Here is a 54866-nt window from a genome sequence, read left to right as displayed (position 1 = left end):
ATAAGACGATCATGGATAGGATTTATTGATGATAATTAGAATTTATGATTTTCTTCCACATCATGTATTAATACTTTAATACTCACACAAATATAATATGGAAAAGTTAGTTTTATTCAAAAAATGTCCCAAAGCACCTTTAAGGAGAAGCCGGAAATTTGCAGGATTGCAAATACGTCGTTCGCCATTTTGTCCAGAATTTTCATGGGGTGTCAAGTCAATAGTATTTGGTGTTCGTTTATTAGATAGATATCGCTCCTTCGAGAAAGTTGAATTTGTGTAATGATTATATAAATAATTTAATGACGTAAATGTACTTTTGTGATTTCACTTTCCTCTAAAAACCTTTTTTTAATTCAATTTGGGAATAAACATAGGCGTTTAGCAGGAGCCTAAGAAAACGTAGAAAGGCTAAAATAACGTGCTTCACAATTTTCGAATCACCTACGCCTGAAGCTTTAGCTCAATTTTACAGCCTTAAGTATTTCAAATGTAGCTTGCAAATGAACAGTAGCGTACAAGAGAGGCGTTTTAGGAAGTACTAATCTCAAAATAAACATAAAATCCTTAAAGCAATTATAACATATTCATTACGTTTTTAAATATACTACTCCGGAACATCTCTCAAACTGATTTTGAAATTTAAAAAATATTTAAAAAAATTTAATTGACCATTAAGTATCATGAAAAGGAAGCGATTTCGGACCTAACGTTATTCGATCTAAATATTTATTCTTATAAGCTCTACATCCTCTGGATATTCGACGATACGTCTACGAAGCACCCTGTACATTTATTTTAAGAGTTTCAATGCTCCTCAAATTTTTATTCCTCAACACGCAGCTCTCACAACTAACTCGAAATGAAACAAACATGTAAGTAGATCTACTCCGACATTTATTTGTGATTACATTCTTTGGCACAGTAATATCACGTAGCTACCACACTTAGGGCCAATATATCAAAGGCCAAGTAACTTTGCCAAGAGGATCGTTTCCATAGAAATTACGAAACAACAACACGGCATTAGTCAAATTCCTGGGTGCTATGGAAATAACCTACTAGACAAAGTTCGCACTTTGTTCTATTGACCCTTAGCAAAATAGCTCATCACCTAAGGCCTACTATCTACCGAGCTATACAAATTATGCTTGCACTGATCACAATCACAGAAACCGGGGACGTAAACTGGATTTCTGATTACCGGCTTGGGGAATAAAGGGAAAAAGGGGTAGAAACTGAAGACTTCACTAGAAATCATTGGAACCGTAGCTGCGTGCATCCCTACGTAAGCAGAAGGCTTTGAAGGATTCTTCGAAGGTGGAGCTACAGGCTTAAAGGCCGAAGAAGATTCTTCTTTGGTGCTGTTTGAATCTGAGTCATTTCCACATACGGCTTTGTGCTTGTTTAAGTTGAAGTGCTCTATGGCTTTGAGAAGGTCATGGTTGCATCTAAAGGCATAGACAACTTTATTGATAATCTCTCTGAAATTTGCCATTTAACCAAAAACGATCCCGTGAAGTACCTTTTCAAAACAAGCTCCAGCACTGCTCTCTTCTTATTTGGAAACAACTTTGCCAGCATTTCAATAGAAGCCGGGCTAACAGTCACATCTTCTTTACTTGAATCTTGAGGTACCTTTTCCAAAGCGGGAGGATCATCGGGAGAATCCGACTCTGGAGAAGTGACTTGCATACCATAAATGCGACCTGGAGGTAGATAGTCGTAGGTGGTACCACTCTCTGCTGAAGCTAAATGGAGGGCTATGGCGTCTTCTGCTGCTTGTTGCCGTTTTAATGCTACCTAGAATGGTGAAACCTGAGATAGAGATTTTATCGGAAGGATTTAAAGCGGGTTTCCGAGTTGGTAATCATTACTGATGTACCCTTGTTTGGAAATGGACACTGTGTACACTTTTCTAATGGAATATCGATCAAAAGCTCTAGAGAGATGTCGTCGGAGGATAGGAATTGTATTACAAATGAAAATAACACATTTTGCTGCTTAATACTGACAAACACGATAAACTTTATCTTTGAGGCTAATCTTATGAAAAGAGACTTATTTTATTACAAGCGAAAGTGATGCTTTGCGAGAAGAACATACAGGGTGCTCCGCACACACGCGTAATCTCTGCTCAGATTTGCACCGTATATTTATTTTTAAACACTCCGTGAAGTACATTTTATATGCCGCCGGGAGTGCTAAAGTTGGTAAACATTTTCAAGATTTACTTCAGCGATACCGAAAATTTTTGAACAATTTTCCCAAGAAATTAGCGAATTTGCTAGGCTCCGTATCTTCCAATCTGATGGGAAGAACAAAGCACCACAGAAAAATACAAAAGCATTTTTCAACGAGATATCACTCTCCACTGTTTATCGGCTTTTTTGGGCCACCCTGTATATTACATTTGCAAATAAAAGTCATTTACTTGTGCAGCCATAATTCTCTGTCTCTCTTTTATTAGCCCACACTTGGCACAGGCACAAGACTTGTAGATGCATTGTTTCTTGTGGCCTCTTAAGGTAGATATCATCCCGTGGTTCCTACATCTGGCACATTTTGGAACTCTCGCAGATCTACTGTTTGTTAGCATCCCAGTTGTTCGGTCAATAATCTTCAAGCCTAAAAGAGGAATGTAAAACTCTTCACTTGCACTAATTCTAGCAATGGAAAGAATTAACCGTGATTTAGAGGTTCCAGTTCTTCACATTCACATTCACAGAATCGAGCCTCTAAACGGACACTGTTCTCCACCCACATATGTCCATACCTTTGATACACGGTTTTAGAATCGCAATGAGCAATCGTAAGCTATTGGTTGCTGATCTTGAGGTGGAATTTTTATAATCAGCTTAGGACCAGTTTTTCAGTGTCCAATTAAGGAGCGACAGTTATCAGCTGGCAATTAACTGGCAGATCAAGTATTTTTCAAAGTCAGATTAAAGCTTAACCAACGGCTGAAGAAAGACTGAAAAAATCTACTCAACTTGGAGCTCTTCGTAGACGATTTAAAAGAGATGCAAAACGTGTTTTAACAAGCTAAAAACAAATTTAGGATCGCCAGTGGTCAAGCGAAGGCGGGAAACGACTTGCTAGCTAACTCCCTTGACTTCCGGGAAGATGAGTTAGTGAGGAAAAGCAACTCACGAAGATACGTGGGAAAGTCATCTAAACTGAGCCAAAAGTAGGAAAACCTTTGAAGAAAGTGAATGGTCTATATTCTGTAGATGCAGCGTGAATGATGAGTTCATCATTCACTCTCAACAATGTTCGCTTCTTAAAATATACAGGATATTTCAGACTGGAAGTGACAAAAGATTAGACAAAATTCTGCTCAGCAAAATATGAGAAAACGTTAAAATGGACATGGATCCAAAAATACTTCGTTTCGGAGATACATAATATATTTGTATATAATTATATTATGTAATTTTTTAAGAGTTTTTTTGTTAATAGGTTAAAAACATTTTTACCGATTTTAATAAAATTTTTTATGGTCTATTAAACCAATTATCAGACATTTACTGGACAAGTTAGATTTGATCCAAAACTTTCAGGGGCGTACCCAGCGAGCAAGTCGGTTGTTTTCGAGGGTATTTTTAAACTAAAAAGTACTTGTGCATTTTAGGGACCACTTTTTCTAATTTTCATAAATTCAACACACTGCGATAAAATGTTTTATCATTTTCAAGCATTTTTTTTTCTTGTGAAGTTGCAATTTTTCCTTGAAAACGAAGGGAGACACTAAAAAAAGTTAAAAGACAAAAATGTACTTTTAGTGGGTCTATTTGAATATTCCATGAAAACCGCACGAAACCATATATGATATAGTGACACATCTCACAAATAGTGATATTTGTTTCTGCAAAGAACCAATCTACTTGTGTGCTGGGTACGTCCCTGGAAATCCTACATTAATTCTAATAGGTCCAGTATATGTTTGATATTTGTTTTAAGAACTCGTTAAAATTTATTTAAACACTGGTAAAGCATTTTAAGCTGTTAATAAAAAACTTTATTTTAAAAAAAACAACACTGTATCTCGGAAACAAAGCATTTTCGGACCCATGTTCATATGAACTGTTTTTCCATATTTTGCTGAATGGAATCGCCCTTACGGTGTTGTTACTTCAACTTTGAAATACCCTGTGAACCCCAGATCCCCCCCTTTACGGAACCGAATTTGTACCGGGTGGCACAAAAATTACGCCCCTTTAAAGAGATTCTAATGTGACGAAGTAAAAATTCCTAAAAATTTGCTTAAATGCAGGCGCCACTGAAAAAAATATTTAAAAAAAATATATGATTTTTCTTTATTGTTGAAAAGACTACTAAAAATATTTTAAGAACGGATCTGTATGCATCAACACTTAAGCTGCCTTTGGTAACTTGTGGAGAAGCTGAACACAGAGAAGAATCGATAAAAAAATGAGACAAGGAAAACAAGGGATTGCAATTCGAATTTTATGGCTTTATATTGCAAACAATATGGAATATGAACACATAAAATATCTCTTGGTATTGTACACAAGTACTTACAAATTAGTGTTAGAATTCACCGATCTAAACACTAGTTTCCCGATCAACTCTTACTCACTTCAAGTTACCACATGAGAGCACTTTTGCACCTTTATGTAAAATCACCCCTCATACACAATATGTAACTTCAATACTCAAAAACTGAAGTGAAACAAAAAGTTCTTAAAGAATACAAGTATAGAACGATACTGAACATGTTTTCAGTTATGACAAGATACAGGACCAGCTTCCCCATCCGGCCAGTGGCAGATGGTTTAGCCCAGGTCCATCCCAACACATTCCCTCCTTCCAATCAGATTTCGGAAATGCCTGCAATTCCCGCCTCTTCCAGTGACGACATCCTGGATAAAGTCGGAAAACACTCTTGCCAAAATGGCAACTCTAAATAAAAGTTTGAGTTTTGGTTTGTTTTTTATACGCTAATTGATGCTGACGTTCGGTAATTTGGGTCAGATTCGTTGAGAATAATGGAGTTTAAATATTTACATGGTGGGTATGTAATAATAGCTGGTTATTGTCATTTTTATTTGTGTGTTCGTTTATCAATTGCGAGGTGTGGTGTAAAAATTGAAAGTAAAGGACTTTTAACAGGTTCTTTAGTTCAGTGGCAAGTTCTATTTTTCACCAGGCCATTACCAGAGCCTTTTCACGCAGTTTAATGACTGACGCAAGGTGGCCTTGAATACACCAGTACATTTTTACATATGAGCGTGCGGTAATGCCACTTTGTCGCACGCATTTGAGAGCGACAAATTGTAATTTACTTGACGTGCACGGATGCAGCGTTTTTCTTTTTGTTTTTTTTTTGTTTTTTTTTTGGACACCCAGTAATAACGACGTATTTTTGCGAGACCCGCCTCACACACAATTCCATGTGCGTGGGGAATAATTATTCTTTAAAACAAAAAGTGCTAAGGCCCGCTAGGCGCTTGAGATGGAAAGGTTGCTGTAGTGTTAAAATCATTACAGTTGCTATGACCCGAACTTCATAGAGATATGTATTATACTTTATGATAGCCTTAAGACCGTGGTAAATTATTTTGTCGATCTAATGCAATATTCACGGCTAAGTAACATTTGATGGTTTGTAGGAAAAATTTTCTGAAAATAGATAATCCGACACTCAGTTCGTTGAAGGCAATAGATGACAAAATTGCCCATTAAAAATTAATAAATTATCTTTATGCAGTTTCACGAAGAATAGCTGCACGGATGATATCGGATAATGGATAACCCCGGTTCGATGGAAATTTCCATAGAACTTCTAGTTGATTCGGGCTAGTTTAAAAGTACCATCATGAGCCACTTGGCAAGAAAAAATAAACTTGTCTCCTCCAACTGGGCCCATTATTGTTATTGGGGCTACAATTATATCAAAGAGTTTTGCTCTAAGAGCTCTATTCATTGCTTAAATTACTTATTAAATGGCCGGCACGCAATCGAAAAAGTCTTTTGGGCGGTTGTAATTTTATTGTGTTTCAGCTACTCTTGGTACTTCAATACATTGTCTGTAAATCGGTACTTCACAAACCCGGTGGTGATATCTATCGAACGAGATCAGTTTTCGTGGACAACCTCTTTACCTGGTAAGTGCGGGTTTTCTTAAGACTTACAATTTAATTTTTAGTGATAAATATTGCTTTAATTTAGCTGTGACCATCTGCCCTTTGGAGAACATCGACGAGCAGCAGCTAGAGCTAGTGCTCGCGTCGAGGACTCCCAAAAATGTTACTAAACTGAGGGAGTTTTTGTTGTCGTTGTTTTATGCGAATTTATCGAGCCTTGAGACGGTTTTGGAGGACGCAGATGGAGAAATTCAGCCGGAAGAATACATTTCTACAATTTTAAATTTGCAAAAAAAAACAATTGCTGAAGTGATAGCCTCCGGACAGTGGTTAGATCCAAAGAAGTGGCTGAACCAAGTAATCACTGAGGCGGGGATTTGTTACTGCTTTAACTCCCATTTGGCAGTTTATTTTTCTCCAAAGTGATTATGGTAATATCGAAAATTTGCAGACGAAATGAAAAATTATTCCAGGTATTGGAAAGCAAACGAAAGGGAAATTATGCCAGGGACACCAATCCTCGACCTTCATCCACTCGATGGAGAGGGTTTTGCGCATATAGCCAACATTACGACCAGTTTCAATGTATTTTTTTTTTTTTTTTTTTTTTTTTTGGAAACCGACAGCAAGTTTAGGTTTAGGTATACTTTCACGGGCCCCATGAAGTTCTAGACGTGCGACGGAGACCAATGTTCGTGGCTAAGGATCGCTTGCTGCAAGTCTACTTCAAGGCTTTGAGTATCATCAACAGTGACGACACCAAGGCATTGACTGTCAGGCAAAGAAAGTGTCGTTTTTATCACGAAAGCAATCTGTCCCACTTTCCCGTTTATTCGTACATGATATGCCGAATGGAATGCAGGATACAACTCAGTTTGCAGCTTTGTGGTTGCGTGCCGCATTTTTACAGGAATCAAAGTGAGGGTTTAACCAGCTAGCCGAATTCAAAATCGAAATAGGTGCGGTTCGCATCACGTGACTTTTTACGCACGTCACAGGCTGCAGGTCAAATCAGCAGTGATGCCGCACCTTTTAAAAATTAAAATATGACAGAGACGCTACAACCTCCTTACGCCGACCGTTTAAGAACTTGCACGTTCTACCAGCAATAATAATAACAACACCGATGATAAACAACCGGGAGCACCATTTCGGTCCTAATAAAACACATTTTTACCGCTAAAATTTAACGTCAAATTAAACCAAAACGTCAACAAATCAGACGGCAACCGTGCGAAAATGTTCAGACTTGAAAATGTGTCTCTATCCCTTTTTAGCACATTAAATATATACGAATTGTAATTTTACGTAAAGAGACTCTCAATCGTCACATTTTGCGACGTAACTAAATGTTACGTCATTTGAACCATACGCAGGTGTCCGTTTGTGCAGAATTCAGGTCCGTGGCGATGATTTTTTTTTTGGGAAAAAAAGTCTAAACAAAGTAGCTTCTCCGTCGCTCGTGATATGCAAGATACTTCGGGAGGAAACTCAAATGTTTGAGATATGTGTTCAGGATCAAAGTTCTGGCCAAAACAACTGGCAAGCCCGGTTCTGTAGTGCGCTTTGGTTTCAGACATAGTGACTATGCCCACACGTGGTTCGTTCACAAAAGATTCTTTAGAGAATCGGATTAGGGTGGATTCCTATTTTAAACCTGATATTGAAACAAAAACACCCGCAGGTTCTCCAGGTTGCCCAAGAATCTACAATTCACAAGTTTGAGTTTTCACTTAGACGTCCCCGACTCACCCAATAACAATAAATCCTCTTATTTTTAGAATTCGAGAAAATTTGCGACAGTGCAGGACTCCGCTGCCTATCTCAAACTCAAGGTACCGGCCACATAGCAAGTACGATTTTCATAAAAATCTACACTAATCAATCTTACAATCAGATCAACTGATATCTTTGGAGGCCATTGGACAACCATGCTACTGTGAAGCCAATTGCGAGGAAGTCAACTATATTCCTGACGACATAGATACACGTGCTTGGTTCCTGGGATCGAACCTCCAGTACGGATTGAGGAAGTTTCCAGAAATGAGGTTCAAGAGGGATGTCATATTCAGATTTTCTGATTTGTTAGGTAGAATAACTGATTTACCCACTTGAAGAGATTCTTGACCGTGCAGGTATACTCCGGTTTGCAGTGTCCATGGGAGGAGTGATTGGGCTGTTTCACGGTGCCAGCGCTCTGTCCTTCATTGAACTACTTTATTATTATACATTGAGATTGTTTTGGACCGTTTATAATAAATAACATAAATAATTAAATGTGTGACGGTTAATGGTAGTGTTTGTTGTACAGGGTGATTCGCGAAGAATGAGACGTGGCAAGATTCGAAATAAGAATGCCAAAATGTGACGATTGGACTCAATACGCCTTTATTTTTAGACGAAATAACACGATGTTCAAGGTTAAAATGTCATTAAAAAATTCCTTCATAACCCTTTATGTTTTCATAAAGTCGACGCCAAAACTCTTGTAGTTAGGTCTCGTAAATTACCAAGTACCTCCTGGAAGGCACTGGCTACAACCCATTGCTTGGATATATTTTGTCGTATTTTTTTATGAGTACCATTAAGGTCGAATTCTAGTCAATATAATGACAGATTACCTATTTTTACTCAAAAGAGGCATTTTCGTTAAATTCCGATATCTCTCTTCATTTATGAGATTTTCCCCCATAAGCTAGTTCGTGTCGTACTGTGTGGTTCACTCGGATATTTAACTGTTGCTATTTTGGTTTGTCAAAGTAATTAGATTGTTTTTTTTATCAATTGCACTTTTTAAGTAAAAAATTGTGATTTAAATGTAAAAATGCCAAGACATAATGGCTTTTTCTTTAGTGAGATGCGCCACATGATTTGTGCTTTTCTTCAAGTGAATTTTATAATAAGACTTATTTTTCCTTTTTAATCGCTTTTTATTTTATTTTTTATTATTGTATTATTGAAAGATTTAGTTTCTTTATTAGTTAAAATAAAATTATTAAGAATTTGAAATGGTACAACACGAATTAGGTTATAGGTTAAAATCTCGAAAACGAAAAGAGATATCCGGATCAAACGCGAATATCGTTTTATGAATAAAAATAGCCACTCTTTCATTGAATTGAATAGGAGTTGCCCTTAGTTGCACTCATGAAAAAAATATGACCGAATATACCGAAACGGCGGGTTATGACAAGCGCTCTTCAGAAGCTACGTAAAACTTAGGTCAAAATCCTTACTTGACATGTTACAAACCCTAAGTACACCAATTTCGATGTTGCTATGAAATCGCAAAAATTTATCAAATAATTTCATTACAAAGTTTCAATCTTCAACACCGTGTGATTCTGAAACATGCAACACTGGTATAAAGTATGTTGAGTCGAATAGGCATATTTTGATGTACTCTATCTCGGATTTTGCCATCTCCCATTTCCAATAGATCATTCTGTATTTATAGCAATTTTATGTCGAAAATAGCTAGATGTTACACGAGGGACTCGAAATCGTTTACATTCGCATGGTTTGGAGAAGTGCTAGGCAAGCCCAGGGAATTTGTCCATCGAAATGAGGCAAAAAATACATAATACATTTAAAAAAAAATTTTAAATGATAGGCAGCGATTGCTTCGTTTTCGAGGAGTAGGGTGGGGAAGGTCGAAAACGGCGGTTTTTGTTGAATTTAAGACAAAGTTTCAATCTGACCCAACTCCTCAGTTTCCTTGCTCGCTCAAAACTTAGTTATTTTAAAAACTTTGCGCATAATTTTTTTTTTTATTTTAAAACAACTGATCAACACGACCAACGGCCGTTGGCTTCTGCGGGTTGGTTCGGGGCGAAAGCAACGAAAAAAAAAAAAAAAAAAAAAAAAAAGAGGTCGAAAAGCTTTACGTTATAATTTATTATTGTTTTGGGCTCAGAACGAGTAAAGAAAAAAGAATCAGATTTTACGCAAGGTCAACGGCTTCAGGGGTAACTGTAATGCTTTCACGCGTTTCTGAGCAGATCGCTCAAAGTTTTTCGTCCAGTCTGGATTCGTGTTTTTAATCAGACTTTTACCCAGAGAATGTTTTAAATCTGGCTAAAAAACAAATAAATGAGGGCGCTCGAGCCTCGACATAGGTGTAGAGTAAAATCTGGGTGGTCTCAAAAAGACATGTGTTATGCAACAAGTTAATGGACTTGTGTTTGTTTAACGAATTCTGACAGTAATACGTCACATATCGCTCACGATGCTTGTTTGCCGAAGGTGTAAATCCGCCATCTAATTTAAAAACAGTTGATGCATTTACGTTTTCCGCTCTTTTGCTACTCAAACTTTGTTACCACAAGTTTATTTTCCAGTCGGAATCGGATTCAAATATTTACCGGCAGATTTGCTTGGGCTTTTGCTCTTTTTTCAATACACAGCCATCAGCCTACAGGAAACGTAAAAAGGTAAACAAACAGGCGAGACAAGAATTAAAATGAAAGTGGTAAATTTTTCGTGACATCGAGGGAGAAGCGGCACGGGCGAACGGAGAACTTGAGCGGACGAAACGTGGTGCGATTTCCACGAAGGAATCTGAACAGGAACGCGGATCGGCAAACGCTTTCACACGGGAACTTTATGAGGAAATCGAACTAGAGGACAGGAGGGAATTGAGGAGGAACTAGAACAAGGGGACGGGGAGAGCTGAGAAAATACTGGAACGGGCGGACGGGGCGGAATTGGAAAAAACTAAAACGGCGCGGGCACGTGAACGACGTTACGAAAGAACTCTTTGCGCTCTGAAGTGCGAAAGCTGCCGAAAGTGCACGTTGTTCAGACGTCGGTATTTCGAGCAATAACCATGAAAATTTGCGAGGAACACTGAAAACATACGGGGGGTTCCAACTCAAATACAATATTACTTCTCTAGCCAACCCGTACATTCAAGATTACGCTCATCCTCTTCCTTTGCCGCACTCTTTTGCATTTACGAGGCGAGTCCCGGAAGCACCCGACCTATCGCATAAAGAAAAACGCATTTTTTGGAAAACGTTACACCACTGCTCAATGTGGTCTCCCCTGAGATTTACGCACTTTTCCCAGAGATGTCTTCTATATCCTGTTTATAGGAAGATACTTCGAATGTCTCAAAATAGCCATCAGTCTCGGACTCCACCTCTTCACTATTATTATTCAGCACAATTTAGCGTTAATTAGCAAATCTCTTTTCGCCGAGCCAATTTTTCAAGTTTGGAAATAAAAAATAATCTGTGAGGGCTAAATCTGGAGAGTAGGGTGGGTGAGGGATAAGTTCGAAACCAAATTGATTGATTTTCGCCATCGCGATGACGGCAGTGTGGACACAAGGCTCTCTTCTTCGCTAAATGCAGTGGCCTTTTCCTCATTTTTTTTTGCCCAAACGTTGCAGTAAATTTGTATAATATTCTCCATTTTCTCTTTTTCCTTTAGAAACACAGTCAGCAAAAATTATCCCTCATGCAAAAAACTGACGTCATCACCTGTCCTGTGAATCGGACGGTTTGCGCCTTATTTGGAGCCGGCTCTCCCCTTTGAGCCTCACAGCTCTAACTGCTGTTTCGACTCACGTGTGAAGTGAGGGACCCATGTTTCATCCACAATTATGGATCGACACTAAGTCTCAGCTTAGTGCCGTGAAACTTTGCAAAACACTTTCTTGAAACATCCCCACAGCGTTGTTTTTTTCAATTGTGACTAATGACGCACCCATCTTGCGCACAACTTTATCATATCCAATTCTTCAGTCAAAATGCGATCTCCAGTACTTCTTACAATCCCTGTCTTCCAAGACAGTCTCCCGATCTCCAGTGGTCCGATCTGGAGCGTCAGTGGGTCAAATACAGCGGAGTTCGTCTTGGCAGCTGCTGCGGCCGCGTCTAAACTCTACCACCCCACATTTTACAGTTGTTAACGTAGAATCACGTTCGCTCAAAGTAGAATCTGGATCCGCTTCAATGTTGAACGGACTGAGACCTTTCAAAAGAAAGTGTTGAATCGCGTATCGACGACCGATTTTTTCCATGTTAGGAAAACCTCTAAAAACGTTCACCACAAACGGCTGTAAAATAAACACAAGTTATCGTAGCACTTTAGATATGACCTTTTTAAGGTTAGGTCCTTGTAATATCGGGAAATTTTTCACAAAATAACGGCCATCTATATGTCAGATCAGACACTACTGACAATTTCCTCGTAAACCGTTCTTTTATCTCTGCAAGGTTATGTGGGAATCGCTGGTCGAGAAAATCCGGCACACCCTGTACAGAGCAGCGTTTCTCGGTTGAATATAAAATTAGCTCAAGTTCGATTTTCCAGAGTGTGCGTGCAAAAACTCCTGCAAGGTTTTATCGTACGCGCGCTAAAATTCTCCGAACAACATCTTGCAGCACCCTAACTTGGCTATTTAATTATGCTCTTGTAATTTCGCTTCTATCTACCTAAAAAGCAAATAAAATGTTAACGAAGTGTGTATTGTCCATCATGGTCCTGGACCTTCGTTTACATTACACCGCTGGCTAATTGAACGCCGAACATCTGTTACATTGATTGGAGCCCTCAAAAAACCAGCACCGCGACACTTCCTATTTAAATTAGGCGCAATGTAAATTATTTTTCTGAGTATTTGATATAGATACGAGGAAGAAATAAAACAAACACAAGTCCATTAAAATTCCTGATGCTCTTCCTGGCTGCATATGGTACATTTTGTATATCAACTTGGCCCGCACAGGATATTCGAATCTGCCGGGTATATCGCATATTTTTTAGTGTTAAGTCTCTGATTAATTAGACTACCCTGCTTTCACAATGAAAAAATTCCATTATATCACAATCACAAAGCAACAAAGCAGCTACTTACGTGTATGCGATAGTGGCGATTAACAAATCTCTGTTTACAGTTGACCATTGACTGAAACACTAAAATTGTAGAGATAAACGCATCGGCACATTGATTTGAGATTTAGTTTATCGAAGATGCCCTCCGAGTTCATTAAAGAAATTAGTGATCGGGCTCTGCATTTTAGATTAAAGAAGGAACCCTTGAAATAATCGTCTTCAGTACAAAACCACAAGAAAAATGCTGAGGGCACAAAGGGTTCTGGCCAGTCATCTGCAGGCGCTCCAAAGCAAGAGCTTCGTAAGTGCGTTAAGGTGAGAACCCATTTGGGTGCAAGTTCTTGATTAAGCTTCATTTTAGGCAACAAAACACATCGTCGCTATCCGAAGGGAGGATCAGAGCGTGTGGGAAAGACGGGCCCCCTTCTCCCCCTCCCATGTCAGGAAATTGGTAAAAAAGGGCGTGAAAGTCATAGTGCAACCCTCCAACCGAAGAGCTTACCCTATGCAAAACTACCTGAATGCAGGGGCAGTAATTCAGGAAGATATCTCTGAGGCCAGTGTAATCTTCGGAGTAAAGCAAGTCCCAATTGACCAGCTTATCCCCGAGAAAACATACTGTCTCTTCTCGCATACCATCAAGGCTCAAGAGACCAATATGGCGCTACTGGACGCTATTTTGGAGAAGAGAATAAGATTAATCGATTATGAGAAGCTAATGGATGAAAAAGGTTTGTGCGCTTAGTGTTCAGCTAAGCTGCGAATTTCAGTCGAATTTTAGGGCAACGGGTGGTGGCATTTGGCAAAATGGCCGGAATAGCCGGAGTGGTGAACATCCTCCATGGAATGGGTTTGCGGCTCTTAGCGCTGGGTCATCACACCCCTTTCATGCACATTGGTCCAGCGCACAACTACAGAAACACCAGTATGGCAAGGCAAGCGGTCAGGGATGCTGGATATGAAATTGCCTTGGGGCTTATGCCCAAATCTGTTGGACCTTTGACCTTTGTGTTCACGGGTTCAGGAAATGTTTCTCAAGGTGAGATGGTGACATCACACTCTCAACCGTAATAATTTAATTACCCTCAATTGAAAGCAACATGAGCATGGTTCTGCTGAAAATGAGTGTGAAATTTAAGCAGAAACGTAGAGATTCGTTTAAAAAATATATGCAGGTTTAGTTCAGGTTAGGGAACTTTTCAAAGTGTCAAACGAGCACATTCTGAAACTCCAAATCACCTAACTTGGCCCCAATTTAACTGACCTCGAACCTCCTATGGTTACCGAGATCCCCACGATTGAACTCTAGAACCGAACATCCTGTATATAGCTTACTAATTTCCGCAGGATCTCAAGAGGTGTTTCAAGAGATGCCTCACGAATACGTCACTCCAGATATGCTAAGAAAGGCCGCAGAGCATGGCAGCCTCAATAAAGTTTATGGTTGCGAAGTGAGACGGAGACACTACTTAGAAAGGGCTGATGGGGGAGGTTTGCAAGTTCTTCATTTACATGTCTATCAGTTAAAGCGGTTGTTGTATTAGGGTTCGATAGGGCTGAATACGAGGACCACCCCGAGCGATATGTGTCAACCTTCAGCAAGAAAATAGCCCCTTATGCTTCTGTTATCGTTAACGGGATTTACTGGGCAGTCAACAGCCCTAAGCTGTTGACCATCCCCGATGCCAAGTATCTCTTGAGGCCCCCGCATACACCCTGGTTGCCGACTTCTATAGGTAATTATTTCAGCAAGTGATAAATTTCTACTACTTACCTGGAACACGGAACTCGCTCCATTTGCGGAAAAAAAAACATACTTTCAGTCCTTAGGACGAAAAGAACTTATCACACGCACTTTTCTGCCTTGACATGCAAACAATTATTTGCAACTTTAGGGGCCCCAGCCTTGCCTCATAGAATGTTGGCGATATGTGACATATCAGCAGATCCAGGAGGATCAATCGAGTTTATGAACGAATGCACTACGATTGACACCCCCTTTTGCCTGTACGATGCAGACAGGAATAAGGACACAAACAGTTTTAACGGTCCAGGTGTGTTGGTGTGCAGTATAGACAATATGCCTACGCAAATTCCTAGGGAAAGCACCGATTTCTTCGGGGACCTGCTGATGCCGTTCACTCAAAATATCATACAATCTAACGCACAGGAACCGCTGGAAAAACACGAATTTAATCCTATAGTTCATGGTGTACGAACGAAGGTGGTGATTGGAAACTTCAAATTTATTTTTGTGAATATGTTGCAGGCAATAATTGCGAGCAATGGCAAACTCACACCGAATTACGAGTACATTCAAGAATTAAGAAGGCTGAATGTGTAAGTTTGATTGAGGGCTAGTGATGTGCAAAACCTAAAGACAAATGTGCATTCAAAATATTAGGCATATTTTTCACTATTTCAGAGATCTGAGTATGAATGCGGCAAGACATCATTAGCTACTTGGTAAATTAATATATAGAGTATTGCATCGTATACTGACATTGTTTTAAAAAAGTCTAGCGTGCGCTAAGCGGCGTGTGGCTTTATTGCACGCCCTTAGCGCACTCAAGAGTTATTCACCCAACATGTGCGAAAAGTGACACACTTTGTTGTCTTCTGTGAGTTCAAACGTGCATATCTTACTTACCATCTTGGAATATTGGCGTCTTTGTAATTTTCCCCCTATGGCCATGAAAATTTTATCTTCCGATGTATGTTATTTATTATTTTATTTTCATGAAATTAATACGCTTCACATGCAACAATTTAAAATGTACTTACTGAGTATCTTATCTGGCCTTTCTCTGCTATTATCAAACGCAAACATAATTTTGAAACAAAACAATGAGCCAGTAGTGTTTCCTAATAGTTAACTTAACAGAACCCGACATAAATCAACCCTGGAAAGCAACGACATGGACAAAAACGTCCTTATCTTAGGAGCTGGCAGAGTAGCGCCTCCATTAGTGGAATACCTGCATAGGAGTAACGATATTGGTAGGGTTAACCAGTAGTTTTACTAGCTCTCCCAAATAAAAAAATACTTTTGTTAGGGATCACAATCGCATGCGAAAACAAAGATCTCGGGGATAACATAGCCAAAACCTATCCAGGGATTGAAAGTGTCTACCTCAACGCTATGGAGGCTAATGAATCCACACTGACTCAACTTATCGATAAAGCTGATGTGGTGGTTTCAATCCTGCCAGCTAACCTGCATCCGCGAATAGCAAAATTCTGCATCGACCAAAAAACTCACATGGTAACGGCGAGTTACATGAGCAATGAGGTATGCGAAATTTTATGAGGGAACTACGAAATGTTAATTAATAAATTATAATCAATTAGATCAAAGCGTTGCATGAGCAAGCCTCCAATGCAGGAATTACAGTATTGAACGAAGTAGGTTTAGATCCTGGAATTGACCATCTTCTAGCCTTGGAATGCATCCAAGAAGCCCAAGATCTAGGGGGCAGGATTACGTCTTTTGAGTCCTTTTGCGGAGGTTTGCCTGCTCCAGAATTTAGCGCTAATCCGCTCCGATATAAATTCTCGTGGTCTCCTAGAGGAGCCTTATTGAACACCTTGTCTTCTGCCAGGTAGATGTCCCACTTTAATGTCTCATATTGTTATTTCCATATTTATTTAACGTATTTGAATATAATGGTAGTTTTTGCCACTAAAGGTACATGCGCAAAGGTCAAATTGTGGAAATCAGTGGCGGGGGGGAGCTGATGAGAGCAACCAAGTCTTTAGATTTCCTTCCAGGATTTAACTTGGAAGGATTTCCAAATAGAGATAGCACAATCTACGGCAAGCTCTATGGTATCGAGGAGGCCAACACTATTCTTCGAGGAACTATAAGATACACTGGATTTTCGCAATCCGCGCGGATACTGCAGTTCATAGGCAAGTGGTCTTAATTCAACAACGTGAACAAAAAAATTCAAGTAAACTTGTTCCAGGTCTGTTAGACCCCGAACCTCATCCATCGCTCCATCCCCAAGGCCCCGACATCACCTGGAGGCAATTGATTTGCATCCTTCTTGGTTTACAGGATTCCAATATATTCTACGACAATCTCACTAATAACATTTCTGAAAGGACTGGAAATGATTATGCAGTAGATGTCTTAGAAGAACTCGGTTTGTTGGAAGAAAAGAAAGTGGTTAAATGTGGAACTCCTCTAGATACATTAACTCATTATTTGTCTTCAAAATTAGCACTTGGTAAGGTTATTTATCCCTTTTAAATTGATCTTAAGATGTAAATTACAGAGAAGAATGAGAGGGACATAGTGATACTCAGACATGATATTGGAATCAACTGGCCAGATAACCGGAAAGAAATTCGAGGGGTGAATTTTGTGGTTTACGGGGATAATAACGGACATTCGGCTATGGCCAAGACTGTAGGATATCCTGCGGCCATTGCTACCAAGATGATATTGGATGGTACTGGATTATGAAAATTGCTTTATTTTTCTTTATTTAAATATTGAATTCATGTTTTTAGGAGAAATTCAAGAGAGAGGTACAATTCTTCCATTTGCGCCAGAGATTTATCGAACAATGCTTCAAAGACTAAGAGCGGAGGGGCTTAACAGTTATGAAACCTCAAAATTTCATTAAATACTGTACAGTATCGGTAAAAAAACTTTCGGTGCAGTTAAAATATCATCAACTCTTACTGCAATCAACTTTATCAATAATCCCCCGTTATTTATAACTCTCGTGCTACTGATGACATTAAGCAAATGTGAAAACTTATTTGTGTTGTTTAAGAACGTAAAGTGCTTTTCAATAATGATGTCTCACATGATCAGCAAAACAGATAAATAAAATGTTTTTCTAATAAATAGATAAATATTTTTAATATTTAAAAATAAATATTTTAACTCAGGAAAGTTTATTTAAACTTATCAAATCGAGTATTGCTAACTCTTCCTATAAATTACTAAGAAAGAACGTGGATAAGACTTTATAAAAGTGCATCAGTATACTGTCGTTTTGGCGTCACTTCTTATATTTGATTGATGCGCTACCTATAAACCATGCAGAGCACTGATTACTCAACAGTTGCAGTGTTCTTCTGTCGCACAATGCTTAGTTTATCCAGTCGTATTTACATGGTGTCACAAAAAAAATACACTTTTTTCGCAGGAAAAGGTTTTCTGCTTTAGTCGCGTTTAGATGCTGCCACATAAAAACATTTTTGATGAAATAGTGGAAGCAAAATGGCGTTCGCCACCAAAAAACTTCATTCCACATGGCCGTGGTTGTATAGAGTACAAACCAATCAATATACGCATCAAAAACTTAGGTTTAATGGTACACCGAAAACATAGTACGTACATTCCTTGCTTAACACAAATGACCTTATAACTAAAGATTGTGAATATAAAATAATTGCATAAGGCAAAATGCCCTGTTGTCTTTTTAGCTTTTTGGCTTGTTTAATGGTTGATGTTAATACTTGTTGACGTGAGCTACGCTTGCTCATTTGTGACATCATGTCAAATGTTCCCTGATTTGCCCATTAACCTAAATTTCTGTTTTGTATGTTGATGTGTATATTATTCTCTCACGAAAATAATAATAATAAAGTTTTATTGAGTTCTAACAATCAAACATTACAATGGGTAAAAGACAGCATCAAAAGGATAAAATGTATCTCACGTACACAGAGTGGACCACCCTTTATGGCGGTAAAAAGTCGGGAATCCAATCAAAAGAGGAACTGAATTTTAAACGTTTACCCCTTGACCATTGCTGTCTGTCCCTACAGCCCTTCGAAGCTCCATTTTCCGACTTGCAAGGGAATATTTTTGACTTGGATGCCCTAATACCATTTCTGAAAAAGTTTAAAATAAATCCTGTGACAGGAAAGCCTCTCGACTTCCATTCTTTAATCCAGTTGAATTTCAAAAGGAATGAAGATGGAGGCTTTGAATGCCCTGTGTTGTTTAAACCCATTACTAATAGTTCTCATGTGGTTGCCATTGCTACTACAGGGAATGTGTACTTAATGGAAGCAGTTGAACAGCTCAATATTAAAAATAAAAATTGGAAAGATTTGATCGCTGACACCCCATTTGAAAGAAAAGATATAATTACTTTACAGGAACCAAATAATTTGTTGAAATTCAACATTTCTCAATTCCATCATGTAAAAAAAAATTTAAGAGTTGAAACGGAAGGTAAGTTCTACTATTCAATTAAAATGTCACCTAATCAACCTAAAAATATCTTCTATTGACTCCACATAGAGGAAATAGCAGACAGAACAAATCCTCAAGCAAGATTGAAATCAATAAATCCAGAGACCAAAGATACCCTAGCAGAACTAGAAAGGGACTATAAGTCCCCTACAATTCAAATAAATAAAGTTGAAAAGATTGAAAAATCTGATAAAATCAATGCTGCTCATTATTCAACTGGGGCTGTAGCAGCCAGTTTTACTTCAACTTCCATGAACCGTGCATTAATTCATGAACCAGCTATAAGGCATGAGGATGAGCTAAGATATGAGAGGGTCAAGAAGAAAGGTATATTAAAAGTTTAAAACCGTGAATTGTACTATTTCAACTGTGGAAATTCAGGTTATGTGAGATTGGTCACAAACGTGGGGATGCTTAATTTAGAATTATACTGTGATCAAGTGCCCAAAACTTGTGAAAACTTTATTAAGCACTGTGAGAATGGGTATTACAATGGTACCAAATTTCATAGGTCTATACGAAATTTTATGGTATGTTTTTCATGATAATTTAAAGAAAAAAATGATAAAAAATTATTTTAGATTCAAGGTGGAGATCCTACTAATACAGGAAATGGGGGCACTTCCATTTGGAAAACTAAATTTGAAGATGAATTTAGGCCAAACTTATCTCACACTGGGCGAGGAGTTCTCTCAATGGCCAATTCTGGCAAACACACAAATGGATCTCAATTGTAAAGCTTTCAGCTAGAGCTAAATAAAACCTAATCTTTTTGGAATTTTAGTTTCATAACCTTCAGGTCGTGCAAGCAGTTAGACAATAAGCACACAGTATTTGGTAGAGTTGTTGGAGGCACAGAAACTCTAAATGATATGGAACGCATTGAGGTTGATAATAAAGACCGACCAATTGAGGATATCATTATTATTAAAGCACAGGTGTTCACAAATCCCTATGATGAGGCTGATGAAATTGTAAGAATTAATGCTTAAGGTAATTTGTTTTCTGCAGTTAAAAAATGTGTGGCGTTTTAGTTAACCAAAGAGAGGGAAGAGGAATTGAACAGGGTGAAAACAGAGGCCGAGATAGAGAAGAAAAAAGTCGTTAAGAATACTCCACTTGTGGCTTTCAAAAGTGGAATAGGCAAATATATTAATCCGGAAACAACAAAAAGGTACGTTTTTAAATGTAAAAAGTTAAACAGATCTCTTTAATACTACTTTTAGGTCAAGCAAAGAAGTAGATCTTCCTGAAGCAGGAAACAGTCAGAAAAGAAAAAAAGGAGCAATTTCTTCAAGTTTTAATAACTTTGATAATTGGTGACGGAATTTTGGCGTGGAAATACAATACGGTAAAATAATTTTATCACGCGCCTGTAAAAAAATAAGGTAGTGTACACGCTACGGTGGTAAGTTTTCTTCATCAGTCACAAACAATAGCTAAAGCGGTGCCATCCGCCTTGGGTTCGTCATATTTTGCTCTTGACTGAAAAGGAGCACTTTTCACCTAGATGTACAATATATTATTTAGGTTTTAACAGTACGGGCACGTTTGTTTATGAACTATCCCAAATAGTACAAACCCACTATATTCTTCACCACACAATCATCCAGCTAGACAGAGATTAAATATTTTAGCAACAAACAATATCTTATATCTCTAATTTTTGTGTTTTTTTTCTGTGTAACGGTTAATCATTAAAATCTTCATTATATGTTGGATACTTGCACATCTGTCAATAAAAAAAGCACGCAAATGATGGAATCTGTTGCCACTGATGAATTCATCAACAAATAAAAAAAAAACAAGTCAAAAGATATTTTCAGATACTCATAATGACTATCGGGCGCGACAAGTGTCAATTGATGAGTGAACGTCTTATTTGTTTTCATTTGAGTAAACAGGAGATGGTATTCGCCAATTTGTCCAGTTGTTATTCTATAAATGGCATACAATTTCTGTCTTTAATGGTGAATGAATGTTTTGGTCTAGTGTAATAATTATAATAAACGGTTGTGAACAAAATCTTACGTACTGCTGGAATATATACTTCGAAACGTATATAGAATATCATTTTAATATCTTTTTTTTATTATGGGAACTTTTCCTTGAATAATAAATTAACAGACTGAAACACTGTTCAAGAATCACCAGACCAATGTCATTTACATTTAATTATAAAATTTTATAATATGATCAAAATGACTAAATATGTGATGCGTGCTTGTTTTCAAATGGCTGATTCATATATTAATAGAATTTATTGAAACCAAGAATCAATAACTGGCCCAATTGTCTTTATCCCGGACAGGGATGTTCAACCAAAATAGCGTTACACAGACATGCAGTCGATATAAGTACATCGCCCCCACATATATGCTATTATAGAGTGACGTCATAAAAATAAAGGCCATCCTATGACCTATTTCCTTATCACTATATGTCCCGGCGTCCAGCCTGTTTTCTGTCAGCCAGTTGTAATTGTCAAAAGAATCAACAGTAAGTATATCGATCAAAGTTTCCACGCAAGCGTAAGCTAGAGCCGGAAGTGTCCCTCTCTTTACATAGGCGCCTCGCTTTAGAGTTAGAACAACATTTTGTTATAATAAAGAAATTCTTATCATTCGCACCTTCAATCATCTATTAAATAGTTTAACTATTATACGAAGATGTATTTTTTCAATCAAATTTCGTTGTATATGCTGTTCCAACTTATTAAAAATCGGCCGGTGCCATGGAAATCGGTTGTTATGTATCGATATAAATAACTGACAGTGACAAGAGCAGATTTAGGCATATGAGGGGGATCACAAATCTAACAAGTGCCTAAGTGTGCAATATGAAGGTGATAAATTCGGGAAGCAACCATCGCATTATAGGACACCCCTTAATTTTTAATAAGTTGGAATGGCATATATCTGTTTGGTCTCCTAAAACCAATGCCTATCATGCTTAGCGAGGAAGCCACAATTCATGAAAAAAGTCGTCTAAACAAATCAATCTTCATGCCCCTCCCTTATGCACTCGTTTGTACATAATAATTTTCTTTCTCTCTATATCGTTGTATAAAATCTAACCTACTGATTCATCTACTTAATTTTAATTAGTAAATAGATATAGAATTAAAATAATTATTTTTATTATTATCATTAAATAATAGATAAAAAGAAAACTTTGTTCTTCCATAATTTTTTTCATTAAGCTTGTCCTAGAGTATTTTTATACATTATTCCAAAGAAAATGGCAAAAAGTTAGGAGACAATATTATTTTTCCCCTTTCTTGAGTTGAGATACGCCACTGGCGCGGGCAAAATTCGATTTTTCCCACTAGATCGTTCCCCGGCCGAGACGTGCGGTTCAAGTCTGTTCCTCGTTTGTTTTATTCAATACGAGCCGAACGACTGTCGCTTGTTCTCCTTCAAAACAAAATCCTATCGACCCTCGTCAGAACCGAACTCGGAGAACGTTGAGAAGGTACTCGCTAAACCGGCGTCGTGCATTTATTTTGTATTATTTTGTTATTTTTTTTCGATTCAATTAAAAATATTATACACGTGTTCGTTAGTGAAGAAGTGCTCGTAGTTGTGACACAAGCAGAATATCAAGTCCAGTATTCATCGAGTACGTACTGTCCATCATTCTTCAAGGGGGGATGGCTTTAAGTCATTGACTGAACAAGAAGGCCGGTAAGGGCAGTCTTCGGGTAAGTATTAACGTTAGAAATCGTTGATTCGGTATCTGAAATCACTAAGCAGAAACATGCCTATGTATCTAACATGATTATTGTATGATTATCAATTGTTCCTTCATCCTAATGTGGACAAGTTCGGTAATCTGCTTTTCCACCCTTATCTCCTTCTCGTTCCATTCATACGGCTAAATAAGGATAAAACATAGCAATTGTGAGATCTATTTGTATTCCACTGACAACCCGAAATCGTCTCAAATTGTAGATATTTATATAGGGTGAGTATATGAAATCTACTGAAACTAGGGCAAAGTTGACGGGTATAATCTTTGCATACATCTTTAAGATGCCGGCGCCTAAGAAAAAAACGTGGAAAATTCTAGATCAAAAAAATTGTGGATGCCTTTTTGGGGATTTTTTTTAATAATAATTAATACTGAAATTATGGTGAAAATCAGTCTTTAGCCAAGCGGGGCTGAACTCCAAAAATGCAATTTTAAATCGAAGTTTTTTGCCCTTTACAAAGGTGCGTAATAAAAAAATATGTAAATAAAGTAACCCCGGACCACAGTGTATAAGATACTTCAGTTTAATAAAGCTCGTTGCAGTTCCGTGTGAATATTAAGAATATTCTAAGTTTCAGTGTTGTTAGTTTCCTTCCTATCAGTAGCTATTTAAGTAGACCAATTAGGAAACGAATAGTTTTATAGCACGACTGGAACTCCCAGAATACGACATAAACTGCCCAAAGGACCATTTTGTTAATAAGTTTCCATCTGGTTCACACATAAATTTTGAATTTTTGATCGGGGTGTACCTACTTAAATATTAACCATGAAGAGAATGGGAAAAAAATGAAGATTTGATCATGTTCAGTGTTCACGCTGAGCACTTTATCCGTAAAGAACTCGAACACGATAGTTGTTTATGGCCCTATTTATTTAATGAGTTGCTATTCTTACGAAATGAAAATTCGTGCCTTAATTTCGCAATCAAACTGCTGGAATTTCGAATCGCAATGAACATTTGTGGCATATGTTAAAAGTTAAATATCTCAGAAAATAAGCAAGATATTTGAACTCCCTATGTGTTGCGCAAGAAAATTGATACAGGGGTGGCAAAACACAACAATTTTTTTGGTGAAATTCTCGGATGCACAACACTCAAAAACAATTATCGCGCCATACTTCGGCAGATATGGCTCTTCTTCCCTCAAATAATTGTTAATTTTCTTCCATGGTAATAAATTATTTATTAACTGCAATCATTTTTCCTGAGTTACTTTCCACCAAAAAATGCGACCTGCATATGTCTCGGAATGAAATAAACAAAAAATTACCACATCAGCAAAGTGGGTATAGGTCATCGAAAGACAAGCCGCCTACCTTGAAAGGTCGTTTGGTACCAGAAACCCAGCTGATGGTACTGAATCAAAGCGGCGAAAGGAAAGTTACCATATACCCGTTGTGTCTCGGTTATGCCGTCAGAACTAGGTCCCTGTAATCGAGCTTGTAATTATTTTTTCACGAAGATGCAATTAAGGGGAGTTGTTTTTCTTTAATCAATACATTCTAATATTAAACCATCCATGATTCATTGTTGATTAAATTGTTGACGATCTTTATCTAGGTCTAGGAAGACCTGGGTAAATGGGAAAGTCATATCGGTAGCCGTTTGCCTTTTTTAGAAATAATGATGGAGAATGGTTCGTGGGTTTTTGTTGCAACTTTCGAAGAAGAGATACTTCAACTGAGACCCTGTCGGAAATATCCCTTATCTAGATATTGTCAAGACGCTCGTTAGTTGTGAGTAAACAACAGCAGATAACTGTGGGTTTAGGTTGTTGTTACGGTTTAGAATTCTCTACTTCTACATTTAATTTTGAATGAACAAACTTAAATCGCCTAATTGCGAGACCCGTGCTCTGGAGACACATATAATCACATCCCTAATATTTTTCGTCCCTACGGTTGAACCCTCCGAGGTTAGTTGGCTACCCCAATGTCCCAAATGCAGCCCTTTGTTTGCTTGGAGACCTGACAGTTGTTTATTAAGTGCTGAAATAATTCATATCGTTTTATCGTACAAGGGGTTACGAGCGATCAAGCCTTTCTACGTATTCTGGTATATTCTAGATAAAATTAAGTTTCCGGTCCTCACCCACAAAGCACAACTTTCGTTTGATATTGAACCATACGTGATATTTTACGAGCAATGTTGTTGTACATGAACATGTTTTTCCCACGATGTATCGCATTCGAATAGGTTCTTATTATATCTCAAAATCAACAAGAGCAGGTGTGGTTAAATTCTCCACGACCAGTTTTTGGCATTGTCAGCAATGAAATTGTTCGTTGGGTTCAACTATTGAACGCATTGATTGCATACCAAAAGGCACTTCCGCAAGTTTGCCATCTATTCATGTCCAATAAATTTTTTCAGTGTCAATGATCTTCGCAGCAATTCATTATAATAGACGAAAGCAAGCGATAATGTGGTGGTTGGACACTCAAACTCCAGGGTGGGGATTCCGTCATCGTTGTCTTAAAAAAGACACACTTCCTCATTTGACCAAAGACCCACCTTCGAATCCTCCGTAGGCGCCATTATTCAATTCGGATTCATGGACGTAATAATGGCCACATCTGTCGATGGCAGCAACCAACAAGGTCTCTGGTCGGTTTTTTTTTTCTGGTAGTAATTGCAGCTGGCAGACGGGTATGAATCATGCAATTACCCATTTCGGCCTGTTCGCTTGCGGCATTGACCACATTGCCGCCATATTCGCAAGAAACGTGAAGGCGAGCTGGCTTTAAGAAATGTTTAGTTTGGTAATATATTATGGATGGATTCGGGTTTATTAACGCATTTGGGTGCCTACGCCTGATGACGGCGATTGGTAGAAATGTCCCGAGTTGGGGTCACATAGGTGCTTAAGCTAGTTTCCTAGTTTTCCTTGCGTTCACTGCTGACACATGTTGTGAAAGCATGCTGTACATTACGAGGTGAGATTCGAGAAAACGAGACGAGAATTTCGGAGAAGCGATACAAAACCGATAAGTAGTTTTAGTGAAAATCCCCGAGAAAAACCATGTCACCGTAAGTGCCACGGCGCGAATATGCGCCGATTTAAATCTAAATATGTCCGCAAAAAATGACCACTCTTCGCTTGCTGCAGGTTAACATGCCATATGACCAGAGTTACGGCGGTTGTAAGGAATCTAAGAACTATTTACTATAAATGTACAACACTAATCAGATTAGTAAAAAATCCTATAAAGGCTCATTTACCTCGTTTATAGCACATTTATAGTAGGATTCGATGCAATAAGTAGGTTATCGAACCGCTTTTTTACCCTCCTATTTATTTTTGCCGTTTAGCGGGAAAAGCTCCGACTGAGATTGATGCAATTAAGAAAGTTCGAAAAATTACAAAGAACAGAAAAAGGAAACATCCGAAGAAAACTGAGTCAGGCGATGGGAAGGTCCTGGTGCATTGGTGCTAACGGTACCTATACTTGCCATTTATTAGCGTGATAATAATTACACCTTATCTTATGCTGATGGAGAGATATTTAAATGCTACCGTAAGAGATAAATTGTGCTCCCAACTATACTATAAATTATAAGTCTGCGGCGCTTCTAAAAAACTGCCCTAAAACGCCCCCTTCGGCATCTCGGCTGCGAAGTGTTTTTTTTTTTTTTTTTTTTTTTTTTTTTTAATTTTTCTGTTGGGACGCAAAGAGAAAAATAAATAAATAAAAGTAAAATTTAGTAAACAAGTATCGGCCATTTAGGCGGCCTAATACGCGTTTCGCAGGTAAACCGTAATGTATAATTTTCTAGCAGCGAAGGCATTTGCTGATGTTAATAATTATATCTAAGTGCGTTCATACAGTACCCATTACGTGTGTTGCGTTATTTAAGCACGATGTTATGAAAAATAAGCCCAGAAGTCCATAAGGCATGGCGCATGGACATTATTTAAAACTTAAATGAGATGCGACTCAAATTAGAAGAGATTGATTTGTTGTTGTTGCGCTGGAAACTGTTCGGTAAATAGCGCGCATGCGCTCGGCCCTAGCTCGCTCGGCGACTGAAGCGAGTGGCCGACGTAATACTCGATGTTTGCTCAGCTTCTCTTTTACCAATTCTACGTGGATCCTTCCGCATCTCTTACCTCCCCCTTCTGCCACCGGAGTTGGCCCCTTGGCATCGAGAGAGAAAGCATCCAGGGGCACCGTGCGGAGGTTCGGATAGGTCTTTGACCCTCGGAACGTAAGGACCTGGAAATCCTAATCGGTTTGAGGTAGAAGGTCACGAATTGTTCGTGTGAAATTTTTGAAATTCAAAATAATTTCTTTCACATCTTAATCGATCTTTCGTACCGACTCATTTTTTACTGGTACAATAATTTGTGATTAAATTACAAAGGAGCTAAGATTCACGATTTTGGATATTTGCAGCTTTCACTCTGCAGTTTAGACCTTACGGCAAGGTTTATCTTTTGACTTTTGGTATTTGGCTTGCATTTAACTAGAACGCAATAACATTTATAGGTACTTATGACGAAATATTAGGAAAGGTCGCGAATGGCTTCGCGTTTCGTGTGCGGGCGTCGTTTTCTAAATTGTACGTGTACCTAAGAACTAAAGGCCAATTTTAACTTTAGTCTCAATCTGACACTCGAAAATAGCCCCTCTTCATTTAATTATAGTCTTTTTTCGCAATACGAATAAACTGCCCTGGAATTCGTTGGCAACAAAGAGAAATGCCTTCTCTCTGCACCTGCAACTAAAATAAACCAAGAAGTTAAGTAGCCTTCACACTTCCTAAAGTCATCAGCCGCGAAACGTTAGAGCAATAATTTTAAAGTCGTATAATACATATAAATAGGACAGTGAAGTACTACCGCTTCGCTGGTGGTTCCGATTAATCTTGGCCTGATCGGTTTAAATCCTAAAGAACGATCTCTTCGGTTCCCTTTACTAACATCCGAGTACTTATCTTAAACAGCTCGGTTTTTCCGAAAAGATAAAGAACCAGCAGAGAAGATATTGTTTAATCGTCTAAAAGGTAGTTAAACGTGTTGTTCTATTGCCTAATGTTTTACTTTTCTATCGCAGCATTGTGAAAAACGCCATCGAGATGAAATCTTATTGCAGCCACGTTCAATATCTCAGAAAACCAAGAATATTATCTCCATCCTTAATCAGGACGGGAGCTATATTTTTTTATTTAAGTTGTCACATTAAAAATGATAAATTTGACCAAGTATGGCCCACCTGGTGATTTCTACATAATATCTCGGTTGACCTCTGTAGCCGCCACATTTTTGCACTGAAATAAGTATAGAAGTCTTCCATCGCTAATTGCGCTAATTCTCTCCTTGGTTCTCTCGTGGAGCAAAAAAGTTTGCGATATGCAGTGGTGTTACACCGAGCTACAGATGATAGGTGTAACAATAATTTATGCCCCAATTCCAAGTTCACTTGTCTGGCAACGTTGACGCCCCACCCTTAAGGGGAGCAATACATATAGAACGTTCGATTTAAAAAAAAATCGGAAATTGCCGCGCAGTCTGATTTGCTAGTTTTTACAGTTATTGTTGGCTATGATAGCTCCAAAGTGCTTTTTTTAATACTTATGAATCGCGAGACCATGGCGGCTTGAAAAATGCGTGTAAAAAATCTGCGGCACGTTCTGGAGGCCGGTGAAACCGTCCTTGAGAGATGTACCAAAAAAAAAATTCTTTCATTCACGGAAACACGCCTTGCATGAACCTAAAAAGTTATAAAAATTGTAAACACGGGAACGTTCGAAAAAAAAAGGAATGTTTTTTGTTTGGAATTGTTATTACATACAGTGTGTCCCACTTAAAGCTGCGATTGAAGATTATTCATAAACGATACGTTGCATGAGAAATAGTTTCAGATAAAAGTTGGCCGATAAAGAGGGGGATGCGTCATCAAGATAGTCACTTATAGCCAAAACGTCGTTTTCAGATCATTTCAAGGACGATTTTTTCCAAACGGCAACCCTGTAAGTTCGTCACCGATCTTTGAAGACCTTCGACAAGTGAATATCTTTCATTTCAGCAATTTGTTCATTCGACGGTTTGCACCAAAGTTCTCCTTGATTTTTATCAAATTTTTTACGTAGTCAAAATTACTGCTTATTTTTTCAAAAAAAGTTCTGCAAACAATATTTTGTTTAAAACTCATAACAATCTTTTTGTCTAACAAAAAAAAATATATATTTCTATTAATTTTTTTTTTAATTTAGCTAAAACGCGTCTACAATTTTAGAGAACGAAACGCAAATTTATGCGCTGAAATTGTCGTTAACGTTCTGTGAACGGCCCCCCAAACACCTCTCAACCAGGTCTTCTCCCGTACCAGGAAAATCTTAATTTGCACATATTGATGAAGACGAAGTGGGTGGTGGTATTCTTCCGATCAGAGCCTCTCCACTACTTGGGCGCTCCGGCTGGTCTGGCTCCATTCTAGCAAAGAAATAACAAAGAAGGAAACCCAAAATCGGTTTCACAGTTTTCCTAGAATATCCTAGAGCTGCTGTCCTACAATTTTAAGAAAAAATAAAAGAAATGTTCGAAAAACGTTTCTTGCAGGTATTCCCCCTCCTAGTGTTTCCACAAATGTTTCGATGCATTCGTTGCGTGTTTAGCATAACAAGAACCAAGTCCCTTAGGGCTTGTTATTAGAATGCCTTAGCACCGTAATAATGCATTCTAATAACAACTTACATAAGGTCTTATCTCCAGCAATTAAAGCTGCAGCCAATTAATATAAAACTGAATTTATTGTCTTAAAGAGCACTGGTTATTAAATCTGAAAAACCGATTAAATAAGGTTACATAACGATAATAACGTAACAAACTGTTGAACACTGCGTGGCCAGTGTCAGCGTCCTGCCGGCAGGTCAAGCCTATTCCCTGCAGACTTTAATTTTCAGAATTAGCTTTAATGTTGGGGTCGATTTCCCACATTGTGTCCTCAGCAAAATATGCGTTTATGCAATTGCGCTCAGTACTCGGCCCATAAAGCTGGCGACGTGAAGATATGGTGTCATAAGTACGATTTCATGCGCTCTCGGTTATGAACTTTACCGGTGACTGATTACATGATACATACTGCGTTTCATCGTTTCATGGAGACAGATTTTGCTTTCTTTTTTCATTTATTAGGCGCAAAGTGCGCTAATAATAATGTAGTAACCGTTAAACCTTAGGAAAAAATTACGTGCGTGGCTTACATGAGGTCGTGTGTACGCGAGCTTTTCGCTGCCGTTTGCAATCCAGAGATGATGCTCTCGGGAAGGTTTTCAAAATGATTGTCTCATTTTGTTGTAAAACCTCGTGGGAAAAGGTAAATTTCCCACAAATTATCTTAATCTCCACGTGTTTCGCAAAATAAGGAAATCTTTTGTCTCAATTTCTTAATTCACCCCGAGGATCAAACAGCAACAGTCCCACCGTCTAATATACAGCGATTTCTCATTTATCAAAAAAATCATCTGGAATTGTTATTTTATGCAAATAATTATAATAAATTAGTATTCGTGTTTCGAGGCTCTTATTAGTTACAATAGCAGGTGAGAGTGTAGCTACAAGCAAGTAAGCATTTACTTTCAGAACAAACTAGAAAAAATTCTATTATTGAAATGTGCCATTTTTCGCATATCGGACATTCACTCGATGGTTATCAACAATTTCACGAATATTTAAATATCTGGTTCGTAATTAACATCGTGGAAAGGATTGTTGCGTTCCTTCATCGCGACTCCCCGGGGTGGCACGCTCAGACGTTATCTCCGAAACGGTGCGAGTTGCAGAATTGCACGACCCCGTATAAAGGCGAGGAAGGTAAAAAATTGTCACTTTTCGGGATTGAGCTGCGTTGCCGAATTGCCCCTAGGTTCCGAAATTTCGCGAGAAACGATCGAACCGGTCCCGTAATGACATCCTGTGAGGCGACTCTGAGACCGAACGCGAGGGAAAAAAAGATGCCCAAAAGACCGGAATAAATGTAAATCAGAACGAAACCAAAATTATAAAAACCGCCCTTTAAAGAAGGCGAAACTCTACCACCCTGTATGTCGGAAGTTGTGCGTTTTCGACCACGGGCCCGTTAACGGCCGTTTATTGTCTTGCGGGGTATTCGGTCGAGTTACACCACGTAAATGCACTCTGGAAAAAGTTGCGTAAGGCCGGCTTTTCAGTAAGTAACAGAATTTAATCGATTAGAATCAATGCTGAACTGTATCGGTTCTATTATATCGACTTGTCCCAAGTCAGAATTAATAAAGTGTTAGAAGGACACTCGGATGGCCATTTGATCGTCCGTAAACGACACTCCTGTGCGTTAAACGACCGTGCAACCGTCTAAAAACTTTACATCTCCTAATAACCGCGATTATCCACATATCCCGCACTTTAAGCGGGTATGGAGGTCACCTACCCGCAAGCCAGGTATGGAGGGTATGCGCGGATAGGAATCCCTGCCCTTTGAAATGCCGAAGGTAGTGCTCCATTGCGCGGATAATTTACACGTTGGTTTGGTGCGGTCCAAGTAACCGATAAATTTGGACTTGGGATTATCGGTTCGATCTGCCTGGTTGGGGCCGAGAGTGGACCGCGAGGTGTAACTGGCCATAAACCAGTGTCCGTTCTTGCATTTGTCGCTGTCGTCAGCTCGAACTAGTTCAAGATAATTTAGGTTAGATTGTGGTCAGGTAGATTTGTGTTACCGGCCAGAGTCTGCATGTATACGGCCAAATAAAATTTTTAATGCAGCAATCAAAAACCAACTCCTCCGTCATCGGATAACGCCCCGGCGAGTCGGGAGTGATTCACGACGACAATCCATTTTTTTTAAATTTACTTTTATTTATTTATTTATTTTTATTATTTATTATTATTTTTTTATTATTTATTATTATTTTATTTTATATTATTTTTTATTTATTTATTTTTTATTTTTTTAATTTATTCATTTTTTTAATTAAAGAAAAGCGACTTTTCACATTCGTTAATTTAAACAATTCAATTCTTCCATCTCGCCTTTCCCCGCACGCGGCTATTGAGTTTTCGCTACTGCGTTCGATTTGAACGATTCAAAATCGACCAATTTGATCCAGTCATATGCCGATTGCATTTATATTGCATTAAATCCCGGAAGTTAATGTCTGCAATTTATTAAAAACTCCGTTTAGAAAAGAACTTTAATGCTTCCCAGCGATAAACATCGTACATTTCCTACATTCCGGATGGAACGTTCGGCACTATTCAGAACATGAATCGGTTTTGCCTGCTGGCTTTGGAGCCGAGATTAGATAAGATTAGATGGGCTTATCAAGATTTATCCGCGGCCTGCAGTGCTTCATCGCACTGCATCCCATGACAAAAGAAAGTTACGGGCTGAAACTATAATATTGAGAAGGAAATTTCCATTTTTGGGTATTGAGGCGTTAAGAACTGCTTAATAATGACTTAATAGTGTGTTCAAACTTGCTACTAAATTGCAATAATAATAAATGATTTAATAATAATTACTAGAAATAGCTATAATTGCTATTAAATAAACTGCAGGAATTACGGTTTGCTTGCTGGTTAAATTGAGTCGTGTTACATAAAAGAATGATTGAACTTCTAAATTTCTATTAAAAGACCCATTTACAACGAATGCTAAACCTTTTCTCTTAGGCGAATATTCGTCCATCAGGCATTCAGAACATTCCAGTCTCTTCGACTCCAGAGATGTCCAGCGGACGCTGATAGCTTTGGAGGGATTAAATATAGCCTCGGCATCTCGTGACATATGGGAATAATTTATAATAGTTATCGTAAATATGTGGCTTGATTGGTTGTTTTCGAACTCAAAAACATACAGGAAAAATGAGAACAGTACCATCATTGTTGAACTAATCCGTGATGTGCAAATGATTAGCCATGTGTATCTTAGTCGTATCCGATTTCACGTGCATTGTGGTGTGTTCTTTTGACTTTTTTTAACTGTGCATGACGAAACTGAAAATCGTCTTTGCGGATTTTGTGAGGACGGGGGTGAGGGGCGGATTCTGATCGGGGGCTCCCAAGTTAACACGACAGACACCGAAAAAGAATGAGCAAAATCTACATGTGACATTTTTTTCGTAATCTCGAAAACGGCCGCAAAAGGCTTTCGAAGTTGTCGCCGGTGGTTTCAGTTACGCGAATTCTCTTATCAACAACTTTGTACATGTTGTTAGAACAGATCTCTTTCCTTGAATTATTCATCCGACGTTCTCAGTCCCTTCGCGCAGCTCTGCCAGTGTGTTAATTCCAGTCGTAAACTCCAAACTTCTCGTGTGATCCCACGGATGAAAATCCCATGGACTTAGGTCTGGCGGTCTCGCGGGCCATCTTATTGGTCCATTGCGACCTATCGACTTGTTATGAAAATTGGTTATTTAAAAAGTCTCACGCTTCTTTTACTTGTTTTCGCACGCGCATGTTACGGTTGCTTTTGAGATTTCGCATTAACGTTACATACGTATTTTGCTTAATTTCTTGAGGTGCGCGCCGTGTTAAAGGAAAACTCCTTAGGATTCAGGTTGTATATGGGCCTTCGCTTACACGTATACACGTTATCGTTATCACACTCTATAAATAGGGAGATAACCCCACTAACGAAGGCGTTATAGCTGCGTAATCTTTACATCACGACTAACCGTTGTCATTAATACATTTTTTAACCAACTCGGAAAGTTCCTGTGCATCTCCGCTATCTTCGATAGTAGTAGGTTTGCGAGATAGCTAATTTTCCTTCCATTCCGTTTGGCAGTGGCTCCCAAGCAGGGGCTGCCGCAGGGGTGCTATTCTCACCTAAAAGTAACTGAGCCTAATCTGTGGCTGAGGCTAAATTCGCCCCGATTTAGCGGACCCCGTGGGCTTCACGAGTGCCGTATCGCCGTGGTCGACTCCCAGGAACCGACACCCTGTATATAAAACGTCTTTTATCATGATTGGACAGTTTAAAAAATCAATTATCTGCATCTCTCATGCATGTGCTATAATATAATTTTATCATCCTGCAGGCGGATGTCGCCTATCACCAAGTTGGTTACAATTTGCTATGCTTGTTCGCAATGACTGGTTTTATTATGGTGATAAAGTTGAAGTCGCACACTTTATTAAGTGTCTTTGATTAACTTTGGGATAACCAGAAGTCTCTAAATAACGAGACTCTCCTGGCTTTCGCTACTGCAATATTTACACTCCTGTTTATATTTATACCACATGAACCTCTCGCAGAGCTTAAGCAACATTTTCCTGAAATCCACACCAGACTGCATCGCTCGTTTTGTTTTGCTTTTGCCATGTGGCATCTGCCTCTTTATGTACTCTAGCAGGAATCTATGTAGTCTTCTCTATTTATCTCGTTACATGGAGATAAATTTTTAAGAGGCCGCTATGAGAATCTCCCATATTCGCTTATGGACGTGGTGTAGATGGCCGGACGGTCTAAAAATAACTATATTTAATTAAGTTGATTGTAATGGGCCAATTAACCCAGAGTAGGTGGTAATTAATTAATCGGCAGGCGAGGCACCGAAATGTGTGCAAGAGCAGGCTTTTGAAATTGGGGCAGAGTCCCGATGACTGGGACTTCCAAGTTTTCTTGGTGAAAAATGATGTTATTTTTATGTAGTTTTGCCCAAATCCGCCAATAGCAGGGCGAGACTCGACACCACACAAACTACGGAGGTCGTTAAAATCTTAAAATAGGGGTAGAAATCAATCATGTATCATCGCGTCGCCAGGCCTGACTTCTCCCTTTCGTTCTGTTAAGTCACTACACGTTCCCTCGTGAAACTTACTTCGCAAAAAATTACTGATTTATCGAGTGCAGATTGATATGCTTAATTAAAATTTAAGACCCGTTAGAGTGACGATTCTACCCCCTTTGCGTTCCAGTCTTGCATCGGGTGAAAAATGTGAAAATTTCGACGACTCCGTTTTCGGACTTTCCACAGAAACGCTCTCATCAAGCCGGTGAACTGCGCATCGAAATGGGCCTTGACATTTGGATTTAGTGCTCGTTCAGTACCCTACAATTCTGCATGGGAGAATTCGTGCCATCGTTCACTTTGCCAGTCTTTCCGAGCTAAGGCCCGGTTTTTTAAGTGTCCTGGCTAAACTGACGCATGCGAGGTGATCGATTATCGCATCAAACCTTTCAGCCGCAGTTGGTACAACTCTTTTTGCTGTCGCTGCCCTGAAGGCAGAAGTCGATCCATCCAAACAATACTGGGAGATAAAAGTGAATGTCAGTGCCTCATACATAATGATCGGTTTTTGCAATAAATCTCTTACAATGTAGCACCATCAACCTCGATGCACCTGCTTCCTCAACTTTCCTATAAACGAACGTCCCGTTAATGGCCATTATAACTCTTTTAGTACACTAAACCAAAGCAATACCCACCTTGATTTCAATGGTTATCGATCTCCATCATTGACGAACTTGATCTTGAGCTTATGCCGGCATAAAAAGACCGTCAATCATGAGGAAGTAGCCATTAAAGAAGCTTCTTTCTCTTGCCGTTTCGTTCGCCTTATTGGATCCATAAATCTACAATCGATACTCTTTAAATGATGCCGAAATGATTCGATAACTATGCGACCTTAGCCCAGATTTTATTTCACGGCTCGTGAACATATATTTGGAAGTTATACATTTGCTTCAGAATTTAATTATCGGTTCAACAAAAACACTCAATTTTAGACTAAATTGAATGTAATTTGTTACAGAAAAATCGTGTCTGTTTTCAGTTCTTGGGACGAGTTTGCACGGTCTATTTGCGTCATTCCGATACCATGTCGTTCCCCCATTCAATACTTCAGTAGGTATTTAGACGGTTTTACCTCTTGCTGCGTTTCGTCATCGCAAAATCGTTTCTCAGGCTTGAACATCAGTCCACGAATTTTTATCAACCATTGAATCTCTACAAATGTTCTCAGAATTGTACCATCACAGTTGTGCAACATAATTTACCGCTCGGACAAAACCATTTTAATAGAAAAAAAAAATCAAGGGGTCTCTCCCAACTTGCATGTCTCGACTACTGTTTAAAATCGTTATTCAACCAGAAACAGGCGAGGCCCTAAGGGGGAAGGTTGTAATTAAGCGTTTTGTCGATAGACACATTAATGGTAAATAAGTCGGCGAAGCAGTGGCCTTTATTTTGAAAATTCAACACAAACTTTCTCTCTCCAGAATGAACTCGACCATGGAACTAGAAAGTTCAGATCCGACGCCACCCCTCCCGACAAACGACCCTCCGGAGGCCTTTGCGCAACCAACGGAAGACCCCCCCGATGCAGAATCTACAGTACACGGATTCTTAAACGTGACCACTAACACCACAGTGATCGAGAGACCGCTGGACGTCCCCATGGACCCCAAAAGGAACTTTTGTGAAGGTAGTGATAGTGGAGTAGAAGTTGTGGACACTGTCGATTTTCACAGAGCTCTAAGCTCCAATAGCGGAGCGTCTCAAGACTGTGATAATGCTTGTGCGAGATCTCGAGATTCTTCCATAAGTTACTGTTCGAACTACGAGGAGGCGTATAGTATTCTCGTGCGGAAAAACTCGACGCTTTTGGAGGATTACACTTTGAGGAATGGGGATGTCACGAGTGAAAACGGGAGTGAGAGTTCGTCTCTTAGTGGATCCCACGGAAGTTCCAGACGGAATCACGTGGGATCTATTAAGAAGAAGCCTGGTGGGGCCGTCGACAAAAAGAAAGAGGCAGTTACACTGAGTAAGGAGAGAGCTAGAAGCAAACCGCCAATGACTCCAGCGAGCAGGAATTCTCTGAGTTGCTCCACGGCTGCTTCAAGACTGAAATCTGTTGAGAGAGTGCAGATCAAACCGACGACCTCCCCTAGGGCTAATTCTGTTTCCAGGGCGAAGCCCAATAATTTAGATCTAGGAAAACTTGCCTCGAGAAGACCCGCCTCTGCAGTTCGCGCCAACCTGGGAAGAGTACACGCCATCACACCGGTAGAAGATTCCCGATCCCCTTCAAATAAACCCCCTCCCTCCATGGTGGGGTCGTACAGAGATCCCAGGCCTAAATTCAGTCAAACGGACAATAAGACCATCGAAAAATATGCGACTCTACCAAGAAGAAGGAAAGAAAAACCCATTGAGTCAGCTATTAATAAATCGCCGTCAACTCAAACAGCAAGTAGTAAGAAAAGCTCAACCAAGGAAATAATTCCATCCAGAATGTTTAGCTCACTATACCTCCCCAAATCAAAAGCCAGAACTAAAATCTATCACGAAATAAACGTGCAGACAGCCTTAACTATGTGTGATATCGATAATGCCTTAGCAGGAAAAATGGTCTGCTCAAAGGACCCGGAGGAACGAGACAGATGTTTTAAAGAGGTTCAAGTGGACATACGCGACAAGGAAATGGAGAGTTTGAGGGAACAGCTGAAGAGATTAGGTGATAAATACGAAAGTTTGGCAAATGCGCATAAAGAGCAGACTGAAAAATTAAAAGAGACTGAAGATAAGTTAAAGGACCAACGGCTGGAGAAGGAAGGGCTGATTGAGGAACTTAACAACAATTCCCAAAGGGTGTTGGCTATTTTAGGACAAGCAGAAAGTGATGGACAGGAAGGTATGTTGTTGTACATTACGCACTTATTACACATATAAAGTATTTTTCAAGCAATTTATTCAATGCTACTACTGCTGCTAGATTTTCCAAGTACTGAACGGACCGTTAAGCTGCTTGACTTGAATTGATATATTATGCGTGAAGTTGCACTGATCTCCACTTTATATCAAGTCCAGCGAAGTAGCTAGAAAATCAAATAAGTCCTTATCATGATTACAGAAACTGCCGCTTCTAGTGATAGCTTATTAGTCCTAGAAAATCGCTTCCAAAACGTTAGTCAAGTGATAATTCAGCAAGAAGAAGAGATCGCCAGACTGAACAATTATTGTCGTTCCTTCCAGTTAGATTTAGGTGAGTTACTGTGTGCTTTTCGAATTTTGCAAATTGACTTCGATGTTTAGAAAAGAGCTTGGCAGCACAAAAATCCATCCTGCAGCAGCACCAAGATTTAGAGGCGGAAAGCATCGAGTTGCAGGAATTCATGCAAGCTGAGAAGAGCACGCTGGCAGATGCTCTAAAAGACGCAGAAAATGAAGTAAAAAAGTTGCAAGTAAGTGAAGTAAAAAAGTAGTAAGGTTTTCGCCTAAACAATTTTCCAAACAAACAGCAAATCATGTCCCTGAAAGACAAAGATCTTAGTGAGCGTCATGAGGAGTGTAAGCAGCTTTCTAGACTGTGCGAGCAACGACGCCTGGAAAACCTGGGCCTCCAAGCCAGGATAGCAAATCTAGAAGCCAAAAGCAGGGAGCTTTTAGTGCATCAAGGGAGCACCGTCTCTGGTGCTTCTGTAGCTCTGTCGTCTTTGATCGATCGACTCAGCGCATTGGCAGATGAACTGATCGGTGCTTACAGCATCTCGGAACAAGAACTCGACGATGTAATTTTCCATAACGAAGTGTATAATAATGGTAGTAGTGTGGAATCTACTCCTGAGAAGTCCAGGCAGTTTGGGGATCAGAAGCTATCGCCTAATGGAAAAGGTTGAGCGAAGCGTAAAATTAGCTTACCTTTTTTTAAATCTGTTTTTTAAAAGGATCTTCCTTTGTGTCTGCCGTCATAAACGCGATAAAGAACGCAACCTCGGGAAGAGATAGCAGCAGAAGAAAAGATAGTCTATGTGACCGAAGTAGCTCTAATGAAATGTTGGATTCTGAGACTGAGCCTTGCCTCATGATGGAGCACGTCCTGGAGGATGTGGTCATCCCGGATGGTACATTCATTGCCAACACCTTGCCTTTGCAGTAGCAAATTTCTACTTTTTTCAGGATATTCTCACAACATGATTTCCTCTGGCCATGGCAGTATGCTCAGTTCCAGATTAACTCACAGTGAGAGTCTCAAAGACGTTTCCAATTACTACTTCAATAGACAGTACTCAGAGCCGACTAGTCTCAATACATCATTCACCAGCGACATATTTTCACTAAGTAAGTTTCTGAAATATTAAGTTTAGTTAACTCGAATGTCTTTACAGGTGAAATCTTCCCTCCAATTTCACTTGTGGACCAAGTTATCGAAGTGGATAACGTTACTACAAGGTTACTCAAAGTGATAAGAATCATACAAATTGAGAACGAAGATTGTATGAGTGAACTTCAAGGTAGTAAATGCTTAAATTCCTAAACGACTTTACTCATTGTGGGTATTGAAATTCCAGATCAAAGAGACAGCTTAACGGAGCAGGTGGACAAGCAAAAAGAGACTAACAAATTGGTAGTCAAGCAATTGAAAGACTGGGAGATTTTGGGAGCTCGACTGAAAGCTGAAGTTAAGGAGCTGATGAACCAGCTGGGCAAGAAAAATGGCGAATTAGATAGTGTTAAGGTGGAATTAAATAAACAAAGGGAACAAATCGAGGTGAGTTAACTTTAATCTTCGGCGAATTTCGGTGAGTTTCAGTTCAAATTTTAGAAATTAAACCAGGATGTCTGTGATTTATCTACTGCATTATCAAAAGCTGAGCTGGAGATGCGCGAGAAAGAAGAGGAAGTAGAGCACGAAGTTACGAAGTATCAGGAAAATGGAGACGTTTTATCATCAGAGGTCATTGCTAGGATTTCTGTATATGGGAAGGCGGTAAGGGAGACACATTTCACAGCCGTGCAGTGTATTAAATGCAAACGTGGCTTACAACAGATTCCAGAACTACGAAGCCAACTAATGGAGAAAGATAAGCGGTTGAAGGAACTAAATCAAGAGTTTTTAGCTGGCAAGCAAGTACTGACCGAAAGTCTGAAAGAGGCAGTAAAAGAAGCCAAAAGGCAATACGATGCCATTGACAACGCTTTAGAGGTATGAGATGGAGGAAAGCTAACCTATTTAGTTTAAAAATTGCAAGGGTCACAGCAATTTATCATATTAAATACTTTTCCTCTATCTGGTCTTGGCTACATTGCTATCATTGTTCCGGTCCATTTTCTGCTTCGTTTCTACTGCTAATATGGCATAAGATTTATGTTTATCTAGACAACTTGAAGTACATCTTGGGGTCATCCTACTTTGCTTCTATTTGATTTAATTTCAAGTAATTGATTTGTTGCGTCTTCTTTAGTGCTACAAATTTTCGACTCTTGACTGCCTTCGTAGTATCCAATGGCGATGAAGATCTCCATGTAAGAATAATACTGTTTTAAGAAAGAATTCATAAGGATGAATACATCATACCTGAAAATTACCATGCAAATCTGATTAAAATTACTCCCCGCTGTTAAACTGTTTACATTATGCACCAGTTTAACATCACATGTTTACATAAGATTGGATTAAGGATTAATGAACCGCAAGGCCATTGCACTGCCACCTGAGTTTTATTTTTTCCCAACTCTTTTTATTCGGAATTTATAGACATGGAACATTTAATTAATCAGCCTTATAAAACCAGACACCGAAAACCTGGTTAATGCATTGCGAGTACTAGATTTTTACCTTGGAAACCTTCGAGTCGAAGTGATGAGGGATTATTGAAAACTATTTAGATTTTCGTGATCGTATTATTGTGGAGACATGTTCTTCTGCATTATAAAACTTCATAATAACCGTGGGATATTCGCAGGTTCTCCACACGATCCAATCGGTAGTTAAGCAATGCCCTCCCCTATCAAAACTGCAAGGAGACCTCGAAGAAGCAAGTTTTCAGAGTGCCTCTTCGATGCCCATAGTGTCGTCCGCGGATTTCAATGCCAACGCCGGCCTTATACAGGGCGTCGCCAATATGGAAATTACTGCACCAATTAACACAACTGCCTAAAGAAACAACATTTTACAACTTTTATGAAGAATGAAAGTTTAACTTTGGTTTTTTAATTATGGTTTCAGATACTTATTATATTAATAAGTTTACATGTGTATGTGACGTTATCTTTATTCCTTTTATCTCTCTTTGCTTGTTACTTCCTCCTACTTTATTTTTTCTGTTTGATTATGTTTTACGTCATATATCATATACGGAGTATTCGTTTTTGGTATCACTTTTATCGAGCTAAGTAATCAATGGAATATGTGGCAACATATATGCAATGCATTTAGTTAAAGCAAGGAGTAATTCTATATGGTACCTACTCTATTTACCAACAAAACTTTTAGAGTCAATTTGTCGTGATTTTAATAGATCTAAGTAGTCACCCCTCTTAATTAAAGTCTGATCTAACGCCATCGTTACGTCCAAATTGTTGAAGAATTAGATGTGTATAATAATTATATGATTATTATCCCGCGAGTATATTAACTAATGCACGATATACGTATTAGTTGACCACATTTTTTCTATTTATTTTTCAAATTGTGCCCAAAGATTTGATATGTATGTATGTATACACACATGGGCATCCACCAAAACATCAAGAAAGTTTCCTTACTTTTATGTAGTTTTTAGATTGCTCATTTGATAGGTATTGATCAAACAGTTGCCATATAAATACGTAGGTATGCTAAGTAATTCGAAAATTTTTAGCGTTATATACTTACTGTTTTTATGTTACTTTTATATTAAATATATCGACAAACACATTGTACCACATTTATTCTGATGTGTTTAGCTTTGAACATTGGTGCTTTCAATGAATTTGGCATAGGTATGCCTCATATATTTTAAAATCGCCATTAATTGTGAATAAAACCTATTTAAGTTTTATTAGTTTTTTTTTTATACAGAATGTCCCAGTGAGAATTGTTCTACTTTTTGATACACCAACAAATATGCGCAATTCCAGCACTATTTATGACTACCGGGTAAAACTCAACTTAATAAACCATGATCAACTATGCGAGACTACTCAGTGAGTCTTATAGATGTTCCATGCATCGGCGTAGATCTGAAGGTTGACTTTCTGATTAGTCAATGGGGAAGTCGCGATCGTACTATTCAAATGTAACAATTTCGGCCGACAAAGAGCCAGAGATGAGACTTTTGACTTTAAAAGTTATATTAAATTAAGATCAAAACACTAAATTGTCAAGAAATTCGTTGATGTTTCTGGATTATTTGGTGAAGTAAATTCACTTGTTTAAATAAAATTTAAGAGAAACGTGCGTTTTCAGGTGGATCCTTTCGTCGGGAGTAACTTAAAATGATATGCTATTCCTTTATTCATCATAGAAATTTTGTACTGAAATGTTTTCAAACATTTTATTTTCTTAGAAAAATACTAAGCTAATACACGGAGTGTAACTATATATATGAACAAAGGGGTAAACTGTCTATCCCTACGTAATTCACGTAATTCACTAGTTTTAACAAATACACAAGGATTCGGCAACAATCCTCTGCAAGTGATCACTTGCACATGATATGCTGCTATTTTTTACGTTCATATTTGGTTGACTTAGTAAATACAAATAACAGGTAATAATAGCTACTAAAAGAAAACAATCCGAACATTTCTTCCGCTTCAGCAAAAGCATAACAAAACTGTACATCTGGTCAACCTTAATAGCTAAAACGTATAACCAAATAAAACTACTATCAGCAGTACAAATATATTCAAATAGGAATGCCACTATGTGTCTTAACACGTTTTTGTTGCGCATATCACATTACTTAATGAAAAAAAAAACTCAAATGTAACAGAACATCTCAAAGGTCTTCCTAATATGTGTAACATAATAAAATTAAATAAATGTAGGTATTTTAAATAAATAAATAAATAAACGGTCTTAACACCATAAAATATTTTTTATTTTTTTATAAAAGTGGAATTATAATACAAAAAATACAAAATATTGTTTTCTTTCACTTATTGGTGGTAACTCATATCATTATAACGGGCACATATCAGAAAATAAAAATAACTTATAAATTCATTCATTTCTACATATAACCAAAAAAATTAAATTTTTATGAAAACGGTACTTACCATTAAACGTCTAACTTATTAGTCACGTACCCGCGCGTTGAAATCATGTACCTACTTATGAATAGTACCACATTTCCTCTTTCGACTGGAACCAAATTAAGGCGGAACTAAAGACGTTTCGAGCTTCAGAACTTTGTGGACATTGTGGCGACCGTAACTTTTAAAATATGTTATATAGCGGCTTCTAATAAATTATAAACATTGTTAATGAAGTTCAAACGAGTGTCTTTCTGAGACACCAGTAGTTTGTTCTGACATCTTACACTTTTCATAGAAATCCGGCTTCAATTCAAAACGTTTTCGGTTTAATCCCGTCTCGGGTGTAATTGTTGAGATCGTAACTGGATTAAAGTAGCAGTGTAAAACGTCAAAGTTGTTAAGTAAAAAAAAAACTGCAATTTATTCCTAATTTAAATTAAACTACTCATTACGTCTCCAGAAAGTATTCGATATTCATGCGACCGTAAATATTTCTTCTCGTGAATAATTAAAGAAGTATTTTCTGTTATTTGCCTGTTGATCCCCACTTTATCTAATCAAAACCTCAGAAATTAAAGTTCACAGCACTCCAGAAGAACATAACTAATCTGAAACAATTTGTATTGACAAGAGTAACACCTAACTGTAACGGCCCTAAAATGGATGATCATTAATAGTGTGCATCCTCAGATCCTTGGGGTAATTGAAGCACATGTTACACAGTGAACAAATATAAAATTTGGTACCACTGCCAGTGGCGACCATCTGAGGGCTGGAACTAGACGTTTGATGGGCAGCGGCACTTTTAATTTGTTTCTGATGCACTTTCAAATGTGTAGTTAACGAATTTTGCTTATCAAACACCCTGTTACATTGGTGGCACTCAAACTCAGTTTTCACATGTTCTTTATGGTGATTTTTAATGTGTGCGTTCAAGGTATCTTGCCTACTAAAACTGGAGGGACACCAATCGCATTGGAAGCGCACTTTCGAAGTCTGTTCTGCGACACTTTGGACGCTGTGAATTACAGGGGTCTGAATGTCGCCCTTTTCTTGCTTGATCTGCCTTTCCAGGAAGGCATGGAAGCGTTTGTGTTTCTCGTATTCATCTTGAGTGTTGAAATCTTGGTTACACGTTTCACACCTAGGAACTAACATTAAAGCGTCTAACTGTCGATGCTTTTCTAAAATATGGATTTGCAAGGCAGTTCCATTAGCTAACTCCATGAAGCACGTGGTACACTGAAACTCTGATAATTCCGCGGGCTCTTCTTTAAGTACTTTGGTGTTATTTATTTTTTTTAGTATCTTCTGCTTCCTAGCCAATTTCGACGCGACTTCCGCACTACGGATATTTTCTGAAGCAGTTGGTCCCATGCGTTTATGCCAACCAGTGTGACCCTGCAAGGCCCCTGCAGTTGGGAATCCTTTACCGCAAATTGCACATTTGAAGGGCTTGTCATCGTTAACTTTACCCACCCTCTCTTTGGTTCCTTTGGGTTTGGCACTCTCACCGTGTTCTGTGTGCAAGTGCTTCGTCAGTTCGTTCAAGTTTGCGAAAGACACTTTGCACCATTTACAAATATTCAAATCATTATTTTTAGCCCTTGGTTTCACTCTGTGTGTGTCTTTATGTTGATATAGCGCAGATCTGGAATTGTAACTGCTTTCACAAATATCGCAAGTATAAGTTATGACTTTCTGGCCCGTGGTACTGTTACCGGTGGCCCGAGAATCTTCTTCGCATTCTGACTCCTCGTTCGATATATCTTCGCTATGCTCTTCCTGCTTGTGTTTAGCTAATGCCGCAGTATTCTCTAAAGCTACGTGACAAAGGTCACAGTGTACTTTTCTGCTTCTTTTACTAGGGCTAGCCTTGTTAACAATACCGTGCGACTTCAAATGTTCCCTGAGCTTAAATTTCGTGGCAAACACCTTGAAACATCGCTTACAAGTGTGATATGACTCTTCATCGTCTACAAGCTTTGGTACCTCCACTTTGACTTTCTTGTCTTCTTTCTTCTTTTTGAGCTCGCCCAAGGTTACCCGTTCGTGCATCTGCGTGTGAAGGTACAATCCCGCAGGAGTGATACAAACTTTATCACAATATTCGCACTTTTTAGGAAATTCACTATTTGCCTTTTCCTCCTCGGTCATGTTCATTCGCTGGTGCCACGCCATGTGACTCTTGAAGGCCGCTCCGGTGGTACACATTTTATCGCAATTTTCACACTTTCTTGGGTACTGGGTCTGTCTCCAATACTCGGAACCATGTTTTTGTAATGCGTGCTCCCTCAAGGCCTTATTACTGGCAAAATTTATATCACATTTTTGGCAATATGGCTTCGGTTTTGATTTTGACGGTTTTTCTTCGACTGCGCTTTCTTCTTCTTTGGTGTCTTCCATCTCTTCCATGGAAATATTTGCATCGGATTGATTTTCTTGATCATGGTGTTCTTCGAGTTTATGGTTACGTAGTTCCTCGCCTGTGGTAAATGTAGCATCGCATAGTTCGCACATCTTCCCCCCGTCTTCGAGCAAGTCCTCTTCATCGGACGATGGGCTCATCATGGAAGACTTGTAAGCCTGCGTTTTAGAGTCTCTATAAACTTTCAAATTGAGATGAACGCTTCTGTGCTGCTCCAACTCGCTTTGGAATTGAAATTCTTTGTCGCATTCCGAGCATTGCAGAAGAGTGTGTTTCTCTAGGACATGTTGCTTCCACTTTGATACTGGGTACACTCCTCCGCAATCAGGACATGTGTATAAATCTTCGTTTTCCCCATCCATTTGCGGAACTTCCACTTCCTTCTTTTCTATGTGAGATTTATAATGTCTGACCATGTTATTTGCGTTTGAGTAAGCCTTCTTGCAAAGCGGACATCGAGTGGACGAGAAGGTGCCCCCTTCACTGGCAATGCGCAAATTATCCATGTGGACCATTTTTTTGACCAAACTTGTCGGGACGTCTTTGATATCTTGAGGAACTTCCTTATCGTATATTTGTACCATGATGGGTTCTTTTGAGGATTTCTTTCGTTCGCGCTTGCCCTCCACGACGTTAGCTTCATCGGCTTCTTTATATTTAAATGTTTGCGTTCTTGGGAGGTACTGGCTGTCTTGAAGCAAAATAAATCCCTCAGACGCGTCGTGAAGTTCCTGAGCGTGTTTCACAAATTCCTCTATAGTGGGAGTAGTGATGAAGCATATGTCGCAGTAATAGGATACAATGCATGACGTATAGCAGTGACTTTTATACTCATCTAAAGAATCAAAAACATAGCGACAAGAACAGTAAAACGGTGGTGGTCCGTATATGTGGTCTTCGTCGATGTGTCTGCAAAAGTCCTCGTGGAAGCTGAACATGAATTTGCAGCGATTGCACTTGAAATTTTGGTAAACTCTGGGTTTCACAAGGCATCTCCTTCTGAGGTTCGAAAGCTTTTTCAAGGTCTCCATTTGAGGCCGTTCGCACCGGGAGTAGTGTTTTGTGAAGGTGGACCTATCGGTGAGCGATATCATACAATTATAGCAAGTAAACAATGGGAACCAAATCCGCGTTTCTCTCAAATGTGACAAGAGATAACGTATTGTTTTGTGCTGCACGTTGTGGCAGGCACACTGAAGTGTTTGGAACATGGATACCATGGCTTTACACTTCTCTATGTAGCTCAGTTCAATTTTCGACAAAGGCTCTGATTCAATAAGGGTAGCGTCCTTTTGAAGAAGTTTCAAACCTGCGGCGAATTGAATTTTCTTTTCGTCGATTTCCGATTTTTGAATTATTTTTTTAGAAGCGTCTCCTTCGTCATTTACTGGTTTCTCGCCGATGGAGTCTTGCACCTTAAGTCTCTCATCAACGGATTTCTCTTTGATGTCGTCCACGTTATCAACTTCTTTCTCGTTGTCCTCTTCTATGGCATCTGATTTAAATTGCGTCCAATCATTTAAGCCGGCATTTACGCTAGAATTGGCTTCGTTTCTAATTTCAGCTTCGGCGTTATCCGAATTGCTCGCAGCATTCTCCAAGTCTTCGGACGGGTCAACCTTGAAATCTTTTTGATGGCTACTAACGGACTCGGACATCTCGCTGATGTTTGGTTTAATCGCATCGCCGACGGGCGATTTCCTGATTTCAGCCATTTGAAATCTCCTGTCCTTTTTCATGTGCAACATATTTTGATGCCGTCGCATGTTCAGAGAATTGCCGAACATTTTACCGCAGTCGGGGCACCGCCGATCGTCTGCAACATTATCCACTTTACCAACTGCAATGAAATTTTGAAGTCTTACCCTTACCGTCTGTCTCAACGTCGTCGATATCCATCTCACCTGCGTAGGACATTTGATTGCCGTCCGAATTATAAGAACTGGAGATGTCCATATCGTTGAAGTGGTCTTCTTCGTAGCTCAGTTCCACTTTAATCGGCATCAGCGAATGCTCATTGGAATCCAGAGGTTCCGGTTTAATGCTCAAGGCCTTGAAATATAGTTTTTTTTAAGACAACTTTTCGCGGAGTGACGGAGACCAACATACAGTTTCGTGGACGTCCGTCCAATTAGCCTGCTTAGAAATATTCAACCAATCTGTTAGTTTGGCCTGGTTGCTATGGCACTGTTTCTTGTATGCGAACCAAGTGTCCAGTCTGATGATGCAGTCGTTGCAGATCATTGTTGAGATCTTGTCTCGTCGGCTCACCTGCAAAGGACAACAGTGCAAGGAAAGTTGAGTGAGGGTGAACAAGACGAGCTAATTTCAGTATTTACATAAACAAGTGTGTTTCGTCAATCGTCTGCTTTCAGGACGTAAACCGAAATATTTCGGACGCGAAGTCGCAGTTCGCTTTACTTTGAATTACTTGTCATTATGGGGCATTCGAAGCGAATATTTTCGCAGTTAATTAACCGTACTGAAAATACACTTTCCTCGTAAGAGTACAGAACAATACCCCGTTCCGGCCAATGGACGGGATTTACAATATAATAGAGAAAAGTTTCGTCCGTTACATGTCCTAAAATGCAACCACCAGATCCTATTTCAAGCCAGTTCCTCGTCCTTTTCAAACCTGCCTCTTAGGACTGTAAAATTCAACTAAACACCCGAATATGTTCTTTAAGTGTGGGATTACTACCGTAACGTTCGAGAGAGGAATACATATGTAAACCAAGAAAATAAGCACCAGCGGTTTGTATGGTAAAAACGAAAGTAGGCACAAGATCGCACGAACGATGTTCCTGATCATTCATCTGAGAAGGCAATTCACTGAACGTTTCTGCTTCGTAGGGTCGATATCTGCTAAAAATGCAGTCAGCAGATTACACCAAAACAGTTTGCTTTCAGTTTGATTCGCAAAGAAAAAAAAATTCTTCTGAAGGACGTAACGCAATTCAAGATATTTAGTTATCGCTCTTAGAGTGCAGTAATGAAAACTATCGTTCGCTACACGTTCGAAATGTATTATTTCCGTAATCGTGTTTAATTGATATTTTCTCGGACGCATTTGCACGTGAACCAAAGCGGGAATCGGTAGCCACCATTAACCAGCCGAATTGTGTTGTAGACCTATTTTGAGATTTGAAGGGCACGGCAATGGGATCAGATAGTGAGTAAACTGATCGCGTTCATCGGGGCCAAATTTACCCCCCACAAAGAAAAAAAAAACAGAACGCGAAGCAAATAATTTTAAGTGAGTATGATCAAATGAGGCAGCTGATCAACCAAGTCAGGGAAAACGATAATTACGACAATGTACCCGTGTCACGTTAATGAGGAAGTAACGAAATATGTGGACACGTGTGCTTCTCTCTCCGTTTTTTACCGTCTGCAGGGAAAAATGCCTTAATGACCTCTACAAAATGTGGCAGGATGCCCATCCGCAAGACTTAGAATGAGAATGAAAAATTTCGTTATAATTGTGTACATAGAGCATTCAATCATTAATTAATTGTCGCAAGGTGCGACGTATCATGGAGACGTTTCAGGGAGCGATAATGCCCTGCGAAATAATCTAGAAAATGCTGATAGGCCCGTGGTCAAAACCGCACCACTTTCGATGTACAGAGTGGAAAAATTGCACGTTTTTTCTCACATTTTGTGTCCTTCTTCCAATCTCTCTCCTTTCAAAAAAGGTCAAAATGGTCGGTAGCCCCACACGTGATGTTATGTTTTTTTTTTATCATGTTTTTTTGATTGTGCTTTCTAAATATTTTTCGGAACACCCTGTATGAATTCTGATGCCAAACTTCAATTCGCTCTTGCACTATTTTCACATCTTTCACCGTTGCCGTAGGATTTGGAAAAATATCTACGAACGTAAAGGAGGGAAGAGAAAATAATCGTTTGGCTCAGTTACGGATTCTCTGAAGCAGTTCGTCACACTTAATCAAATTTCTCAAAATAAAAGCGAATCTAAGCGAAGACAAAATCATAAAAACTCCTGAAAATGCCCTTTATTAAATGTGAAACTTTGCCACCCTGTAAGCCGGCAAGGATGCGTTTTTCACCGCTGGTCTGTTAGAATTTTAAAAATATTTTGCAGGACACCATTGCCCTCTGAAGTATCTCCATAACGATGTGTTGGGCTCTGTGCATCGAACCGCCACTATTCAGATCTCACTTATCTTAAAGAGATACGAGGTCGATCAAATTAAGGCAGAATTACGTAGTCGAGTATACAGTTTTTGCTTCTACATCGAAAACGGCTTATTCTAAGTAATAAAATGGAAATTGAGCCTTTTTAAGCGTCCTTTTGATCAGCAACGTCGGTTTTCTCTTATTGCACCAAGTTTCCTAGTAAGATTTGCAACATTTTTGCTCACTGTACGAAAAAAGCTCAACTCTAGTTTTGAGTAAAAGACAGGATTGTGCCGCTATGCTTTACGATACAGTGAGGTATAGGAAATACCTATTGGCCACGACGTCATAGGTTTTCATCTCTGTTACCATGTTCATTCGAATGGACACCGAGTGAGATGCGATTTGTCATGTCACGGTCAGTCCTTGCTTCCTACGCCACGCGTTTACTTTAACGCGACTCGTTCTGTAAACCGTTCCATGCATATCAACGTGTTTGGCTTCGTAACGAGTTGACGATATGTTACGTGAATCCATAAGCCGGGATTTCCATTGCAAATTGTGCAGGAAATTACACCGTCTGCAAGAAGTAGTCTCAAGCTCGTCGTGGATTATCTAGTTTCTCCTACGGGACATTGGGCGAAGTTTTAAATGCTTACGGCAGATCTCCTGTATTTTAGCAGGAAATTTTACGTATTTCAAGAAGTGGGAGATGGGGCAAAAATTGCTTTGTCAGAAATAATAGTTCACAATAAGAAATTGGGGAAATCTCGAACGCAGGTCTTAGATCTCGAACGCAGGTCTTAGAACAGAGTGTGGAAAATAGTACGTTTAGTCTCTGAGAGAACAGTTCGTCTTCGTCGTCGTTTTCGCCTCGTTCGGTAATGTTCTCGAATGCAGAATATGATTTTTGAACAGTTCCACCGCCATTCACGATACAAAACAGTAATTAAATTGGTAATTAATTTAATTATCATTAACGCGCCGACCTCACTCGTGCCGTTATGCCCAAGCGGAGTACGGGTTCATTATGGGCGCCCAAGTGTACAGGACATTAACCAAAATGCCAACAATTCTCCCATGAGTGACGGGGTGCGTTCGCACCTCACTGATAAACTTTAATCTCTAGAGACGAAAATCAGTGTTCGGTTTCTAGAGATGAAAACGACGTTTTCGGTTAAAACACGAAGACAACGTCAGCATTTTCCTGGAAAAAAAAGATTTATATTTGAAATGTGCGTTAGTTTCGAAACACCCTTTACGTTGACCTCAATTGTGATTTGTAGGGAAATCGAAACTCATCAGAAATTCGCAGTTTACTAACTGAAATTCCGAATGAATGTCGGTGGCCAGGATGAGGCTCTTATTAGGGCCAATTCGGAATTAATAATAATTTGAGAATTAACGTGGCTTTCATTTCAGTTAAACGGTCCCCGTCTGTCTTCTCGGTCGGGCCACACATTTTATCTAAGTGAACGGTAGATCATGCCGTAATAATCGGCAAGAGACGAGGGGGGGACATGATAGGCCTGAATGTAGTATACGCTAAAGCGTGCCCATAGTAAAGGCTCTCGGGGAATGAGGCCGAGGTAAAAACGGAATAAGAACAAGTGGGATAATTGCTGGACCTGTGTAAACGTTTAATGGGGATCCCCTTAATTAAGATTTATGGCTCTGCCGTACGGGGATCCGGGGGCTCGAAAGTTTCTTTCCATTACCAGAAAACCGTAATTCACTCTCGTTATTTTAGTTTCACGTTAGAGTTCTCGGTAGCGCACCGGGGACGTCGTGCGACGAGGAAACGTCTAAATACAATTGCGACAATTGCAAAAGATCCGTTTCACATCGGACAAAGGACCGCACTTCAGGTCCTATTATTGCCATAATCGGTGGTTCCTCGTCATTTCTTTACGAGCAGCTAATGAAACGGAGAAGTGACATGCATAGCCGCAGTCCGACCATGATCAACTCTTTGCCTTTTTACATTTTATCATTATGCTGCACGGATAAGTGGCGATAGGGCTGTATTGCAGTGACCGACGTCGCAACTAAACCTTTTTTTATTTTCCCCCTTGAACGCCAAGCAACCGCAATTGCAAAAGCACTCCCAACACGGTGATAAGCTGGACGACGGCTCAGCGAACGGGCCATCCAGCTGCAGGACCTGAAGAGCATCCATCAAATCGAAATTAGAAAAAATTTTCATGGATGCTCATGGAAAATCATCGACATTTCACCATTCGAAGCGAAGAAAATCATGCCTGCACCACAGAGACGATTTACTGAAGTTTTAATGCTGCAGCTTCGTCAGCCATTATCGATACACCGTCGGTCGGCAACACCATCGCGTGGCGAGAACGAGACTCGGCTCGGCCAATAAGGTCGAGTTTGCGATGTTTCCACAGGAGTAGATCGCCTTTACGGAATCGATAACATGGTAATGGTTGCACTTTGATATGCAGCTTATTATTCCGAGTTGTTAATCAGAATTGATTGACAAAAATGCGGGATTAAGCTTACCTGGAGATGCAGCAACAGCTCTATCTTTTGAGGAAGCTTGTTCGGACCGAGGATTTCGTCGTATAGCGATTTTAGAGAGTCTTTCCTGTCCGACAGGCAGAGCCGACAAATGGCGTTGAGATCCATCGGTCTGGCCGTCGGTAGCGTGTCCATTTCCAACTCCTTACGGGGATAATTTCGTTGTAAAAACCAACAGTTTTGATGAAGATCGACAGACGAACAAATCCTCCAGGACCGCTACTGATGTGTCTTTTCTTGCAACCGATGGTCGACTACGTAATCACGTATCTTTACTTTCAACAATTCCGGCATTGGAATGCGTGTGTGTGGTGTGCAGTAAAGTTTCACTGTTTCTCGTTCCTTTGACGATGTTGATAACGACACACGAGGAGGCACTTTGGAAAATGAGATGATTAAAGAAGGCCTCTTGCACTATCCTCGATTTGAAAGAGAAACGACTTGGAATCCCGAGAATTGTTCAGTAACTGCGACGGACCAAGATTAGGAAGGACTTGACTGCCGGTCGGTGTCGGTGAAAACTGATGATGAAGCCGGGTGATTCGGCCTTGTTGACTGATTCGAAGCTGGGAGCTTTTGTGCGATGTTGGACTGGACTGAAGGGGGCTGGGGCTGAACTTGAACGTGCTGCATTTGATGCGTGGTCGGATGTATCCTCCGTATTTTCTGATGCCGTCCTCTTGTAGTTGCACAGGTGGGTATTATGGCGTCTCTGTAGTAGCCGTGCTTCAGGACGCATCACGCGAACAGACGTAACACTAACCCGGGAAAAACCTCAAGTGCAGGTTAATTCGACCAGAACTGCAGGGCATGATGAGGTAACAATCCATCTAAATTGAAATCGTCTTCGAACGTAGGTATCAAGATTCTTGAAAACACTCTGTATGCCATGAAGATGACGATCGCTCTTCCGGGTACTAGCGGGAAGGTACTGCACCTGGAAGCGGAAGGATAGTGAATTGAGAAGCGAACGGACCCCAGACGAAATTTCAACCGACTTTGGGGCAAATGAATTAAAGCTCGACCTTCGTAGACCTCGACAGGGTGCAATAACGCGTCGCAGTAAAAGGAAATGGGGCGCTCCCTTTCCATTTGACACAGTGAAGTACCATGAGCAGCTCACAATTAAGCAATCTGGCAATACTGCAAGCGCCATTCTTGAACTCGCCATCATTCGTGGCCTCCCGATAGAAGTTCTCAATAAGAGTAATAGTGACAGTAATTATATGTAAGTATGTTTAATATATAATCGATGTAATGTGCATGGTAAAGTTAAATGTAATTTTGTAATTTATTGCCCTCGAGTCCGATGCAGTTGGTGTGTAAAATTTAATCAGAGATATAAATACAGGGTGGACAAATTTAGACGTTCACAGTTCGCATTTGGGCACTTTCAATAAAGTCTCATCAACTAGCTGTTGTGTTAATTACATAACTATAGTTGCCACTTTATTACGATGTAATCGAAAAGCGGAATTTTTCCTTTCAGAACGAGCTACGTCCGAACTAGTAGAGTCCACACTAACCTGTGCTTCGGTCCGTACTAGTTCAGGTTAGTTCATATTTTGCAAAACTAACTTTTTACAATAGATACGGCGATTTACCCATCTTTGGGTTCCCAGAGAATGTGCCTTAGTATTTCGACGTGTATGAGTACGATCCAATCCTGTTTTAAACATCTGTGTCAGCCCTAAGCTTACCTGGCAAATTTTTTGTGCGCGACCCGTTTCGAGGCAAAAAAGGGCGAAATTGGAACTGCAAAAAATTTCTGTACGTTCCGAAGGTCCTTGATGAGATGCACCTGAAACACTTGCATTCAGCATTAAAAACACATGGTGTTAAACTATCGTTTTGGAATTCCATTGTCCTTCGCGAGTTTTTTTTATTTCAGTGTTATCCGTATTCGTTATTAAGTCGAATTAACGGTTTCATCGAATCAGGACTCGACGAGCCAACCCTCACCAAATTACCAGTGGAACTATGTAACCAGCACTTGATGACTGAAACAGTTAAGTTCGCGGGCGTTGATAAGTCAACAAAAACAATAACAGTCCATGGGGTATCATTCGTCATTATCTACCTCCTTCAAACAAGCGTGAAACGGTTTTTCTCATCCGGAAATAGTGCCCAATCCGAAAGAAGGGGCATTCAACTTTCAGGCACATTTTTAACTTGTTTCTCTCGGACAATCAACCTTCCTATTTGGTTTTCGGCAATTTTACGCGTATTCTTAAGATTTCAGTTCACACATCAAATCTGATATTTCAACAATGCGACGACGACTTCTCATTGTTACGCTGAACCGACCACACCAGAATTGCGCGACAATTTGCACCAGTGCAATTGTCGAATATTGCACCGACGCAATTATTGATCAACGACGTTTAACTCAAACGAATAAACTCAGAATATCTCAAGTTCATCGTCAAAATCACAGTTTTAATAATTGTGTGAGCGAAATTTTCATGAAAATAGCAATTTTTCAAATAATAAGCCAATTATGTTCTTTTTTCTAATCTTGTATTTTCGAACGCTTGAGTAACGTGTGAAAGTTAAGTGGAGTTTAAATGGTTTTGGCTAGATGCCTGGACTTTTTAACCGGAGTTTGTTTACCAATTATGCATGATGCCTAAAAGTGGCGGGTATGTCACAAATGCTTAAATATACTACTAGTATACATTATAGCATACATTACTATTACATCTGTTACTAGCTTCAACCATTTAACGAGAAAATCTCTCAACTTGTATGTGGTCCCTAAGGGTAAAACGAGAGTGCGTGTATTCAAGTAGTTAATTTGGATTGCGGTTGAGCGCTAAACGATCATCTACACGGAAATCATCCTTTTTATGTGGGCTAATT

The 54866-nt window shown here is 39.3% G+C and overlaps 6 protein-coding genes across 11 annotated transcripts; 4 read left to right on the top strand and 2 right to left on the bottom strand.

Moving 5' to 3' along the window:
- Window positions 1-862: 862 nt before the first annotated feature.
- Window positions 863-15619, bottom strand: LOC136348021 (doublesex- and mab-3-related transcription factor dmd-4-like). Of its 4 annotated transcripts, none has more exons than XM_066298539.1 (4): window positions 15604-15619; window positions 2435-2628; window positions 1526-1803; window positions 863-1451 (listed from the first exon to the last, which is right to left on the bottom strand). In XM_066298539.1, the coding sequence occupies exons 2-4, from the start codon at window positions 2597-2599 to the stop codon at window positions 1115-1117; spliced, it is 780 nt and encodes a 259-aa protein (XP_066154636.1). In that variant the 5' UTR covers window positions 2600-2628; window positions 15604-15619; the 3' UTR covers window positions 863-1114. The 4 variants fall into 4 exon arrangements, with proteins under 4 accessions (XP_066154636.1, XP_066154635.1, XP_066154633.1 ...); XM_066298538.1 differs by lacking the exon at window positions 15604-15619 and adding an exon at window positions 12976-13000; XM_066298536.1 differs by lacking the exon at window positions 15604-15619 and adding an exon at window positions 4546-4733.
- On the top strand, window positions 5843-8373 carry LOC136347998 (sodium channel protein Nach-like). Its single transcript, XM_066298486.1, has 7 exons — window positions 5843-6131; window positions 6196-6532; window positions 6584-6695; window positions 6752-7028; window positions 7892-7945; window positions 8008-8199; window positions 8264-8373. Exons 1-7 carry the CDS (start codon window positions 5843-5845, stop codon window positions 8371-8373), a joined length of 1371 nt encoding a protein of 456 aa, XP_066154583.1.
- LKRSDH (lysine ketoglutarate reductase/saccharopine dehydrogenase) lies at window positions 13066-17862 on the top strand. The gene is made up of 14 exons (XM_066298532.1): window positions 13066-13254; window positions 13315-13684; window positions 13735-13992; window positions 14301-14444; window positions 14498-14689; window positions 14849-15165; window positions 15223-15293; window positions 15838-15953; window positions 16010-16245; window positions 16305-16555; window positions 16642-16865; window positions 16922-17185; window positions 17234-17410; window positions 17472-17862. The coding sequence occupies exons 1-14, from the start codon at window positions 13195-13197 to the stop codon at window positions 17585-17587; spliced, it is 2796 nt and encodes a 931-aa protein (XP_066154629.1). The 5' UTR covers window positions 13066-13194; the 3' UTR covers window positions 17588-17862.
- A 605-nt stretch (window positions 17863-18467) lies between these two features.
- LOC136347817 (RING-type E3 ubiquitin-protein ligase PPIL2) lies at window positions 18468-21840 on the top strand. The gene is made up of 7 exons (XM_066298129.1): window positions 18468-19155; window positions 19225-19503; window positions 19558-19706; window positions 19758-19909; window positions 19961-20150; window positions 20211-20350; window positions 20403-21840. Exons 1-7 carry the CDS (start codon window positions 18594-18596, stop codon window positions 20497-20499), a joined length of 1569 nt encoding a protein of 522 aa, XP_066154226.1. The 5' UTR covers window positions 18468-18593; the 3' UTR covers window positions 20500-21840.
- A 706-nt stretch (window positions 21841-22546) lies between these two features.
- Window positions 22547-41691, top strand: corn (cornetto). 2 transcript variants are annotated; one of them, XM_066298114.1, is made up of 12 exons: window positions 22547-22879; window positions 36145-37562; window positions 37782-37913; window positions 37964-38112; window positions 38170-38542; window positions 38596-38772; window positions 38828-38989; window positions 39037-39162; window positions 39220-39419; window positions 39474-39638; window positions 39699-39854; window positions 40615-41691. In XM_066298114.1, the coding sequence occupies exons 2-12, from the start codon at window positions 36146-36148 to the stop codon at window positions 40807-40809; spliced, it is 3252 nt and encodes a 1083-aa protein (XP_066154211.1). In that variant the 5' UTR covers window positions 22547-22879; window position 36145; the 3' UTR covers window positions 40810-41691. The 2 variants fall into 2 exon arrangements, with proteins under 2 accessions (XP_066154211.1, XP_066154212.1); XM_066298115.1 differs by lacking the exon at window positions 22547-22879 and adding an exon at window positions 27049-27173.
- A 437-nt stretch (window positions 41692-42128) lies between these two features.
- LOC136347807 (zinc finger protein Xfin-like) lies at window positions 42129-53002 on the bottom strand. Of its 2 annotated transcripts, XM_066298113.1 has the most exons (5): window positions 52768-52832; window positions 51987-52716; window positions 47430-47591; window positions 47192-47372; window positions 42129-47136 (listed from the first exon to the last, which is right to left on the bottom strand). In XM_066298113.1, the coding sequence occupies exons 2-5, from the start codon at window positions 52137-52139 to the stop codon at window positions 43547-43549; spliced, it is 4086 nt and encodes a 1361-aa protein (XP_066154210.1). In that variant the 5' UTR covers window positions 52140-52716; window positions 52768-52832; the 3' UTR covers window positions 42129-43546. The 2 variants fall into 2 exon arrangements, with proteins under 2 accessions (XP_066154210.1, XP_066154209.1); XM_066298112.1 differs by having other exon boundaries at window positions 51987-53002.
- Between the last annotated feature and the right edge of the window lie 1864 nt (window positions 53003-54866).

Source organism: Euwallacea fornicatus, chromosome 30 (assembly GCF_040115645.1).
Source record: "Euwallacea fornicatus isolate EFF26 chromosome 30, ASM4011564v1, whole genome shotgun sequence".
Classification (NCBI taxonomy): domain Eukaryota; kingdom Metazoa; phylum Arthropoda; class Insecta; order Coleoptera; family Curculionidae; genus Euwallacea; species Euwallacea fornicatus.
Note: the sequence above shows the minus strand (reverse complement) of the source record. Positions and strands in the feature narration are given on the sequence as shown.

Bases quoted from the DNA above. Each gene is read 5' to 3' on its own strand.
- LKRSDH (XM_066298532.1), top strand. From the start codon at position 13,195: ATGCTGAGGGCACAAAGGGTTCTGGCCAGTCATCTGCAGGCGCTCCAA. The intron at 15,954-16,009 runs GTAGGGTTAACC...TACTTTTGTTAG, and splicing joins GCATAGGAGTAACGATATTG to GGATCACAATCGCATGCGAA. The intron at 16,246-16,304 runs GTATGCGAAATT...ATAATCAATTAG, and splicing joins CGAGTTACATGAGCAATGAG to ATCAAAGCGTTGCATGAGCA.
- LOC136348021 (XM_066298539.1), bottom strand. From the start codon at position 2,599: ATGCTAACAAACAGTAGATCTGCGAGAGTTCCAAAATGTGCCAGATGT. The intron at 1,804-2,434 runs GTAAATGACTTT...TCACCATTCTAG, and splicing joins AGAGAATTATGGCTGCACAA to GTAGCATTAAAACGGCAACA. The intron at 1,452-1,525 runs GTACTTCACGGG...CTATGCCTTTAG, and splicing joins CTGGAGCTTGTTTTGAAAAG to ATGCAACCATGACCTTCTCA.
- LOC136347817 (XM_066298129.1), top strand. From the start codon at position 18,594: ATGGGTAAAAGACAGCATCAAAAGGATAAAATGTATCTCACGTACACA. The intron at 19,156-19,224 runs GTAAGTTCTACT...GACTCCACATAG, and splicing joins TTTAAGAGTTGAAACGGAAG to AGGAAATAGCAGACAGAACA. The intron at 20,151-20,210 runs GTAAGAATTAAT...GTGGCGTTTTAG, and splicing joins ATGATGAGGCTGATGAAATT to TTAACCAAAGAGAGGGAAGA.
- LOC136347998 (XM_066298486.1), top strand. From the start codon at position 5,843: ATGAGCCACTTGGCAAGAAAAAATAAACTTGTCTCCTCCAACTGGGCC. The intron at 6,132-6,195 runs GTAAGTGCGGGT...GCTTTAATTTAG, and splicing joins GTGGACAACCTCTTTACCTG to CTGTGACCATCTGCCCTTTG. The intron at 7,946-8,007 runs GTACCGGCCACA...TCTTACAATCAG, and splicing joins CTGCCTATCTCAAACTCAAG to ATCAACTGATATCTTTGGAG.
- LOC136347807 (XM_066298112.1), bottom strand. From the start codon at position 52,139: ATGGACACGCTACCGACGGCCAGACCGATGGATCTCAACGCCATTTGT. The intron at 47,373-47,429 runs GTATGTTGGTCT...CTATATTTCAAG, and splicing joins GGACGGACGTCCACGAAACT to GCCTTGAGCATTAAACCGGA. The intron at 47,137-47,191 runs GTAAGGGTAAGA...ATAATGTTGCAG, and splicing joins CGACGACGTTGAGACAGACG to ACGATCGGCGGTGCCCCGAC.
- corn (XM_066298114.1), top strand. From the start codon at position 36,146: ATGAACTCGACCATGGAACTAGAAAGTTCAGATCCGACGCCACCCCTC. The intron at 37,914-37,963 runs GTGAGTTACTGT...TTCGATGTTTAG, and splicing joins TTCCTTCCAGTTAGATTTAG to AAAAGAGCTTGGCAGCACAA. The intron at 39,420-39,473 runs GTGAGTTAACTT...TTCAAATTTTAG, and splicing joins AACAAAGGGAACAAATCGAG to AAATTAAACCAGGATGTCTG.